The sequence below is a fragment of the Lygodium microphyllum genome, chromosome 20, assembly GCF_053477565.2.
Source record: "Lygodium microphyllum isolate KBCC chromosome 20, Lygodium_microphyllum_v1.1.10, whole genome shotgun sequence".
NCBI lineage: Eukaryota > Viridiplantae > Streptophyta > Polypodiopsida > Schizaeales > Lygodiaceae > Lygodium > Lygodium microphyllum.
In genome coordinates, this window is record NC_141154.1 from 16,288,776 (window position 1) to 16,360,864 (window position 72,089).

Sequence of the window (72,089 nt, forward strand, 5' to 3'; positions counted from 1 at the left end):
ATCGCCATAAGCCACCGAGGCTCTGCACAGACCATGAGTACAATGAGGGCAAGTAGCATGGGGAAGAGTAGGCAATAAGCCCATATCACATAAAGCATCCATCACAGTGTGTCGTACATGGCCTAGGTGACAATGCCATAACAATGCATGTGGTATCAGCGTAACTGCAACCATAGAATCTCCCACATAAGAGACATGCACTACATAATCGCTGCCATTTCTAGCACCTCTAGCCAATACCAAGCAACCACGATGGATTTTCCATGAACTATCCCCAAGAAAGACATAATATATTGCACCATGCAACTGACTGACAGAGATCAAGCTCTTACTAAGCATAGGTATATGCAAGACATCACAGAGCATAAGAGAAGACCCATTTGGCAAAGCAAGTGTATATCCCTTGTACCAATAGCATGACATCCCTACTCAAGGGCCAAAGAAATACATCTATCAACCTCCCTGTAAGAAGAGAACCAAGATCTATGCGGAGTAACATGACAAGATGCCATACTATCTAAAATCCAATCAAAGGTATAGGCCGTATGACTGAGCAAGTAATCTAGAGCAGGGTAACATGATGCCAGGAGTCTAGGCTCAGCTACATCATCATGGGTAACTACATGCACCATATCACTATCAACAGTGGTCTCACCTACTGTATCACTGACTCTGCTCTTATGTCTAGTGCAGCGCAATCTTTTTTGCTCTCTAATCCACTTGAAGCATTCACACTTCACATGCCTTGTCATTCCACAATGAAAGCAAACAAAACCTATAAAACCTGTAGAAGAGGACAACTGCTCTATAGTAGCATGAGTAGGGTTGTCCAATACATCCAAGGAGCTCAAAGAATCAAGGGAACTCTCATCAGAGAGAACAGGCTCATCAAGAGGACTGTCTGCATAACTAGAAGAGCTGGAAGTTGTCATAGCATACTTCAAAAGGGACTCATCCAAACCAGAAGGGGGGCATCAACCACGGATGCAAAAGCTTCTACACGGACAAGCCTAGCAGACAAAAGCATGACATATCCAACCACTATAGCTCGTAGCCATAAAAGCATAAGCATGCCTCGGAGCCATAAATGCATAAGCATCCCCGAAACATAGGAGTATACATAACTTTGTAGTGTCTCATACCATGTACAGACATACATGTCCAGCTAAGAACGTAGGTGGCAAATAAACCTGCAAGAATCAAGATCCAATAAAAGCCCAAATATCTGTGTAAAAGCATCCAGGTAAGAGAATCTATAAAATACATAGCAAGAGACCGTGTGCATACACGGGTGGCCATAAAGATCAACTGCTCCTTGACATACAAGGGCAATAGCAGCCCAAATAGCATAGATGCCATACAACAGAGAAGCAAGACGGCCATAACTGTAAATTCCAAGCACTATCCAAGTCCACTGATCAGTAAGTATCCTACATATAAAATGCAAATGAGCCATCACATCTCAATAGGCAACTGCCAAAACAAGGGAGTAGTTCACTGCTCAATACCTGTAAGTGCATCCAAGTAATAGCCAAGATCCATAATCAGAGCATCAAATCCCATATAGCATCCAAGGTCATAATAGAAAAAGCCAATTCAATGTCCAACTGCTCAAGGGAATACTCAAATGAATGTCGAGATGAGCTCAAACAACTGCCATCCACAGCCAAAGCATAAAGCATTCACCAAGACATCATAACTTGTACTAGGTAGCCTAGGCATAAACCATGTCATAGATGAAATGCCAGCTGCAAAGAAGTGATAGTCAAACCCAAATTGAGCTCTAATCTCATCTCAAAAGCATTCTAAAGCATAAACAAGATATGTGGCATAGTCCAAATATATCATGACATCATACCGAGTAGCCGAGAGCACCCTATGACCAATAGGCATAACCCAATTGTAGCATAAATAGCTTTAGCCCTGAAGTTTCTAGCAGCATATAACCTCTATAAATTGAGAAAATTATTTCTCAATCCAAGCTCAAATCCATAGGCAAACAATAGACATACATTTCCGTATGTATAAGCACCAACCAAGCGGGCATCAAATGCCAAGACCTGTAAGCATAAAATTGAAGTAACAAGTGGCTACCCTGTTTTGGACAGATCTAGGACTGATCAAAACAATCAATGGCTGAGCTAAATCAGCTCCAAATTCATTTCACATAAGAGGAATAACATCCACAAGTGATCTGGTATCAATAGACATCAATAGAAGCATCACATAAGCCATAGGCATAGAAATACATGATGTCTCAGACCTGAAATCTACTGTAGAATATTCTGTCATCAAAATTTGGAAAATTCATCATCACCATCATGTCCGGAGCGTATCAAAACCCCAACTTAGACTCTTACCTTTCTTGAATCGGGTTCCAAATGCTCGAGATATGACAAAAAGAGTGATTTTTGAGTCATTTTTGCAAACATGCACAAATAAAACGTGAGCATGATGCTGTACTTGAGGGGTCAAATCAGGGTGGGTAGAGGATAAGTAAGAGCCCAATGAAGGCCTACAATAGGCCTACACAAGCTTAGGACAAGTCCAAGCAAGAGGTGAAGAGAACAAGCTTCAATGATGGAAGCTATGGCTGCCTCTTTATGAAACCCTACTGTTCATATCAAAGAATGGTTAAGAATTGAGTGAGAACCAAGCTCTCATACCTCATGTAGATGTCGGGGAAGGCCAAGAAGCGCTCGCAAAGGACCTGCTCTGATATCAATTGAAAGGGATGCAGGAAACGCGGGAAAGAAGAGCATACACAATGTAGGTGTTGTCAACAATGTTATGACAGCCTTATTGCACTTTCAAATATATATGAATAAAGAATATGGGCGGTCACTATACATAGCCAGGCCCAAGGGCCTTTTACCCCAACACCAATAGCCTCTTCCAATTAAGAAATTAGACATCCTGAATTTACATAGAAAGAAATTGTTGTAGTCTGGCTTTTCACCAACTATTTGAGTGATAGTATCCTTCTCTCCTATGTTTGCCATTTTCAAGGTCTTCAGCTTTGCAAAACCAATAAATTTCCCAAAATTCTAGCAAGAAATATACTTCAATGACCTGTAGTGCAACCAATTTTTACTGTAAAACTGTAGCAATAACACTATTGCATTCTCAGCCAATAAATGTGCTTTGTTCCCAAGTATGTGTATGAGACATACATTTATCTGACCACTTGTACTTGTCTAATTTAGAGCTCAGATAGCTCCAACAACAACCAGTAAATTTCTACTCAGACAACTTACAATCTTCCTGGCACCCACAAGAGAAAGAGTACTTTGTTCTAAATGACATGTTCAGGTACCTAGATGGGGAGGCACTACCTCCACAACCTATCACTCCTTTGGCCAATGAAAATCCAGACTCCAAGTATCCCAACGATTATTGTTATAAAATGGATATCTATCTACATAGGAACAATCTCCCACAAACAAAACAGTCTGGCCCTATTCTCTTTTCTTGATGAAGAACATACATGTCTATGCTAACCATACCTTCAACCTTTAGAGTCTGCAGATGATGAGTATCTCTCTGTATATCTTATATTTTCTGCAATGCAATGCCATTTCTAGCAAACGGATTTCCTTTTGTCTCTTATTTTGAGAGAACAGGAAATAGATCGAAGCCCTGAATTTGCATCAATTGCATCTTAACAAAAAAATATACCAAGAATCCATGACGGCCTGAGAAGGTAGAACTCTTTGTAGAAGAAGTCCAGGAAGGTATGTCAATGTTTTGTGGGTCACTAAAACTGGTCCTCTGTTATGGTCTTGTCTAATGAAGGCCCTCCACAGGATATTATAGATGACAATGCCATGATCTTTTGTGTATGGCCTTGTGACTACCCCCTCAACATCTACTATAATCAGCACATGAGCTGATGTAGTCCCTTCATTGACCTCAGTAGGTGGATTTTCATCTGCTCTGTACATCAATTTCTCAGTATTCAAGAGTCTCCTTCCTCCTCTAATTGCTAGGAAGAAACCTTTTTTCAAAAGTTCAATTGCGTTCCAACCCTTCGAGTAGATATATACATTGACCCTTCTTTAAAGCTGGTTGCTCGCCAAGAAGTTCTTCTCCCACTTTCAGCTTTCTAACATCTTTTCTTGAGTTGTTCCTTCTTTATCCTCTTCTGGCAATCAGCATTGTGATTGTTGAATTTGTGATTCCAAAGAGACAGAAATGTTTGAAGAGGACATGAAACATAAGCCAATTGCTGACCAGAATGTGGAAGCGAAAGGCATATACCTACTTTTTGAAAAAAACTCACGACAACAGGGTGCCACATTGAAGAGCAGCCTAGTATCTTCTGTTTTAAAGACACCCTTCACCAAAATGGGAAACTTAGTGGTTGCAGTCATTTCACATCCTTCCAACTTAATGACTAGTTAATTTGACGAGCAATATATGAGGCAAGGCCCGAGTCTCTAATGTCTTATCAATAGTTCTTTACCACGTTTTGTTAAGTGTTGAGATGGCAAAGAGCTGGTACTCAAGTATAATCGAGAGCTGGAAGTTAATTTTTTTATTACAAAGGTGAAAACTACTATAAGTATTAGCTACAGCATCAGGCACGACAATTGTCTCCCTCGGTCTTTGCATGGGGGATCTCAAATCTGCCGCCTCTTTAGCAGTGTTGTTTCCCAACTTCAAGTGGCCACCTCTTATCTCCAATTCTTCACAAACTCTACCTTTGATGCTCGCTTGCTTCTATGTAAGGTTCTTCCACCTCTTTTCGCAGAGGTTCGAAATGTAGTAATGCAACCAATGGTGATGCATAAGCATACTGAGAGTAGGTATGTGAGGTATTCAAGGTGATCTTTCAGGAGGAGCCTTCTACTCCCATATAGCTAGCTACACATCCTACAACAGCAATTGATGCTAGAGTGGCCCAAGATATGTGTGTTGTGCAAGATCAGCCTCTTTTGAGATGCTCTACTAGAGCTATAGACGTCAATCTCTGAGCATTTTACATCCTCCATGGATTATGTTACAATGACAAATGGTGTAGCTGACCCTCTTATAATGACACCATGCACAAATATGATAGTCACTGGGTTATGTGGTCAAATTTTGACTCCTTACAAACCAACCATAGATGGGATTTGGTTTCTTTGCTTAGTGGCAAGAAGGCATTGTCATGCAAGTGGGCATACAAGTTGAAATGTATCCCTAAATGACCTAAGCTTGCTTACAAGCCCAAATTGATAGCAAAGGGTTTTAAGTAAGAACATGGTGTTAACTTTGATGAAGTATTTTGTCCTATGGTCAAGATAACGACCCTATCCTTGATACTAGCATTGGTTGTAGGACCTTTATCATATGGATGTAAAGGTGGCTTTTCTACATGGGGACTTGCATGATGAGATTTGTATGCAACAACCTAAGGGATTTGAATAAAAAGGAAAGGAACATCTAGTGTACAAGTTAAGAAAGAGCCTTTATGGCCTTAAGCAGTTTCCTAAGAAATAATACCACAAGTTTGATGCTTCTATGCATTCACAAGGATATAGCCATAGTGCTATGGATCCATGTTTATACACGAGAAAGGCTCATGATGGTAGCCTTATGATTTTGGTACTCTATGTGGATAATATGCTAATTGTTGGAGACCTCATGATGAGCTGGATGAATTGAAAACCTAGTTTAGGAAGAGCTTGAGATAAAGGACATGGGACTTAGGATATGCATCACACAGGATCACTCTAAGGGCCTGCTTTATCTATCAGAGAAGGAATATATCCAAAAAGTGCTTGAGTAATTTCATATGTAAGATGGTAAGCCTATTGGCTATCCTCTTCCTTCTCATGTAAAGGTTAGTCATGCCAATTGTCCACAATCTAATAAGCAAAAGGCCGAGATGGCCAAGATCCCTCGGCATCCACAATACTAGGCAATTCGAGGTATGCCGCCATGATAGTCACTCATCCTAACATCACATTTGCAGTGGGATTTGTAGTATGCTATATGGCTACACTGGCAGATGGCATTGGTATTCCATGAAGGATATCATGAGGTACCTAAAAGACATAGTAGCTCTATGCATATCTTATGGTGGCTAGGATACAGGAGTCGTGGGATATACTAACTTTGATTATGTAGTACATGCAAATAATAGTAAGTTCACCTTTGGCTATGTATTTACCTTTATTGGGAGTACTATTTTCTAAATATCCAAGGGACAAAAATGCATGGCCCTCTCTACTACCAAGGCCGAGAATATTCAACGAGTATATTCCAACCCCATTGAGGCTTGCAAGGAGGCTCTCTAGTGTTAGGCCACCTTGATATGACTAATGTGGTCCCTATATTGCATTTAGATTCACTGAGTGCTATCTAGTTAGCCAAGAATCTGATCTTCTATGCAAAGACAAAACACATTGAGGTGTGTTATAACTTTATCAGAGAGGTCATTGAGAATAAGTTTGTTGATATTGTCAAGATCTCAATTGACCAAAATCTTGTAGATCTACTCACAAAAAGTCTCTCATCAAAGCATTTTGCCTTCCTTAGGAAGTTGATGGGTGTTGGATAAGATGACATTTGTCCTCATCCTTTTGTACTTATGTACATTTGTGCTTTGTCACTTTTTTTCTCATTCTCTCCTCACTAGGGACGTCTTTCCTCATCTTGTCGTACCTATGTACGTTTGTACTTTGTCACTTTTTTCTCATTCTCTCCTCACTAGGGACACATTTGTTGAGATGACAAGCTCAACACATGTGGACATTGATGATGGACTGCCTGGTTAGATGGGTCCACACGTCTACACTTAGCACATCGGTGGTCATTATGACTCTCACATGGCCACTGACTCATTACTTATTATATTCAGGTTGTTACACATATTTACAGCTGGCATAGTTATAGCGCCAGTCGACTAGTGTAGTCGATTATGCATTGTTTGACTTAGTAGGCCACTTTCCTTTATGTTGTATCTTATCTATACTTTGTGTACATTGTAAAGAGTGTGGAAGAAGAAGAAGAAATCAGCAAGAAATCGTTTTGGCCTCCATCTCTCTTCTTGTCTCTTAAGTGAGCTTCTCCTTGTGCATTCTGTGTGTGATCGGCGCAGCATCTTGAGCAAGTCCCCCACCACACGATTCTTGACATGGTATCAGAGCCATGCCACTGAGAGAGGCTGATTTTGAAGGTTGAAGCGAAAGAGAAGAAGCAAGGTTCGAGCAAGCAAGCCACGGGTAAGAAGCTCTCCCATTCTTCCACTCTCTCTCTTGGATAGTGCCTGTGGAGGCACCGGAAGCAGGGTCGAGCAAAAATCTCAGATTACAGTGAGATTCGGTGTGCGCGAAGAGCGCTGTGTATTCTACAACAAAGCCCTTCAAGGCTTACCCGCAGTTATTTTGGGCATCTCAGGCCGTTTCAGGCCCCATTTTAGAGCTGCAAGGTTGCGGACAGCAGTTTCAGGGTACACTGTGACTTCAACTGTATTGACCGAAAGTGGGTGCGCAGGTTACAGATTTCAAATCTATAAGTTCAAAGGTATTTACCAGTGAGTAAACACAAGGTTTATCTACAAACAGGTTGCAGATTGCATGTATTGTTGAGCAAACAGTGAAAAAGGCTGTCTGGTGTATTGCTGTGCACTACAGGTCGAGGGTTATAGAAGATTTTCTTGATGTTGGTATTAATTTTGTGATAATGGCAGAGAAAAGTGAAAGCCCCATCATTGAGAAGCTCGACAAGAACAACTACCCTTCATGGAAGTTCCATGTTACGAACTTCCTTATTGGAAAAGGCCTCTACGAGTTTGTTTCAGGTGAAGAAAAGGAGCCGGAGGTAAGTGATCCTCCAACTGCAGAAGAGACAAAGGCACAGAAGGAATGGAATGCAAAAGATAAAAAGGTCATGTATTGGCTGTCTGCAGTAATTGACAATAATATGCTGGGACATATTAGAAATGCAGAGAATTCATATGCAGCTTGGACCATACTTGAAAGTATGTTTTCTGTAAATACAAAGGCATGAAAGATTCAACTCAAGCAAGAGTTGAATACATTGAAGAAAGGGAAGATGTGTATCAATGAGTATGCACTGAAGGTAAGGAGCATTACAGATGCCTTGGCAGCGATTGATCCAATGCCCGATGATGATGATTTGGTGTCGTCTACCTTGGGTGGACTTAACAATGAAAAGGCTTGGAAGTCTTTTGTAACTTTCGTATATGTTAGAAAGCCATTTCCAAATTTTGATGAGTTGGTCTCCCTTATGATCACTGAAGAGATCAACATGCAGAGTGAGACATCTGAAAGAAGTGGTGAACAGGTCCAAGCTTTCTACTCCAGTTCAGGAAGGGGACATGGCAGGTTCTCTTCAAGAGGCCTTGGTACAGGACGTGGTAGTGACAACCAGCAAAACAGATTGAATCAGCAATTTGGCGATATGCAGGTTTCAAGAGGTCGTGGTAACTTTAGAGGCAGGGGGAGTTTTAGAGGAAGAGGTGGATGGCTTAACAGAGGCTCTAACAATTCTGGTATTGTGTGTCACTACTGTGGCAAAACAGGCCATATTGCAGCTCAATGTTATGCTAAGAAAGATGATATTCGCAGTGGTAAGTTGCAGCAAGGAAACTATGCATCGTCTTCACGACAAAATGAAGACAAAAATGAACGTCTGTTTGTTATGCAGCATATGATGAATGCTGTTACAGGAAAGGGAACACATGATGATGTTTGGTATGTTGATTCAGCCCATCTGGATTTTATGTCTGCAACTGCTTAACTTCTTGCTCCCGCCACAGGGGTTCCTAGACTCGGACCTTGGGTTTCCTCCCTATTGACCAAGAACTGAACCCATGCCACAAGATTGCTAGCATCTACCGTGGTAGAGGATTCTTGAGTGGGTGCAATGAATGGGGTGGCAGGTAGTAGGACGGTTGGGATAGGGTACATCAAACCCTTGCCCTTTACCTCAATTACTAGGAGTAGCAGGTTTTGGGGGGTCTTAGAGCTAATGCTTGGATTTTTTTGTTCAGGGTGGGCTCATGGCCACCAACTCTTCTTGTCTTTAAGGTTGCTCCATTGAGAGAGGCGAATAGTGAGAGCTATGTCTTCTTCCTCCTTCCTAAACTCCACCTCTTCCACCTCAGCTCTTCTCTTTCTCTCTTCCTTAGCTCTTCTGGATTTCTCCTTTATTCTCTTTGCCTCATCTCTTTCTTCTTTCTTTCTTCTTTCTTTCGTGCCTTTGGGCTCCACATAGGTCTACTTTCTCTTTTGCTTCCTCTTTGGCCTTCTTTTTTTGTAGAGTCTCTCTCTTTGCTTTGTGGCCCCTCCTTGGCTAGATTGTGCTTGTTGTCCTCCTTAGTTCTCACTCACAATCCTTTCACTAGACTACTCATATCCTTGGTGCAAAAGGGACCTGCTCAATATTTTACCAACTGCCTCACCTTCTTGTGCTTTTCCTAGTGCTTCTCTTATGATGGCTGTCAAGATTCCTTTGAAGCCAATGGTGGAGGCCTTTGAGGATGACAATTTTGTGGCTTTAGAGGCCGGGGATTCTCCCCTTGCAGGTCCTTTGCCAATGGCTAAGGCTTTTGTCGATGTCTTTATCATCTTTCTCATGAAGCCATTAAGGTTTACCTCATTCAAAAGACCACGTAGCAATGCTATCCAACCTTGGTACGTTGATTCTGTTCACATCAATGCATTGTACGACTGACTGGAGAACAGAGCATGCACCACTTTGGCCTAGATTTACACCTCAGGTTTGGGGATGTTAGCTAGGCTAATGCCATCGTTTGTGTAGACTATCACTTTTTCCATCCCCATCATGTCATACACATCTCGATTTGGCCATTTTTCCACTTTGTTTGGTAAGTCCACTACTTTTACTACTAGCTGAGGGCTCAGCTCCATTTCTACTCGGTGGGCTTCATTCTCTAGATGCACTGAGACAGTGCCCCAATTTCTATTGAAGGTTCAAAGGAACTCAGTGCACTTCTCATAGTCGACGGCGTGGGCCACCTTTTCCATGTACTTTTATAGCTACACTATTAGAAATCAAGCTCACCGTCAGTGTGTCTTTATCTATGACCGACATCTATGACAGCTAGTGTGTGCAGCTGTCTACATGTGACTACATTAAATAAGTCAGGTTAGTAGTCAGTTAGTGACCTGACTAGAGTTAGTCTGTCTAGTCTACACTTACACTAGGTCACTTTATCTTTGTATTGAGTGTGCTTTTTAGTTTAGAGTGTGGAACATGAAGGAATGACCTTGAGAGCCTGAAGGTTCAAGAAAATGGAGTTTCCCTGTCTCTCTCCCTCTCAACTTTGAACATGGTATCAGAGCCTTACTTGGTGGACCTCTTGGAGCAGGAGGGAGTGAAGATGATCTGCAGTTGAAGACTTGTGTCATTTTTTCAAGTAGGCTAAATGCCATTGTAAACTAAAGGTATGCATTGAGTGATTGCCTACTCTATGGGTCAAGCTGCAGGTTGTGGCTTGTTTAGATCCTTGTGAAGGGGGTATTGAGCACTAGTGTGTGCTCCATCAGCATCAAACTCAGCAAATCGAGCTGCTAGAGCAGAGGACAGATCTATGTGAACTGCGCCTGTTTGCTGCTATTAGTTGTTGGGCTGCACTTCATCAAATGCTAGTGCATTTGGTCATCAAATGCTTGGTTAGGTCAGGTATGAAGTGCTTTGAGATGGCAAGAGGAAAATGCTTGACCTTGAGCTCTGACATGAGTTGAGATCAGAGTGGGCAGATCTGAAAAAAAGGACAGCACTGTTGTATACACAGTATACATGGTATATGAAACACATTGAAGAGCTTTGGAAGCTCTCTGACAAGCCCAGAAGCACTCTTGGAGCATAGGTATATGCTGGAGGTCATATGTACCTGTTGTGATCCATTGCAAGGTGATTTTGGTAACTGAAATACTTAGATGTGGAGCATTTCAGACAGGCTGAAAACTATCATTAAATATGGACAGCAAGCATTTGTTCTTTACTGAAGCATAGTGTGACATTTGGTGACATCTATGAGATGTATGCACTGACATGTGTATGTCAGAATGTTCATGAATTGAGAAAAGCATTAAGTGCTACTGAATGCTGAAATTTTTGGAGTTGAAGCAAATGCAATCTTTTCTTGTTGGCTGAGTACAAATTGCAGAAGTAATGTATGACTTTGCTCATTAGAGACAAACAGTCTATGGTCACTACATAGTCATGCATTGACCTTGTCATATTGGAGCAAATGTATGATTTGGTTTGAAGACACTTTGAAGCGGTTTGGAGCTTGTTATGCTGAATTTTGGTTGACTACAACCTGCAACTAAATTTGTTGACACTTGTATGTGCTGGTTATGCACTGTTCTGTGCCTCTATGCTCATGTCTTGATTGCCATATGTAGTAGCAGCTACCTGGGAGATTTTGGAACATGTATGACATGATTACCACTCAGTTTTGGACTTGAAATTGCTGTTGGTTACTCACAGTTTATAGTTTTTAGACTGTATGTATGTACCCTGGCAGTGAGGTTACAAAAGCTTAAGCTGAAGCAAACACATAGCTTATGTATTGACAGTTATATCTATAGTAGAGACCACTTGTTTGTGGGTTGTTTTGGGGTGTCAGTGGGCTAAAATACCCTGTTTTTTTCTGCAATTTAGTGCAGAAAACTATCATAAACTGTTACGAACTGAACTTGGTCATACTTATTGGTCTGCAGGGAGTCAGGCACTTCATAGACAGTCTATTGCATCATTGCTAATACACATGGGACTGGCAATATCACTCAGATAGTTGGAGAGAAGTTGGATAACAAGAACTTTGCATTATGGAAATTCAGAATGAAAAACTTTCTGGTTGGCAGAGGTTATTGGGATCTATGTACAGGAGATAAGGCTGCTCTTGAATTGCCTGAAGCAAATGCAACAAATGAACAGATGAAAGCTCACAGGTTATGGACTGAAAGAGCATGTAAGGTACTGCATTGGTTTTCGCTATGTATATCCGATGCTATGGCTATTCAAATCACTGGCTGTGAGTCTCTGAAGGATGCTTGGGATATACTAATGAGAAATTATGGAACCATGACACATGCACGGAAGATCCAATTGAAACAACAGTTCAATAATATGTCTAGAAATGGCAGAAGCATCCAAGTGTATACCACGGAGATTAAGACCATAGATGATCAACTTGCTACTATTGGCTCAAGTGTATTAGAAGATGATATGATTGTTGTTTCCTTGAATGGCTTAGGCAAAGTATACAAAGCTTTTGACACTTCCATTTCTATCAGAGAAGAGCCCCCTAGCTGGGAAGAGCTAGTTGCTTTGTTGCTGCATGAGGAAGTCAAACTTGGTTTGAATACAGGTTCCAGTGCATCTCAGAGTAGAGACACTGTGTTATACTCTAGCCAGTGTGGAAGAGGATCCAGAGGTCGTGGTTCATTTCGAGGTCGTGGTGACACTCATAATGCTTATGGACAGCAGCAGTAGCAGAGTAATTGGCATGGTGCAAATACACAAGGTCAGCGTCGTGGATTTGGTGGGTTTAAAGGCAGGGGGAGATCACCCCGAGGTAGAGGTGGTGGATCTGGTTCATGGCAGTCATCTAATCAATCCAACAGGGACAAGGACTGCCATTATTGTGGCCGATATGGGCATATTGCAAAGGATTGTTACAAGAAGCAGGGAGATATGAAGGCAAAGGGCAGACAGCATGGGCACTATGCATCTTCCAGTGGTGCTCATGATGAGCCAGTTGACAGACTCTTTGCCATGCAGCATGTATCTAAAAATGCATCGAGACATGATAGAGATGACAGATGATACATTGACTCTGGAGCGTCAAACCACATGACACCGCATGGAGAGTGGTTTGATGAGATGGTTGCAGGTACACATGGTCATGTATGTACTGGGGATGACACCCAACATGACATAAATCATAAAGGGATTGTTCCTCTTATGATTCCTGATGGCAAGAAGAAAGGCCTGCATGATGTATTACATGTACCAACCATAACAAAGAATCTGTTGTCTATGGGTCAAATGGCAGAACAAAATTTGCAAGTGAGGTTCAACAAAGATGGGTGTTTCATTGAGGAGTATGGAAATGGTTGCAAGTTAATTGCCAAGGGCAGAAGGGATGGCAGGATGTTTACATTGGATGAGACCATTCCGGGACTCAAGGCAGCCATGTTTGCTCATGATGAGAGTGCCATTCGAGATGTAGAGATTTGGCACAAGCGGATTGGACATGTCAATGTACAAAAGCTGAAATCTATGCAGCAGAAAGAAGTAGTACTTGGATTACCTAAATTCAAGTATAATGATTTTGGTCATGTATGCCCTACATGTCAGTTTGGGAAGCAGGCACGGTTTCCTTTCATGAGACATGTAAAAAACAGCACTAGGCCTTTACAGTTGGTGCACTCTGATGTCTGGGGTCCTTCACATAATGCTTCTTTTGGCGGTGCACAGTATTATGTCTCATTTATTGATGATTTCAACAGTGTACACTTGGCTTTATATTTTGAAGCATAAGGATGATGTGTTTGATGCATTCAAAGACTTCAAGAAACATGCTGAAAATGAATTGGGATGTTACATATCATGCTTGAGATCAGATGGAGGAGGTGAATATGTCTCAAATTACTTTGACAGGTATCTTGCTAAACATGGGATCAGAAGACAGCTCACATGTAGTTATACACCGCAGCAAAACAGTGTTGCAGAGAGGAAAAATAGGGTTTTGATGGAGTCAGCTAGAGCTATGCTGAATGAAAAATGTCTGCCAAATGGTTATTGGGCTGAAGCAGTGGTGACTGCTGTCTATGTGCTGAATCGAACCCCTACAGCAGGGATTCATGATGTCACTCCGTATGAACGGTTGTATGGTCATAAACCTGATATTTCACACTTGAAGGTATTTGGCAGCATTGCATATGTGCATATACCGGATGAGAAGAGGAAGAAATTGAATCCCAAGGCAGTGAAAAGTGTGTTTATAGGATATGCACAGGAACGGAAAGCTTATAAGTGTTATGTACCTTCTACACATGAGACACTCATAAGCAGAGATCTGGTATTTGATGAGTTAGCATCCTGGTATTGGAATCCTGTTGTAGTGCCTACTGATGGCTCACCCAGTATGAGTCATGCTGAAAATACTCCTGTAGAGAGTACTTCCATGAGTGGTCAGACAGGTGATGTATCATCTACAGTGAGTCCTTGGACAGGATGATTACGGAGTCGCACTACTGCATCCACTGACACAGATATGTCAGTGAGGGGGAGAATAGATAAGGGAAAAGAAAAGGTTTTTGAAGATGTAATAGGTCCACTCATTGCAGGTTATGATTCGTCTAGCAGTGACAGCTTAGACAGTGAATTGGGGATTCCGTTTGTTATGACGCCAGGTGTTAGGCAGAGCCGTTATGTGCTGCCTCGTGAGAGGCAAGCTCACAGTGAGCCACAGCTCAGGAGATCAGAGAGGGTCTGACGACCTGTTGACAGGTATACTTACACTGGATATTCAGCCCGTCATTATGCTTATATGACGAAAGTAACAAGTTTTAGAGAACCAAGTAAGTTTGATGAGGCAGTTGCAGATGAGAATTGGCGTGCTGCTATGGATGAGGAATATTCAGCTTTGGCTGAAAATGGTACATGGGATTTGGTACAGTTGCCTGAGGGCAAAACACCTATTGGATGCAAGTGGGTGTATAAGGTAAAATGTAAATCAAATGGATCATTTGAAAGATATCAGGCCAAGCTAGTTGCAAAAGGGTATGCGCAGTAGTATGGTCTTGATTATGAGGAGACTTTCAGGCCTGTAGCAAAGATGGCTACAGTTAGAACTGTGATTGCTTTCACAGCAGCTAGAGGCTCGAAACTATGGCAAATGGACGTAAAGAATGCATTTCTCAATGGAGAATTATAGGAAGAGGTTTACATGGAACAGCCTGAAGGCTATGTACATCCAGAATTTCCAGCACATGTATGTCGGCTGAAAAAGGCACTATATGGGCTGAAACAGGCAGCCAGAGCATGGAATGCTTGCATAAGCAGTTATTTACAGCAACATGGTTTCTGATTGGGTGATGCTGATCATAGTCTGTTTGTAAAGAAGACAGATAGTGGCTATGTTTTCCTAGTTGTCTATGTTGATGACTTAATCATTACAGGAGATTATAAAAATGGGATTGCTGAAATAAAGACATGTTTACAGGCTGAGTTTAAGGTCAAGGACCTTGGAGAGCTGAAATATTTTTTGGGGATTGAAGTTGTCTCTACACCTCAAGGCATATGGCTGCTACAGAAGCAATATGCTCATGACATGTTACAGAAATATGGTATGGCTGCTTGCAAGCCTATGGATACACCTTTGGAGCAGAATGTCAAGCTGCAGATTGATGTTGGGACAGAGATTGAGAATGTTACTATGTACAGACAGATGGTAAGCAGCTTGATCTATCTCACGATCACTAGACCTGACTTGAGTTATGCTGTGGGGCTGATCAATCAGTTCATGCAGAAGCCTCGCAAACCACACTTGGATGCAGTCAGGAGAATTTTGAGATATGTAAAGAGTACCACAGATCATGGGCTGTTTTATGCATATGGGAAACCCCTTGACTTGATGGGGTACACTAATGCTGACTGGGCTGGTTGCACGTATGATAGGAGGTCAACCAACGGCTATGCATTTGGATTGGGTAGTAGCATGATCAGTTGGCAGAGTAAGAAGCAGCCTACAGTTGCATTGTCTAGTACGGAAGCAGAGTATCGTGGTGCGGCCTTAACGGCCTATGAAGCTAAGTGGTTACAGAAGTTGCTGAATGACTTAGGAGTACACTTGGATGGCAAAGTCAAGCTGTACTGTGACAATTTGAGCAGTGTTATGTTAGCAAGCAATCCTGTTTATCATGCAAGATCAAAACACATTGAGGTTCACTACCATTTCATCAGGGAAATAGTTTTAGCAGACAAGATTGACTTGGAGCATGTGAAGACTGAAGACCAGGTAGCAGACATCTTTACCAAATCACTTGGTCAAGATAAGTTCATTCACTTTAGACAACTACTTGGAGTGATGCATATGATTTGAGTTTTGTTTTTGAGCTTGAGGGGGAGTGTTAGAAATCAAGCTCATCGTCAGTGTGTCTTTATCTATGACAGCTAGTGTGTGCAGCTGTCTACATGTGACTACATTAAATAAGTCGGGTTAGTAGTCAGTTAGTGACCTAACTAGAGTTAGTCTGTCTAGTCTACACTTACACTAGGTCACTTTATCTTTGTATTGAGTGTGCTTTTTAGTTTAGAGTGTGGAACATGAAGGAATGACCTTGAGAGCCTGAAGGCTCAAGAAAATGGAGTTTCCCTGTCTCTCTCTCTCTCAACTTGGAACATGCACTGCTTCACCAGTTGCTGGATGGCTGGTTCCTCCTCGAGTATGTCTTCTAGATTCAGGATATACTTGAATTTGAGTTTATTATAGGCCCTTGTCTCCAATGAGAGGCCGTATTTTTCTTGCTCCTCCTCTGAGAATGGAAGTTTGCTACTTTTGTCTTGTCCTCCATAGTGGGTACCTATCCTAATGCCATAGTTCACCATTAGTGTCCTCATGCTAATTTCTTGCAGAAAGGTAAGCAAGAATTAACTATGCTTTCATGAAAATACTAAAATTCTTAAGTTAAAAAAGAGAATTTCCTTTCAAGCAGTCCATTCATTCCAAAGATTTTTCATTAGTCGCAAGTTGATTTTCATCCACTCTCTTCCGCTCTTGGTCCACTGATGGAGGTTTCATTCGTGTGTTTCATTCACCTTACCTATTCACATGTTTAATTCCACCTTGCCCCAGAATCCTTCCTAGCATTAAGGTTTGATGGGTCAAGGGCATTCAGGCACTGGATTACAGTAGTTTACTTCTGTATCAGCCAATCATAGAAGGTTGGATTATATTTGAGATTAGCATAGTGGTCCGTGTCGAAAGGACGGATGCCTACTTAAGTGATGTAGGTGAGAACATCCATGAGGAAGTCACTGGAGTCGATCCTGCTAACCATGTGTAACTCTTCCTCAATCACAATTTGGTCTAAGTATGGGTGGCTCATGACATGATCTTCTAGTGATCGATTGCGAGTGATGGTCAATACCCTAAAAGAGGTAGGAGCTACATAAGTGGGATTGTACTCAAAGGTCTTAATGGCACGTTGCTGCTCAATGTTAGTTGTAATCTGGCAGCTTTCTTGTTCCCAATGGAGTCTGAGAGTATACCACTTTCTCATGAAAGATGAGTCATTATCAACTAACTTGCGAAGTTCTTCAGCTTGTGGCACTGACTCTGCTCTTGCTACTGTAGGAAGTGATTAGTCTTTATGGTTGAGGGCTTGATCTCGAGATATCTCGGTATCATCAATCAATTCCTCTATGACCATGGGAGTTTTTAGTGCCAACAAATTCATATTCCTCCCAAGTGCATGGCATGGTGGTGTAAACTTCCAATGCTAAGGATAGATTAAGTAGACCTAGGTCTAAGCATTCATAGCTCTTAGCAAGTAGAGTGAAAGTGGCATCTAAGTGCTTGATACAGGTGATCAGGTCGTCTCCTATGTTCTCAGCCAGGTCTTTAGCCAATGTGAGGATCAATTGTCATTCGTAGAATAGCTTAAGACCTACTAGTGGGTAAGGCTTGACCGGACTAAATAATTTGGCATCTAATGGCTATGACTCTGGTTGTTCTCGAGAGTGTGGTTGTGCTCCTTGTGTGATGGACTTGGTTAGAGTTGGGGATATTGTGCTACTAGAAGATACTGTGCTACTAGAAGCTAGTGAGGTCATAGGGGCACTAGTAGGACTAGGCTGATGTAGTGTGTGAGTAGCAGGGTGCGGCTTTGGTCTATAGGCTTTTTTAGTCTTTGCCAACTTCTATGTTTGAGGCTCTGTGGGTCTTGTAGTTTGAGCCATTTGTGCCATTGGTGCCTTGTCTATCACGTGGCTTTGTGTGGGTAAGTTTGAGAGCAGCGTTGGAGTAGGATCCTTGGCCATTCTATTTTTAGGTATCCAAATCCAAGTGTAACCCTTGTAGTAGCATCGAGCTTGCAACAAGATCTTGGGGACCCATCGTTGCTTGACTGTTCATCGATGCCCATAGTTCCTCCTCTACCTCCTAGGTTTTGAATACGAGCTCCTAGCCTTGTGAGGTCGTGATAGGGTGTGCTCCTAGGCAACAGTTTTGGATGTTTTAGTACCCATTTGAACTGTGGTGCATGGGCCTTGTCTTTGATTTTAGCTCTTTGCTAGCTTTGAGGTTTGGCAAGTTGTGACAAGTCACGATCCCCCTCCTTAGCCTTGGTGGTGTGTTTCTCTATCGGTGGCCTCATGATCTTGGATGGAGTTGCATTGCCCTTGTTGAAGGCGATGATTATTTGTATATTGCCAATAGCAAGGTGAATGCATTGGGTGTCATAGTCAGCATTGCAGAGTGTCTGCTTTTTAAACATACATCCTAACAGTGATTCCATACTTGCATCCCTCACATTTGGCAACACACAAAAGATTAGGGGTATGCTTTCACACAATAGAGACTGCAACCTTGCACTTTCCTAGAAGTGCATGTGGTCGATCCTCAAATGGGCTGAGTTTGGTGTTGGTGGGCTTTAACTGTGGTCTGCCAATTTGAACACAATGATCCTGAGTTAAGATGTTAAAATTGGAACCCTCATCGATCAACGTATCAAATGTGTGTGTTTGGTTGGCACCGATAGTCAAGCACAGGTAAGCCGGAGCTACGACTTCCTCATCTTCATCTTCAATTTCCATGATAGTGGCCACTCGTACCTTGACAAGGGATTCTAGCAATGGAGGCTCGTGTAGTGGGTAGTAGTCCTCGTATTCATCATGAGGACTATCCTCATATGATTACTCATCATCTCTTAGGTCTTGATGTGGCATTTTCTTTTTATTAGTGATAAGGCTCAATTGTACGTTAAGGTCAAGTTGTTCACCTTAGTCCTCTGCCATTTTGGTTCATTTAAGATATTGTTGAGAGGTTTGAAGTTAGTGATGTGGTTGCCAGCTAGCTTGCCCCCATCAGGTACTCCTAAGACCTCTTGGAGTTCTTTCCCATTGCTAAGGATGTGGGACATGATAGGTTTGGGCTGGCTGCAAGGGCTTCTGGGCATCATGCAGTGGCACTGTAGGCTCCTTCTTTGGCACTCTCTCTTTCTCTACACCTTACTTGTACTCCTCTTCCTCATTTGAGAATGGTAGATTGATTATAGCAAGTACTTTCATCTAATCTTGCTCATCCTCTAGGCAAGGGATATACTTTGTGATGGTCCACAAGAGTTTCTAACCTACACATCACTCCCCTTCAGCATGGTGGAGATAGCATCCAAGTCGGCTGGTGTGATCTTCCATGTATCCATCTCTACTCTTAGTGCTTCTATTTGATTGCCTAAGAAGATCATACCATTACCCTAGTCTTCTATGACCCCTACATTGCGCATCCATGGCCGGCCTAACAGGATGTCATAGTCCACTCCCTTCATGACTATAAAGTCAATCAAGAATTGGGTACCTGCAATCTTCAATGGTCAATTCTTTAAGGCTCGAAATGGCCACACTTTCATTCCATTGGCTGGGGTGACATTGGACCTAGCATTCTCAACAGGAAGGTTGCCCTAGTCCTAGAGTACTGCATGGCTCAACACACTAACTCCCGCTCCCATATCTACAATTTTCTTTTTCATGGTGTCGCCTAGAGCTAGGACCAATAATACTACATGCCTTTTGGTGCCTTCCCAAAAATCATTGACATGCAAGGACTTGGGCATTGAGTGCAACATTAGACTGGGTATCTGACTACCACATCATGATCGTGTAGATTAGCTACCCTTGCTCCATTAGTCCTTCAACCCACTCCTTCATCTCTTGCCATAGCAACAAATACTGCCTAAGCTGATATCCTAGGCTTAGAGTCACTGAGGTGGTCACTAGTATGGTGAGGAGGTCTTTGATTGCTTACCTCTCTCCTAAATCTACATTTCTTGGCCAATGGTCTCGACTAATTTGTTGGCCATAACATGTAGACTCTCTTTAAGCAGCACTGCTTGTGGTACAGCCGCGTCCCTCAACTTTGGTCATGGAGGTAAGGCTAGTGTGCGTACACTTGAGAGATTATCGATCTCATCTATCAATATGGGCTTAGCATCCTTCAAGTGCTTCTGGGCTTCTTTTTACCCACACCTTGACCTTTTTAATGGGCTCGAGTTGGCTTCTTTGCACTCCCCTTTTCGATCATCTTTGAGAGCTGATGTTTTTGCCTCTGCATCTATCACCTTTTTTCTTATAGGTAAAGTCATGGCACTCTCTGATTTTAGTGTCACCTTTGCATCAGCTTTCTTTTTCCTTCGCCTATGAATTTTCTTTCCAATTGAGGCTGCATATAAGTTGCTAGGTCCAGGTAGTGATATGCTAGCCTGCTTTGTCTACACACGGATCATGACATGCAATGGGATGGGTGTGTTCTCTCCGTTAAATGTCTCAACTCCAAGCAGCCATAATGGTACAAATGGGATGGGTGTGTTCTCTCCATTAAATGTCTCAACTCCAAACAGCCCCAATGGTACAAATGGCTCGTTTTCTACACTAAACGGTGGTCTTTGTCTCGAGCACTTGGCAAACAAGTGAGTGATTCCACACTCTAGGCATCTACCCAAGATGTGATTAGCCTGCTTCCATTTGGGGTAGCGTGAGGAGATGTGTTGGGTATCCACAAGTCCAACACAAGATTGGTTCTTGGGTCTACCCTCCAAAGCCTCTACCTCTACCTCTACCTAATGCCACCACTGGTATAGGTCGGTAATCCATAAGGATTGTGTTGCCCTTTTTGTCATACAACAGGTAAGGGTGCACATAAGGCTCTTCATCATTCACCTACTCCACATAGTGGACTAGAGTTTGCTCAGTGGATAGGGTCCAAGTGGTCTAGGTATGCCTCTGGGGTTTATCTCCATCCTAGAAATGGCCGGATTGGCATCGTGAGATGCCAAGAAAGCCAATGGGGCTCCCCTCCCAGAAAATTTTTGTGGCCTATTCGCTAGGTAAGGCTGTCCATATGGTTGCAAATATGGGAGTCTCCTTGGTAGCCTACAATGCAGGGCATCATGACAGAACCTACCGCAATCGGTGCAAGATCGTCACCTCTAGTCATGACACTCAGCTAGTAGGTGGTTTTCCCCATGGTACACGCATTGGACATGAGGGTGTGTTGGCCATATCATCATTTCTTGTAATTTGGCTAGCTCTATCTTCATCTTTGCTAGCTCTTGACTTCCGTCCCTGTGCCCTTCCCTTTATCTTGAGTACTTAGGCCTAATCTTTCACTTGATGTTGAAACTCTCTTAGAGTTTCTAGCATTTGTCTCCTCTCAGGTTGAGCTCTTGGAGCTTCTATCTTTGAGCTAGGTCATCCACTCTAATTGCCTTGTCAAATACCCCAGCTAGCATGTCTCATTGCAAGATTGAATTGCCTCCTACGAAGGCCTTCTAGAGTTCCTCACTGTGTATCCCATTGATGAAGACTATGGAGACCGCTCTTTCAATGGGTCGCTCACCAATTGGGATCTTCTTAAAGAGACTCCGCATGTGGGTGATGTAGTCTCTTATGTCATCCTTGTCTTTCTACTTAACAAGTTGTCTAGCACTCACTTTGTAAGAAGTTTGCTCAAGGTGAGATCTCCTTCCAAAGCTCTTTCCCTCTCTACATCAGGACCTATGCTATTTTTGCTTGCTAGGGCTAGTACTCACTGAATCTCGTGCACTTCTATGCTCTACTGCAAGCTTCTAGCTTGTTGTTCCTAATTATAGGTCACTATGCCCTGCAAATCTTCATGCACTAGTCTCCTCTTCTCTTTGAGCCTCTTTGAGGTCTGCTATGATGTCCTCGGACATCCTACCGTGGTCGTCAGTCTGGGTTTGTAGATCATAATTATTGGCAACTAGCCACTATGTCGAGAAATCGTCTAGGTCAAGCTCTTTGACATATCTATGGTTAGTGCTTGACTCTACCATGGTTGCAGTTTTGTGCTCCACCAGGTTATTGATGAGATTGATCAAGTCAGGTAGATCCACTCCTCCAATGGTGTTGGCCCTTGCAGCATCTTGACACCTAGTTTGCATCCACGCTTAGTCCTATACTTGGGGTTCTCAATCACCCGACTATGTTTTAGGGTCTTCTCCTACTAGTGGGTTTGTTCTGATCCCTCTACCTTGTTCTCTGCTAACACTTTATCTCCTTCCACATAGGCCAGACGGCACACCAAGTCCTTCACTTTTCTTTCATTATGATTGGCCCAATCTTCTGCTCTCTTTTTCATTTCTTCAAGGCTCTCCCCTTGCCTTCGAGCCAAAACCATCAGTCTTTCCTCTTGATCTTCAATATCTCTCTCCAACCTCTTCTGCTCCTCCTGCCCCAAGGTCTTGCCTCCTTTTTCAAATTTTCTATCTCCTTTTTATAGTTGTGTGCCCTTTCCTCTCGTGCTGCTTCTAGCATCTCTGTGGCATCTTGGATATTCTTTATTTCTTCTTGCATCTCTTCATACAACTTTTCCATCTCGTCGATACATTGATGCATCCTCATGAGGTTCTGTTTCTCCTCAGCCAGCCTTGCTTTCCACTTTCCTTCTTTGCCCTCCTTAGCTTTGAGCTTTACCTTTAGCTCACATATTTCTTTCTGGCACATAGCTACTTAGTGGGTCTTCTCTAATTGAAATGCCACCAAGGACTCCTTTTCGGCTTCTAACTCAACCATTGCTACCTTCTTATCCTCCTTTGGTTTCTCTAACTGTGAGAGAAGATCTTGGATGTACTCATCATAGTTTGCAAGTGGTGTCATTGTTGTGGGAATGGAGATCATGGAGGTTTCCACCCTCTGCCTCTTAGGGTCATGTCTCAACTTAGTGTCTACAGTCGGTCGCTTTGTTCCTACTATAGGGGTGCCTTCACCTCTCCCTTGGACCATTTCTTTATTAACCAAGAATCACACCTAGGACAACATGTTGCTATCATCAACTTTAGGTGTGGAGCACTGCGTGATTGTGGTTGTAGGGGTGGCGATGGGCACTAGGTTAGTAGGGATGGGATCAATTAAGCCCTTGCCCTTGCCTTTTTCACCGGAGGTGGCGTGATCTCTAGAACTTGGGTACTTGAGCCTGGGCCTTCCTCTCGTGGTGGGTTCATAGCACCTAGCCCTTCCTGTCTACACTGTTGTTCTATTGACATGTGCATTGCTAGTGTGATATTGTCTTCTTCCTTCCTTCTCAATTCTTCCTCTTTTTTAGCTGCCTTCCTCCTTCTCTCTGGTTTGGTTCTCTTTAATTCTTCTTTTAACCTCTCTGACTCCTCCTTTTCTTTCTTTTTTCTTTCTTCCTCTACTTTCTTTCTTAGCCTTTTCTAAGTCTACCTTCTCCTTTTTCGTGCTTTCTTCTTCTTGCTTCTCCTGTGTGGTCGTTTTCTTTGCTTTCTTAGCCCTTCCATGGCTAGATTGTGTTTCCTTTTCCTTCTCTTTTTCACTTATTATTCTTTCACTGGATTTCTCTTATTCATGGTGGGGAGGCAACCTTTTTGGTGTCTTGTCGATCCCTTCTTCTTCATCATTCTATGTCTCTTTCACTACCTCTTGGATAAGAGCCATCAGAACTCCCCCATACATAATGAATGAGACTTTTGATGATGGTTTCTTTATTTTAGCTCCACCTTTTGATGCCAAGGATTCTCCACCTGTCGACCTGCTTCTGAGGGCCAGTGCCTTGGTTGATTGGTCAATCGTCTTTCTCACATACCCATTCCAATCAACCTCATCTAGTGAGTGGGCTGCCAAGCTCTCTAACATGGGCACGTTGATTCTGCGCATGAGTGAATTATACCTTTGGCTGGAGAACAGGGAGTGGATGGCCTTTGCTTGGAGCCTTATCTCTAGGTCCAGGATGTCTTGAATGATGACACTATCATTAGTCAGAACCTAGTCTTTCTTCACATTCTACATGGTGTAGACATCTCTTTTCGGTCTCCTTTCCACCTTGGGTTCCAACCCTACTACCTTCTCCACCAAGACCTTACTAAGCTGGACCTATACCTGCTTGGCTCCTTCTCCTCTTCCAAGTGTCACCATGCCACATTCTCTATCAAGATCGTAGGTTCTCAAGAACTCTACGCATTTGGTGTGGTCAGTCTCCTGCCCAAATTTCTCGACGTATTTTGCCAAATTACATTGTTCTACGACTCTTTTGGCAGCCTCCTCCTTGGCCACAACTTTTTCAATGTTGAGGATAGTTCTGAAATTTAACTGGTTGTAGATGTGGTTCTCGAGGGAGATGTGGTACCTTGCCCTTTCTTCTTCCGTGAATGGGAGACGATGGGCCTGATCCTGCTGTGCTACCATTTTGAGTTCCTGCCATGATACCATAGTTCACCATTAGTGTCCTTAATATAATTTCTTGCTGAAAGGTAAGTAGGAATTAATCATGCTTTTATGGAAAGAATAAAATGCTTAAGTACAAAAAGTGAATTTTCCTTCAAGTAGTCCATTCATTCCAAAAAAATTATGTCACTTTTCCTCAATCACAAGTTGATTTTCATCTACTCTTTTTTGCTTTTGGACATTGATTGGGGATTTTTTCCTTGCATGTTTCATTTACCTTACATGTTTAATTCACCTTACCCCCTCCCCTTTAGAATTGAGAAGAATCCTTCCTAGGATTAAGGTTTGAGAGATCAAGGGCATTCGGCGCATGCTCTCGGTGTTTTACTTTCATATGAGAAAAGCATAGAAGTTTGGATTGTATTCTAGATTAGCATAGTAGTCCATATCAAAAGGATGGATGCCTACTTGAGTGATCTAGGTGAGAACATCCATAAGGAAGTCACCAGAATCTATTTGACTGGAAATGCGTAAATCCTCATCAGTCAAAATGAGATCTAAATACGGGTGGGTCATGAGGTGCTCTTCTAGGGGTCGGTGATAAATGGTGGTCAACACCCTATAGGAGGTTGGAGCTACATAAGTGGGGTCATACTCTGAGGTTTTGATGGCATGGCGTTACTCAGTGTTAGTCATGATTTGGCAGCCCTCTAGCTCCCATTGAAGTCAGAGAGCATACCATTTCCTCAAGAAAGAGGAGTCATTTTCAGCAAGCTACTTCAACTTCTCAATTTCTTGGTCGGTGGCAAGGACTATGCTCTTGTCATAACATGTAATGAGGCATTGTTTTCGTGCGTGTTTTTAGGATATATTGGTGGCAATTAATTCCTCGGCTACCTGGGGAGCCTTAACAAAGACGAATTCAGCTTCCTCCCATGGGCAAGGCAGCGTATGTACCTTGGTTGCTAAAGGCTTGTCCAAAAGACCTAGGTCTAGTCTATCATAGCTTTTAGAAAGTGTCGCAAATGTGGCATCCAACCGTCAAAGGAAATCAACCAAGTCATCCCCCTTATTTTCAACAAAGTCCGCGGACAATGTTAGAATTGATCTCCACTCGTAATAAGTTCTAAGGCTACATGTGGTTGGGTTTGAGGGAACAAGATAATTCAGCATAGCTAATGGTTGGGGCTTTGGTTGTTTTGATGGCACAGTTGAGTCATTAGTGCACTCGGCTTGGTTTGTGATGCAGATGTCATGCTATTAGATGCTGGTGAGGTTTTAGGGACACTAGCAGGACTAGGTTAAGGCAATGTGTGAGTAGTAGGCTGCAAGTTTGGTCAATAGACTTGTTTAGTCTCTGTCTGCTTATGTGTTTGAGGTTCCATGGGCTTCATAGCTGAGTCGTTTGTGGCATTGGGACATTTTCTACCCACCACATGGCTTGTTGTGGTCAAGGTTGCGAGCGGCATTTGAGTGGTATCCTTGGCCATTTTGTGAGATAATCTATCACACCAATGATGTACTTGGCATGCAAGTACTGTGTTGCAGGACTAATCAGTCCAATGAAGTTAATCCCCCACTTCTCAAATGATTGTCCCCTGCAATGATTGGATTTAACTCCATTTTGTCCTTGCGAATAGGTACCTTGGTCCATTGGCACTCATCATAGTGCTTGACAAATCATGCTACGTCTCGAAAAAGAGTAGGCCACCACAGTTGAGACTACAACACCTTGCGGCTTGTCGTGTCTCCATCGAAATGTCCTCATGCAATCCCATCGTGAGCCTCTACAAGTATGTTATGCATGCGTATGACTCCTCTCTTGATTCTAAAAGTGTTCTTCTTTTGAGGTTTGGATTTTTCCCATATCTGCTCAATCACATGTCCTTCCGTGTCGTACTCTATTCTATCAACCTCTTCTTCACTCTTATCTCACTGAAGGAACAGCGATCTTTGTACTTGTCATCAAAACCTTCCTCTTTGAACTACTCATCATTAGCTAGGTCTTGACATTGCATTTCCTTTTCATCAGTGACTAAGGCCCAATTGTACATCAAGTTTAGATCGTGAATGTTGGTCCACTACCACTTGGGTTCGTTTAAGAGATCCTTGAGTGGTTTGAGGTTAACAATTGGGTTGCTAGCTAGCTTGTTTGTCAGATGCTCTAATATCTCAAGGAGTTCTCGCTTGTTGTTCGATACATGGAATATGACAGGGTTGGGTTGTATATGTGAGCTCCTAGCCATTGTGTAGACTAGTACTAAGGGCATTTCACTAGGCTTACCAATTTCCTTCGCGGCTTGCTCATACTCCTCATTATCCGAGAATGGAAGATCGATCGTGGCTAGCATGTGCATCCAATCTCACTCATCCTCAAGACAAGGAATATACTTGGTGAGCAACCCGTGCAATTTTCTAACGTGCGCATCACCCTTCAACATGGCTAAGATGGCATCTAAGTTGACTGACCTAGTCTTCCAAGTATCCATATCTACCCTTATTGCTTCCGTTCAATTGCCTAGGAATATCAAATCGTTGCCCCAATCTTCTATGACTCATGTGTTGCGCATCTAGGGCTGGCCTAATAGGATGTCATAGTCCACTCCTTTCATGACTATGAAGTCTAAGAGAACTGGACTCCCACAATCTTCAATGGCCAATTCTTTAGTGCTCTGAATTGGCTTTACTTTCATTCCGTTAGCCAATGTGACATTAAATCTAGCATTCTTAACAGGAAATTTTCCCCAAGCCTGGAGCACTATGTGGCTAAGGACACTAACATCTGCCCCTATGTCTACAATTCCCTTTCTCGTGGTATTGCCTAGATCGGTAAGACTGCATGCATTTCAATGCCTTCCTAGAAAGCATTAACGTGCAAGGACTTGGACACTGAGTGTAGTTTCAAACTCTATATCTATGTCATAGGATCTTTCTCGTGCAAGTCAATAGCAGCTTGCTCTATCGATCCCTCCACCCACTACTTCAATTCTTGCCATAGTGTTAGATGATGTCTAAGCAGGTCTCCTAAGTTTAGAGTCAACGGAGTGGTTAATAGTGTTGTAATAAGATTGCTAGTTGCTTGCTTTTCTCCTAGTCCTGCACTCCTTGGCCAATGGCCTTGAATGGTTTGTTGGCCGGTAGTGTTTAAGCTCTATCTAGGTGGTACTACTTGAGGTGCAGATGCATCTTTCGACTTTGGTCATTTGTGGAGGAAAAACTCATGTGCTCATGCTTAAGAGATCATTGATCTCGTCCTCCAAGATGGGCTTAGCATCCTTTAGGTGTTCTTGGGATTCTTTCACCCACTCATTCAGTTTTTCTATAGCTTCTAATTGGTGCTTCAGTTTGGTACTCCCCTACCTTAGCACTCCCCTTCCCAGCAATCTTTGGAGTAGATGTCTCTATCGCTACTTTTGTGACCTTCTTTCCAACCAGGAAATGTTGGGAAATTGGCAAGGGATGTGTGATTCCACACTCAGTGCATCTAAGATCAACCTTGTCTCAATTGGCTTGTTGCTTTTTAGGGTAGTGTGAGGAGATGTGTCCTGGGTGATTGCAAGTCCACACCTCTTGGGGCTGCCCTCCTAAGCCTCTACCTCTACCTCTACCTTGTTCCATCACTGGTACTATTCAATAATCCATGAGGATTGAATTTCCCTCTTTGTTATATGAGACATGAAGGTTCACGTAGGGCTCATCATCATTCGGTTCCTCCACATAGTAGACTAGAGTGTCACTCGGTGGATGGCTTACAAAAGGTCTAGGTGGCTACGGTATGCCTATGGGATTTATCTCCATCCTAGGAATGACTAGTTTAGCATCATTAGGTGCTAAGAGAGCCAATGGGACTCCCCTCCCAAAGAACTTTGGTGGCCTATTCCCTAGGTAAGGTGAGTGATAAGGTTGCGAGTATGGGAGTCTCCTCAGCAGTCTCTGCAATACATGGCATCGTGGTCAAACCTACCACAATTGGTGCATGTTCGAGACCTAGGATCATGTCACTCAGATAACAAGTGTTTTCCACCATGATACACACATTGGATGTGTGGCCACGTAGGTCTCCTCATCATCTCTTGTAGTCTCGCTAGCTCCATCTTTATCTCTACTAGCTCTTGGTTCTTGTGGCCAATACTCTTTCCCTTATCTAGCTACTTGGAACCGATGGATGTGGGTGCTCTTTTTGAGGTTCTAGATCTGGTCTCGTCACAGCTTGAGCTCCTGGATTTCCTCTCCTTGAGCTGATTATCCACACTTATGACCTCTTCAAAGACCCTAGTTAGCAGGTCTCGCTGCAAGCTTGAGTTGCATGCCAATGCCTTGTAGAGCTCTTCACTACATATTCCATTGATAACAACTGGGACAGTGCTCTTTCCGTAGGTCTTTCATTTATCAGGATTCTCCTAAAGAGACTCCTCACATGGTTCACATAATCCATGATATCTTCCTTATCTCTCTACTTCATGGTCATGAGCCGTACAATCAGATTGTCTGAGTACCCAACCTCCGAGAATCTCTTAATGAAGAGGTTCTTGATATGGTTGAATTTGTTACAATCTATGGCATCTAAGCTAGTGTACCAAGTCCTTCCCTTATCGCCTAAGCATAATTTGAAGGCTTGCAAGCACTATGTGATATTGGTGAGGCCATTAGCCTCATAGACCTGCTCAAATTGTCTACAAAGTTGTAGGGATTGTCATTTGGTTGGTACTTGTCTAACTTCTTACCAACAACATGGATTTTTTATTAGCTCTTAGAGCCCTGGGTGACTCCTAATCCTACGAGCAATGACTTTTTCATAGTATTGCTGCACTCTACTTTGCTGATGTCTTATCTAATAGTCACTTCATGAGAAGCTCGCTCAGCATAAGGTTTCCTTCTAGCACTCTCTGCATCATGTTCTGTTCAATTTCTGTTTGCTAAGGCTAACACTCACTAGATCTCTCGCATTTCTATGTTCTGTCACAAGCTTCTAGCTTGTTGTTCTTGATTATATGCCACCATGCCTTGCAAAGCTTCCTACGCTAGTTTTCTCTCCTCTTTGAGGTCTGCTACAATATCCTCGCATTTCTATGTTCTGTCGCAAGCTTCTAGCTTGTTGTTCTTGATTATATGCCACCATGCCTTGCAAAGCTTCCTGCGCTAGTTTTCTCTCCTCTTTGAGGTCTGCTACGATATCCTCGGATGGCCTACCATGGTAATCCATTCGGGTTTGTAAGTCATACTTGATCACCATCTACTAGATTTCATCCAAGAAATCCCCCAAATTGAGCTCTTTGTTTTGTTTGTGGTTTGAGCGTCTCTACCATGTTTGCAATCTCTTGTTCCACCAAATTATCGATGAGGTTAATCACGTTAGGTAGATTCACTTTCCCAATTATGTCAGTCCTTGATACGTCTAACTCTTGTGTCATGTCTTCCTCTCGATCCTAAAACCTAGGGTTCTTAATTACCCACCGTCTAGGTCTCAAGGTACTCTTCTACTAGTGGGTTCGTTTTGTTTCTTAAGTCTAAGTGAGTTCATTGTTATTTACAAACAATCCTCAATTTAACATCACTGTGTGTGTGTGTGTGTGTGTGTGCGCGCGCGCGCGCGCGCTCATGCTCTTTTTCATCCACCGTGCAAAATTAGGCTTCAATTTTTCTTCAAGTGCACTTCAAGTGTTGAAAAACAATATGGGGTGCAATTGAGAATGTAAAAGTAGCTTCAGCACTTTCGTCTACGTTCTCAGCCTAATAGGGCTTTAAGCTCGGTCACTGGCCACTCTAGCTAGTCTCTAGGTTCTTCGCTATGTCTTTTTGCTCAATCAAGGTTCAACTCAGGGTCTATGGTTTAGTTTGGCACTCTTAGCAAGGTGGATAGCTAGTAGGTTGGATGGAGTTGCTTCTAGGTATGTGATTCGCTATATCTCTCATGTCTTGCACACCAAAAAGGTGTTCTATTCCTCTATATCGCTCTCAAGGGTTCGTATGGCTATGGTCTAGGTCATTCAGGGTCTACAAATGTCAAATCTGACAAACTCTAGATTCATCCCAACTGGTCTGAATTGCAAAGTCTAAGTGTCAGATTCGACATGTCCAAGCGGCCTAGGGGCCGAATGATATCAAGGCCAAATCTAAGGGTCGAGTGTTCGAGGACCAAACATAAGGTCATCCGAATGCCAAATGGTAAGGTGGGCCAAGTGCCCAATCATCCAATTCAGACGGGCCGAATATGGTGGTTCAAGTGGGCAGGGCCTAACGTGAATCGATCAGGCTGAATGGCCAACTGAAGCATTCGAATGTGACTGAGTCAAATGGTGACATGTTCGATCGCTTCCCTTGCAACATTAGCACATCTAAGTGCTCTTTTTTTCCATTTATTCCTTAACAAAAATCAAAAGCCAAATACTGAAATGATTCCTCCTACTTGCCTAATCATCAAAAAACCAAAATACTTACTTGTTGCAAAGATTAAAACCCCAAAATCTCTTGTAACATATCTCAAGCTCCAATTCGGGAATGAAACCCTTACTTCATTGCTCGATTTGAGGCATGCAAGTGCTCAAGCTTGAATTTGTTGGTCCCAACAATGGAAACAAAATGTAGAGGGTGCTCACACTCAACCACCAAGACCCACGGAGTGCTTATTGCTTCAAGTATTTCAAGCGAGCACAAATAGCTATCTCTCACCTAGTCGACGTGCTTTCGATCCTACTGGGGTGTAGTGAGCTTACCTTAATGTCCGAATGAGTAGCCTCCTCCTTTAAGCAAGCCAGTAGCTCCACAATTTGTGTTGTGAGCTCAAGCATCCTCAAGCCTCCACCTCCAAGCTCCATCCTCCATACCCACTCACAAGACAAGACAAGACAAGAAGAAGAGAGGAGATTATGGAGAGCTTCTTCTCCAAGATTCCTCACCCTCACACACTCACTCCCTCACGTTCCCTCTCTCAAGCACACACAAGCAAGCAAGAAGGAGAGAAGAAGGGAAGAAGAATAATCTACTTTAGCCACACACCAAAGAATGATCTTCTCCTTTACTTTTTGAGTTTATATACAAAACCCTTATCCCTTTAGGCACCCATCCCTCTTTTTTACATGATCAACCATTGTGGCAAGGTCCTCTTTTCCCATTCCCTTCTAGTTGCCTTTTCTCTTTACCTATGCCCTTCTACCTTTTACAATTTGCACAAGAGGGAGCTTGACGCTCTTTTGCGAAAGTTTTTAGGGGATCCTTGCATTTAAAAATATACTTTTGCTCTAGACTTACCTTTTGAGGCTGCCCTTGCTCTTTTGGCCGTTTCCCTTCATGTTTCTTCCTTTCTGTCTACATTTGGAGTTTTCTTGGACTTCACTGGACTTCTTTTTCTTCGTATTGAAGAATTAGGGTTAACATCATGCATTCACAAGGATATATATATAGTGATATGGATCCGTGTCTCTACATGAAGAAAGCTCATAATGGCAACCTTGTTATATTGGTATTTTATGTGGATGATATGTTGATTGCTAGGAGAGCTCATGATAAGTTGGATGCCTTGAAAAGTCAGCTCAAGAAGAGGTTTGAGATGAAGGATATGGAATAAGCCTCACATATTCTTGGCATATGCATCATACCCTCAAAAAGGAAAATTTCATACTCCACTATACCCTCCCAAAATCTCACAACCACTCAAGAAAATATGGTCCTCATGATGTTGACCAAGAAAACAACCCATCTCACTACTGGCAGCATCTGTCATGACCCTCGAACTCACCCAACCACCTTTTCCACTCGACCAAAGGTTCCTAACTCCGTGATGAATATCCCAACTCTTGTGCATGCAAGAAACAATACATGCTCAATGAAGGTGCTCTCTTAGGTCTACTTGCAACTAAAATTCACTGCATGTAACTATAGTGGGCCTCATACCATGCAAGTGCTCAACGATGGTGCAAAACGTGCATCAACCCAACCCATAGCATGGAAGTATTTAAAAAAATCAGGAGACAACCCTTGAGTGTAGTGCATCAGACAAGTGCAACATAAAGCGCTTGTGAACCCATAATCCTCGTGATGTGCAAGAGTAAGGACAAGAAAACATACATGTTCCATGATATTTGGCAACCATCAATAAACTTTAGCTCCAACCTGTCCAAAAAAATACCAATCTCAACCAAGGCCATCAAGTTTCCACATTCAAAAATCCAAAAATTTTGACAAAAACAAATCCCAAGCTATATAAATAATGAAAATCCACCTTCAAAACGACAAAACAAGTAACCATACAAACAATTAAGCTGGCAAAAAATCAACCTTTCTACATTTTTTCTAAGGGCTTTTAGTTTTGGCAAAAATGCTTCACATATTTAGCCCTCCCCCTAGTCTCCAAACATTCATGTAGCAGGGGCACCAAAAAAGAGATGTTATGCAAGCGGTGATTGAGGGCAAGCCTTACTCATAACCCAGTAATAAGACATTAAGGAGTGCTAGATAGGAGCCTAAGGCTTTCAAATTGTTTTTTTGCTTTTTCATTAAGGATCAAAAGCTTAATATGTTTTTTTTCAAAACTCAAGAGCTTTAAGGTTTTAACCTTAAAAGCTTTTAATCTTTTAAGTCCTTGTGACCGTCACCTTTCGCGTTCTAGGAAAGATGTCAAATATTTTCTTGTTTCAGATTTGGTGCCACCAACTTCTTCATCAAATAGTATTATACAGCTTTACAAGCTCCTGGAAAAAGTGATAGTAGTTGCTTCACCTTGAGTAGATCTCAGATAGCCTAATATCATCATCTATTCCGAGCTTGCTTAGACATCAACAACCAAAGACAAAACCCGTCGCCACTTGCGATTGTAAAAGAAGTACAGAAATGACAAATGTGTCTCCAAGATACACTCTCTTATAATGACTCCAAGAATAAATTGGAAAGCCAAGGATAATCAACTTTACACTCACATCATCCCTTCTTCAGAGAGAATATCTACTTCTAGCTCAGGAGCATAAGTATACACACTACACTACATTCCTCAACTTCAATCACTTGCTCAACCTACTGATCATGCATTCAACTAGCTGCATTCGATGTAGTTCATTTGATGTCCTTCAAATAATTATTAAATACCCTCGACAACCGTACCTTCCATTTTATCCTTAGGCTTTTTCACCTAGCACTCTGTTCAATTATTTGACATTATGCTGCACTAAAGAATCATAAATGTCCCAGCCAAAAGATAGGGTCAAAGCTTTTGTGAAAGCACTAGTGTCATTGTACTGGATTTTGTAAAACTGGCTTTGAAGAGCAAGAGAAATGCAGTTTGACAGGGCATCAATGTAGAGCCTTCCGAAAGTAAGATATGTGACCAAGTGTTTAGAGGAGAGAATTCATATAGCCTATGACACCAATAGGATGTCCAATAGACATTGCTCACCACTAAGAAGACTTCATTTGCATGTTCATAATTCTAAGTTTTCTTTGGAGGATAGCTCATTCAAAAAACATAGTGGTAACCCATAGATTGTTGCTACAATCTGAGCACAATGTTAATTCTTTACAAATTGTTTTCCACACCAAGCTGATTAATTGCATTTACTAATTGCTAATGTAGCTAGATCTCCACAATGCTCTCTTTCTCTTTCCACTTCTTAGATGACTGCTCTAATTGTGAATTGGCTACCCTTGCATAATTGTCACTTTCTACATTTGATTCATGTAATGTGACCTAATAGAACATGCTTTGTAAGATGTACACTATGCTCAACCAAACATGGTTTGATAGAAGATGTGTCATTGAATCTATGCTGTGCAATCAAACAAGCGATGCTTCCACACAAAAATATGGATGCACTAGAGAAATTGTGACTAGCCTATCTACATGTGCTCATGCATCATGCAACATGCAAACACAATTCCTTGATTAAATTACGATCCTTAACCTCACCTCTCAACACTCATAAAATTTCGTACTCCGCTGTCAAGATTGTGGGAGAGAAGGAAGGAGTCTCGCTTGAAGCTTTCTTGCTTGCACAATGGGGGAAGACACACAAGGGTGGAGGCTGAAAACAGTTTTCCTCTTCTTAGTTGTGTAAGCCAAAAGAACTCAAGTACAAAGAAATAGAAGAACCCTATATATGGGTCTCAAACCAAACTCAACTAACTAAGGTGGCATACTAACTGAGCCACGAACTAGAGTAGATAAGGATAGCTATCATGTAGCTATTATTCATGGGCGGTGTACCAACCGCGTCTGCAACTGACAAGTCGGTGACATAAATATACAACGGTCACCCTGGCGTATCACGAGTGGAGCTCGATATCTCAACACTCCCCCTCGAGCTCAATCCCAATTCCTGCACACCAAGCAGGTCTCTGAACTTGCGCAGCTTCTCTGCGCCCAATGCCTTCGTGAATATGTCAGCTACCTGATCTTCTGTGCTGACATAAACTAGATCAATAAGACCTAGTAAAACCCTCTCTCGCACATAGTGATAATGCACCTCAATGTGCTTTGTTCTAGCATGATAGACTGGGTTATTTGCCAAGTGTATACTACTCATGTTGTCACAATAAATGACAACTGGCCCATCTGTAGACTGATGCATATCATAAAGTAGCTTATGCAACCAAGCTACCTCACATGCAGCCATTGCTGCACCCCTGTACTCAGCCTCTGTGCTCGACAAGGCAACTGTAGGCTGTTTCTTGCTGCTCCAAGTGACTGCAGCACTCCCAAAAGAGAATACATATCCACTGGTAGATCGTCTATCAGAAATACTACCAGCCCAATCAGCATCAGTGTATCCATGCAACTGTATCTGAACCCCAGTCTCATAAAATAGTCCATACTGCAATGTGGACTTCACATACCTAAGTATGCGTCTAGCCGCATCCAAATGTGGTTTCCTTGGAGCCTGCATAAACTGACTTACCAATCCAACAGCATAGCTCAAATCTGGCCTGGTAATAGTCATATAAATCAAACTTCCTACTATGCGTCTATACATAGTAGGGTCTTCTAGAAGCTCACCTGCATCTGTGCTCAGCTTCACATTTTGCTCCAAAGGAACTGAAATAGGCTTACAACCTGTCATCCCATATTTGGACAGCATGTCCAATCCATACTGCCTCTGCAAGAGCTGTATCCCACTTGGTGATCTAATCACCTCAATGCCCAAGAAATAACGCAGCTCTCCCAAATCCTTCATCTCAAACTTCTGCTTCAATAGCATTTTCACATGAAGGATATCTTCATCACTGTCACCTGTCATAATCAAATCATCAACATAAATGACAAGCAGCATAATACCTTTCTCTGTTTTTCTCACATAAAGTGAGAAATCTGCCTTGGAAATCTGAAAGCCAATAGTGACAAGATACTGTCCTATCTTGTCAGACCATGCTCTAGGTACTTGCTTCAAGCCATACAAGGCTTTCTTCAACCTGTAAACAAACTCAGGATGAACAGCATGCACATAACCTGGTGGCTGCTCCATATAGACCTCTTCTTGCAAATCACCATGCAAGAAGGCATTCTTTACATCCATCTGATGTAAAGACCATCCCTTTGATGCAGCCATAGCAATGACTGCTCTTACGGTTTCCATCCTTGCAACCGGACTAAATGTTTCTTCATAGTCAATGCCATATGTTTGGGCATACCCCTTGACTACTAATCTTGCCTTGTATCTGTTCACAGAACCATCAGCATTGTGCTTCACCTTATAAACCCACTTACAGCCAATTGCATTCTTACCTTTAGGCAAAGGTACTAACTCCCATGTAGCATTTGCTTCCAAGGCATCCATTTCTTCATCCATGGCTTTCTCCCATTTTTCTTTTCCCATGGCTTGCTCAAAAGAAGTGGGTTCTGGTTCCTGTATCACTTTGACCATATATGCATAGTGAATGGCTGTAAATCCATCATATTTCAGCCTATCCACAGGATACCTAGCTCTTGTAGACCTGCGCAAAGTAGGTTCACTCCCAGGTGCTCTCAAAACATCCCTGGTCTTCCTTACTCCAGGTGTAACAATAGAAGGAATACCCAACTCATCATCAATGCTCTGTTCTGAGCCACTGGATTCACCATCCACATAAGAGTGACCTGCATTCACATCAAACATGGGCTGATCAACCTTCTCTTTTCCTTTTCGTGATACCTGCATACCACTATCTACATTGCTTTGAGAAGATTCTCCTGATCTCAATCTGCCTGTCCATGGCGAAGAATGTGAACCACTGCTAGAGGACACTCCAGGTCCACTAATATTTTGTGACTGCTGCTGTGAATTCTGTGTAGCATTACCATTTTGTGCATCTTCATCATCAATCACATTTACTGGTTTATACCAGCTACTCATCTCATCAAAAACAACATCTCTGCTCACTGTAAACTTACGAGTAGAAGGGTTATAGCATCTATACCCTTTTTGCTGCAGAGAGTAACCAATAAAGATGCACTTCTCAGCTTTTGGATCCAACTTGGATCTCAGCTCATCTGGCACATGTACATAGGCAATGCAACCAAAAATTTTCAAATGAGAAATATCTGGTTTCCTACCAGTATACCTCTCCTCTGGAGTCATTCCATGTATTGCTGCAGTGGGAGTCCTGTTCATTATGTAGACTGCTGTAGCAACTGCTTCAGCCCAATAAAAATCTGGCAAGTCTTTTTCATTGAGCATGGCACGAGATACCTCTCCAATATGCCTGTTTTTCCTTTCTGCAATTCCATTTTGTTGTGGGGTATAACTGCATGAATATTGCTGCTTTATGCCATGCTCCTGCAAGAACTTTGCAAACTCATTTGAGAGGTACTCTCCCCCTCCATCTGACCTTAGGCATTTTATCTGCAAGCCTGTTTCTTTTTCAACCATAGCTTTAAGAGTTTTGAAATGCCCAAAAACTTCACTTTTCTTTTTCATAAAATACACCCAAACTTTTCTGCTATAGTCATCAATAAAACTGACAAAATAATGACAGCCTCCAAGAGATGCAGCTTTAGTTGTCCACACATCAGAGTGAATTAATTCCAATGGCTTCTCACTCTCTTGAACATGTCTAGGAAATGGTTTCCTTGCCTGTTTTCCAAACTGACAGGCTTCACATACCTTATGCATTTCTGCAACCTTGAATTTGGGCAATCCTGCAATAATATTTTGGGCCTGCATTGATTTAAGTCGCTGTACATTAACATGACCAATGCGTTTATGCCAGATATCAATATCTGCAACTACACCGGTCCCATGTGCAAACATTGCTGCACTCAATTCAGACATGTCTGCATCCAATGTAAACATTTTGCCCTTCTTCTTTCCTTTTGCTATCAAGCGACCTTTATTTTTCATATCCTCAACAAAGCATCCATGAGGATTAAATCTGACCTGCAAGCCCTGTTCAACCATTTGACCAACTGAAACCAGATTCTTGGTGATATTCGGGACATGAAATACATCGGACAGGTATTTCTTTTTCCCACCCTGCATAGACAAGGGAATTTTTCCAATCTGCACAATAGGATGTGCAGTATCATCACCAGTCTCCACAAATCCTGGTTTTTCCATTTTCCTTGCATCCTCCATCCATTCTGCATGACCTGTCATGTGGTTTGATGCACCTGAGTCAACATACCATACATCATTGCTTTCTTCTGCACTTGTCATAGAATTGTTCATGTGCTGCACCATGAACAAATGCTCATTTCTGTCATCACCCTGTCTACTAGAAGATGCATAATTCCCTTGTTGCAGTTTTCCATTCATGATGTCATTCTGCTTTTTATAGCAGTCTTTAGCCATATGACCCATTTTACCACAGTAGTAGCATTCAACATTACTGTTTGCATTTTGGCCTCTTTGCCATCCACCACGACCTCTTTGGCTCCCCCTGCCTCTAGAGTTACCACGTCCTCCTCCATAGGACTGGTTTTCTTGAGTTTGCTGCATATTCTGATTTCTGCCACGGCCTCCAAATCGGCCTCCTCTACCTCTGCCTCTACCTCTTCCAGCATTTGAGTAGAAGACAGCTTCTTTTGAAGATCCTCCTGAAGAAGATGCACCACCATTTCTCTGTTCCTCAGAAATTAGAAGAGCAATCAACTCCTCAAAATCAGGAAATCTTTCACGAACTGAAATGGATGTCCGAAACTGTGCATAATCCTTTCCTAGACCATTCAAGGTCACGGAAACTAAATCATCATTTTCCACTGGCGACCCAATGGAAGCAAGTGCATCTGCAATCTTCTTCACCTTCATGTGGTAGTCGTTGATGCTCATACTTTCTCTTTGCACATTATGCAACTCTTGCTTGAGCTGCATTTTCCTGGCTTGCGTATTTGTGCTATACATTTTTGACAAAGTATCCCATGCCTCCTTTGGCGTACTTGCATCCTGAATATGCACAATCATAGAGTCTGAAATATTGATAGACAGCCAATACATAACTTTCCTGGCTCTCTCATGCCATGTTTTAAATGCCTGCATTTGTTGTTGATTGGGAACATCAGGAAGAACTGGTTCTTCTTCATTTCCTGCAACAAATTCCCAATATCCTTTTCCCATAAGGAAATTCGTCATTCTAAACTTCCATGCCTGGAAGTTGTTCTTGTCAAGCTTTTCAGTGACAATCTGTGAAAGAGAATCAGACGCCATTACAGAATACTGCAAGAAATTCTGTCACTGCAAAAAACACAGCTTCACCCTCACAAGGGCAAATCTGCAAAACTGGCGAAAGTGGTATTTGACCACACAGTCACTTCCTAGTGACGATTTTGCATAAACAGGAACCAAGGATGATTCTGAAACTCCCAATGTCTCTGCGCACAAGCATACGATGCAATTTCTACAGTAACTTTTCACCGACCTGTAGAACAGTGGTCGCACAGCATAAAACTGAGCCTTTTCTTGAGTGCGTGCAGAAAACTTCCGTCTGCAAAACAGGCCCCGAAATGGCCTCAAATCAAAAAAACAAGGTCGCCAAGGGCTAAAGCCCCCTCCCGCAGCATATACTGCCCTCTTGCTTCACCGCGAAGGGCGTCTCAACCTGAGACAATGCACTCCTGCAATTTCCGGCTGTGCTACCTGCAGAGATCTGCTCCCAAAACAGGAAATGAAAGCAACACTGCTCCTCTTACCAGACCACCGCGAGCTTGGCTTGCTTTCTTGAGCTCCTTACCACGAACAAGGCTCTGATACCATGTCAAGATTGTGGGAGAGAAGGAAGGAGTCTCGCTTGAAGCTTTCTTGCTTGCACAATGGGGGAAGACACACAAGGGTGGAGGCTGAAAACAGTTTTCCTCTTCTTAGTTGTGTAAGCCAAAAGAACTCAAGTACAAAGAAATAGAAGAACCCTATATATGGGTCTCAAACCAAACTCAACTAACTAAGGTGGCATACTAACTGAGCCACGAACTAGAGTAGATAAGGATAGCTATCATGTAGCTATTATTCATGGGCGGTGTACCAACCGCGTCTGCAACTGACAAGTCGGTGACATAAATATACAACGGTCACCCTGGCGTATCACGAGTGGAGCTCGATATCTCAACATCCGCTCCACCCTCCCAAAATCTCACAACCACTCAAGAAAATATGGTCCTCACGATATTGACCAAGAAAACAACCCATATCACAATTGGTAGCATCCTTCATGACCCTCAAACTCACCCAACCACCTTTCTCACTCAACCAAAGGTTCCTAACTTGATGATGAATATCCCAACTCTTGTGCATGCAAGAAACATTGTGTGCTCAATGAAGGTGCTCTTACAAGTGTGTGTGCAACTAAAATTTACTACATATAACTGCAGTGAGCCTCATGCCATGCAAATGATCAACAATGGTGCAAAATGTGCATCAATCCAACCCATGGCATAGAATTAACTTAAAAAAATAGGAGACAACCCCTGAGTGTAGTACATTAGACAAGTGCAACATGAAGTGCTCATGAACCCATAATCCATGTGATGTGCAAGAGTAAGGACAAGAAAATATACATGTTCCATGATGTTTTGCAGCCATCAACAAACTCTAGCTCCAACCTATCCCAAAAAATACCAATCTCGATCAAGGCCATCAAGTTTTCACATTTAAAAATCCAAACAAAATGACAAAAACAAATCCTAAGCTAGACAAAAAATAAAAATCCAACTTCAAAATGACAAAACAAGCAACCATGCAAACAATTAAGCTAGCAAAAAATCTACATTTCTATATTTTTTCTAGGGGTTTTCAATTTTTGAAAAAACACTTGACAACATTTGTCATTATCCCACACAACTCTCTCCAATACTCACAAGTAATGCTCACATGTTTTCTTATATGGTTTCCTAAAAAGTGTTTGGCTTTTGAGCCTCCCATTGAGACATCAACCTAGACATTTCTTGTTTTCCTTGAAAGTGTTGGATCTTTTCTTAAGTGAATTTGATCTCCTTGAAAATTCATTTTTGAGAGTAATGCCTCACATTTGTCAATACACTCATCTGATAAAGACAAGGGCTTCATCGAGTATTCATAGTCAAGATGCAACAACTTGAGAATTTTGTCAGTTATTCTAATCTCTGCATGCAAAGTACAAATATCAACATTTCTAAGAGGAATTGAAAGAATGGGATCCCATATGTGTTCTTTGTTTTTAAATTTACTCAAATCTATAGAGTCTCTAGTTGGAGCTCTTCTTGCAAGGCGCAAGTTGCTCCAATCTTTAGACCCAACACTGTCCATGCAATAAATACAAGGATATTTTTCATTTGTCCCATTACATATTCCAAGCATACATTTTATCATTTTTAAGTTATTGCTCATATGGCATTCCCATTAAAAGTACCAACCCCATCAACCATCAACATTTCTCCTTCACTTTGAGACTTAATAATGTTTAGAATACCTATATGAGTGAATAACCATTTCAATGTTTGATGATTCTCAATTGGTACCTCAGTTGCACCAACCCGCCAAATCTCCATCTCACACTAGAAACTTATGCACTGGTGCTTGACATCCACCATTGTCGTAATCCAATATCCTATTCATGATGCAAATGCTAACTCTTTTCATCTTTTGTCCTTTTTGAATATGTGATTCATCTAACTTCAAGGCAAACTTCAAAACACCATGACATCCCTCTATTGTGGGTCTATACATGTGAGCCATTGTAATCTGCACTCTTCTTAAATCAACCCATATATTGTTAAATGCATCGTGTTTTCAAAACTAGATTTTCTTTTTGTCTTTTCATATGGCATAAACCGTTCAATATGAATATATTCCCCAAAAATGTGTGGAACCTTATGATTCATAGCAATCCTTGTGCAACTAATACTACAAGGATCCAAGGCAACCCAAATACACTTAATCTATTACATTTGAGATTTTTAAACCATAATTTAGAGATAGCACGATAATCTTCTCGACTAATATCCGTAGTATAACATATCTCTACAATTTCATCATTTGGTTTTACTATGTTCTTTAAGTCCTTTACCAATTCTTTGAGAGTTGGGCCTCTCAAATTCACATTTTGAGGTAACTTAAGAATCCTCAAAATATCTTTCATACTCATGGTCACTTTTAAAATACTAATTCTCTTCTCACTCTCTCAAATATTAATGCTCAATATATTAAAGACATATTTCTTTGCAAGGTTTAGTCTTCTTTTCTTTACTTTCTCACACAAGCTAGTTATATTGTTTAATGGTTTCTTCCTCCTCTCGTTGAATCCTATTGGAGTTTCCTTCAAGTGTGCTAGCTTGTCTTGTAATTACTTATTAGAATATTCCAAAATGTTAACTTATTTGTTAGCTCAAAAATGGTTGTCTATGAAATTAATAATGCTTTTCTCATTTCGTGCATTTGAGCCATGTATGTGCAAGATGCAAAGCATAACCTTGTACAATAGCCAAGTATCCCATTATAACCTTCCCCAACATATCTTGCGTAGTCATGAATATTAAAAAAATTAGGAGGTTTACTTGTGGAAGGATCCTTGGAATAAATATTTCCATCCACCCACAAATCTATATGTTTCTTTCCTTATGTTCGCAATCTATTAGCCTCCATTTCATCTATTAGTTCTCGACAATGTATACTTCTCCAAGATGTATAAATTGGATCTAGTTGAATGGCAAGTTTGTACTCGCATGTGCTTGCATTTGTATTACTTGAAGAGGTATTGCTAAACATTTTAGCAGATCAACCACAAATGAATCTCACAATGATGAGAAAGTGAGCACAAAGAAGAGAATGGCGAAAGAGTCGCTGATATGTGAAAAGAAGATATAGAAGCATATAAATGTAATTTTAGTGGACATAACTTGAAAATGCAAATCCTCCCAAGTTTCAATAAAAAATGACCAAAAGGGTTAACTTGATATAAATTAAAAGATGAGGGCAATTACTGGCTAACCCCTTCAATGAATTAACTATTCTCTCATTAATCTAAGCAACCAAATTTGGTGGTTTTATTCTTCCAAAATCTCAACTAATTAGTAACTTAATCATTTTCTTACAAGTGCCTTTTTTGAAGTGTTTTTGGCTTGAACGTTTTTGGCCAATTGATGTGTAGAGCAAGATGAATTAGATACATATAGCAAGTATAATTTATTCAATAGACTTGATGGAACCTGAAATGGGCCGGCACTGGCTACGGCACTAGCCGGACCTCATGCTCATGACAGACAAAACACACCCTCATGGCCTCGCGGACCACGAGCGTCTATCTAATGCTAAAGGACAAATGCCCTAAAGCCTAATCTATGCGTTTATAGTTTCATCATTTTGTAGTCCAATGTTTCCCTTCCTATAAACTCCTCAAAGAGAGAACCCATACACATTGGCAATGCCACAATCATATCTGGAGGCAATCTCTCGGTAGAAACACCGCGGCCCCACTGCAACTCTCCTACATCACAGGGATTGGCCCCTTGATGCGCTGCTCAACATATAAAAACATTCAAACACGAACTCTTCTCTTTCATATTTATGGTATTTCCAGGAGATATACCATGTGTCCTTACTTAACAGTCCCTTAGGAAACCACCCCTCTATCCTACGGCAAGGGATAACCTACACTCTCAATTGTGGGTCAAATTCCTAAGAAAACAATTGCTATGCAGTTCAAGAGCTTTTCCATTGATACCATAAACCATGCATAGTGGATAATGTGAACGGTTTAGTGCACAAACAAAAGAAAATCAGCATTGTGCATCGTGCAAAACCAATCTTTTCATGATTTTCATGTTAGCGTTTATGTAATACAATGGGAAAAGACACCGAGCCTTACGCTCATGCTACCTTTCCCTTTATTTTAAAACAAGGTCCTATAGGCATGATGCAATACATAAACCAAATTTTAGTTTATATTTTGATGCTCAACCTCCCCTCTCACCCTACCGTTTAATGTTTTGCATTCGTTGATAGGTGAAAGGGTCATTTTATGTGTATTTCCTTATAAAGAAAGCGATAAACATGAACGAAAACATAGAAACGATGGTAAACCGAGGCCAACCTCATGCTTTACCTTCATTATATGTTGCACAAACACACATGTAATTTTTTGAAATTTTCCTTTTACCGTTTCCTAATTTTCTCCCATTTAAAACCCATTTTTCACCATTTTTTGGTATTTTTTCTCTATGTTCTTAATAAAAAATGACTTGAAATTAAGATTGATTGTGGGTTCTAGCCCTTAGATTCCTTGACAGCAAAATTTTTAGGTTTTGTAGGCATTATGTCTCATATTTCCCATTTATTTTGCAAAAACTCTATTTTTACCCCTTAAACACGTGTTTTTCGTGTTTTATAACATTACTTTCAGCCATATCACTTATGATTTTTTTATTTTCTAATTATAAACTATTGAAACTCATAGAAAACAATATCATAATGAATATTTAGCCCATGGGAACAATGTTTCATCAATCAAATAGCATAAAAACTCATTTTTTCTTCATAAAAATTGAATTACCACTTAGATTTCGTGTTTCGGGATCTCGATTTTGGTGCGGGACTGCGGGTCAGCCCACATTCAATGTCCAGTATCTTCACAATCAGCAATCTTCATGTCTTCATCAATCCAGAAGCAATCCGGTTCCAACTGGACAAGCTTTCCTTCACCATTCTTCATTTTCCTCTTGCACACAAGAACAACCCCTTAAGGGAGAGAGAGGGGGGAGAGAGAAAGACTAGATTTCCATCTCTTCATTTAGTCCACCATTGCTCCGGTGAAGGGCGGCGATATGACCAGTAAGGAAGGAGTAGTCAAGCCCCATGATCGATTGGATAGGTTGTTTTCAGCCATGCAAATCCATCTCCATCAAGAGAGCGCAAAAATCGGCGCCTTCCTACCACGCCTTCTCTCCACGATTTCATGCTTCTCTTTCATACCATGTTGCATACAATTTTAGGGGGCTCCCAAAAGGCACATCCCACTTTGGCCAAACTTTGGTCCACCTTTTCAAATACTGACCATTTGTTAGCTCCTCCCTCGTCCAGCATCCAAATCGAGCTCTGAAAAATCATGGGCATCCGGCTTGACATCCCGCATTGACTGGCAACTCCTAACAACCCACACGGCAGTCTGAAAAATTATCAAAAATCCACAAGTGTTGCTCAGGCGCCTTTTAAAAGTCGTCTTTCACTTGGTGCTTAAAATCGTCCTAGCTAGAGCCGCCGCCTTCGATGTTGAATATTTTCTCCCTAAATTTTGGATTTTTTTGGCAAATTTTAGGCACATTCCGAGCTCAAATTTCCACTCTCATTGGCGACCACAGGATAGGGCGACTCAGTTCGTCGAATCCCACAACAAATCTGCACAAAACAACCAAAGGAAGCATCAAGCTGATACAAAATAGATACATACTAAAAGCACAGCACAAAGCTCACCCTACCCCCTAACAAAACCAAGGCATGACATCCACAAGGAGTAGGCCTAGCATAATTTGATAGAAGGGCCGAAGAAAGTCACTAATCAACTGCTCCAACACGGCCAAACTAAAAAGAACTATCCAAGAGGTCGCCCTAAGTGGTGGTCTAAACTACCTACCCAACGAAGGACAACACAACCAGGAGCTCCTACTAGGTGAGGACTCCTATAGCTTGATAAAGAAGTATTTTCTTTTAGCACATCTCTTCTTTTAGGTTTTTATTTCCCCATACTCGGGCATGTAAAAAGGAGGGAGCTGAGCGTAGTGACCCAAGGAGAACAGGGCATCAGCCTCAGGTCCTGTCTCGGTACCCACGAACCTACCAAGCCCTCGAAAGGTGACACTTAATCATTTTCTGATGCTCACTTTTATTTTTGCTCCAATCGTCCTTACTTTCTTCAGTTCCAGCAAGATGCCACCCCTAGGAAGACAAGGCATCGGCCTAGGTCTAACTCATCCCCAAGAACCTACCAGGCCTTCGCAAGGCAATGATCAACTGCTTATAAATTTCCCTTTCTTTCTTTGTTATTTTTATGGGGGTCTTAACCCCTTTTTACACACCTTTGTATATATTTATTGTCTTTTGGGCTATTCAAGGCTTCTTTTCTCTCTATCATCATTATTTTTCATCTGGCAGGCTTCTCTAACTGCCTCACAACTAACAAGAACTCCTAGAACAGCTGTCTAGCAAGCTAGCAGAACAAGGTCACTAGAACTCCCTTCTAAAACAGGTCTTTCGATGTCTGGCAATGTCTTTACAGGAGGCAACGACTACTCAGACCTCCCTCAGACATACCTAACCTAAACCTGAGACTTCATGCCTTGGACTTCGGTCCCCAACAAGAAAAGAAAATCCCCTACAAGTACACAGACACATGTAGCATAAAAACACGGTACTCATAAAGGAGAGATATCACCTGGACAGGGCCACGAGAAGCTTCTACGCAACAAAAGGCTCCTTCCAAGCTCCTCTTTAAACCTGACTAGCACAGAACTAAAATAAAAACCATTAACCGCACCTGTACTAAATAGACGACTGGCCCTCTTGGCCTAACGAAATCTGGACGTAATATCCAAAGTAGCTAGCCTTCCTAGCTTAAAACTAGATAGGCCATTTTAGTCCACGTAATACTGATGTCCTTGGCATATACATCACACCCTATCAGACTACCCAGGGTGCCAAGGGTAGCATATCATAGGTCGACTAACCCCATGCTACTCATGCAAGTTAGCTAAAAAGCTTGATCTTGTATTTTTTTATCTTAGGTTTTTGTAGAGCTACAAGTCCAAGCCTTTCCACAAATAACTCATCAATAAGGCCGATCCCTTCTTGGCCACTATAAGCTGAATGAACGGCCTCAATGGACTCACATGTCCTACATTTATTGTCATCCGAATAAACTAGTCGTTCAAGCGACTGAGTGGCTCCTTCGGGAGAAAGAATCATAACTTTGTACTCATTCGAACCTCCCCTATTTGGGTTTTCATATAAGTCAGTGTTGCGACCCAAACTAGGTAGAGCTTCAAGCCTAAGCACATCACATGGGTATATCCCAAGGCAGTGTATATTGTCAGATGTATATCCAGTCTTATCCTCTTGGGAGTTCGACAAAATATATCCAGATGGGATCCTTGGCTTTGCATCTGACACTCCTGCCATACTTTTGGAGATTTTGGGTCTCCAAACCCATCTCACATGTCCCTTATATTCTTGCATTCCCTCAATTTGTTGCACTGGTCTAATGAACTCAATGCAAACTTATCCCTATGGCCAAATGGCCTCACATCCTTATGACCTTTGGGAAGCACATGTGGACTTTTAGCATTTTCCATCCTCTTTACAAAAGATGCCTTTACTTGTTTACGTCCATACTGCAAATTTTTTTCCATAAGAACCATGCTTTCACTGAAGGGAACAACATTCACCCGGAAGCATAATTTCGACACCAAAGGTCTCTCAAGAGCCTTACTAGCAAAAAAATTAGAACCATACACAGAATGCTTATCAACACTCATAGGCCCATTGGTTCTATCCATGTTGCCATCACAACTACCTCTCGTGGAAGTGTTGCAAGCCCTAATGGGACTTACATGGCTTGGATCCTTTTCACTGAGGGGCATGTCATTACTACTCATAGGATGGCCATTTTCTACTTTGAGATTTTGGTCACCAAGGTTCCCCTCATAGGCTGCCTTGTATCAACAAGCGAGCTGTCTTCTTGCAGAAATGGTTGGAAGCTAGGATGCACTTGTACTGAGCGGGGAAAACTCCAAAAGTTTTTCCAACATCTCTGAATATGACCCTCATAATCAATGGCATGCATTTTTTCTTCCCTTAACGACTTAGGATTCTGCAATCCCACTTGGATTTGTGTATTAATCTCTAAGCCACTCAGAAAGCGCTCACATAGCACATCATCTGGTAGTGCACTGGCTCTTCTTGGCCAAAGCCTAAGAGTACTATCAAAGGCTCGAGCATTCTCTTTAACAGAAAGATAAGACTCCTGTCTAAACTACATAAGCTGCCCTAAGACTTGAATCATAGGGAGCTTCTTTTCATACTCATCTAGAAATCTATCACAAGACTCCTCAAATGATTTGATCGACCCTCTTGCGAGGCTCCAGTACCATTTCCTTGCCTCTCCCTTCAGGGTACTTGGGAATACAAGCATCCAATGTATTTCGTCGAACCCGCTTGCAATGCAAGTTAGGCCATATTCTCTTAAATGAATCATCGGATCCTCATTTGGCAACCCATAAAACACTGGGAGATCCCTATAAAGAGGAGGACATTTAGTCCTCCCTTTTGGGATCAACACCGGGTCATTAAAATCTTCACATTCATCATGATCTGGGTCCAACCTCTTAGGATCTTTAACCTCTTCCATCCCCACCCTTTTCGATGTAGGGAGGTTAATATCCTCATTGACATCCCTTTCTGCCAACTCACTGAGTGGTCTAGGGAGTCCTATAAGTTTCAACATGTCATTTTGATCCCCTCTTAGAGGATCCTCCATACCTTTCCCTTTAAAAGGAAAGTCCATAAGAGGTTTATATAAGGGCTTTTGGTCCTTATCTAAAGCAGATTTATCATTACTACTTCTTAAAACTTGGGAACCATGCCTTTTAAGCAATGGTTTTCCCTTGACAGTTAGGGCTGCTCAAGCATATTCATTCGTATATCAGCACTTTCCCATGGCATTATGGCTTTAGCATGGTGACCTGTTGATGCCATAACTACCCTCATTTCCAACATACTTGTTTCATGCCCTCTAAGTTTATGGATGGTTAAAAAACGTGATTTCTCTTGGGTAGAGACCACACCAAGGCGAACCTCGGCCCATGCCATCGTATTAGAGGATGGGGTAACCACTAATTGGCTACTCTTTTCATCGCATAAATTATCTTCTACAAAGGACTCATGCTCTACATAACTAACTGAGTCCATTAGTAAGTTTTGTATGGGGAATGCCAAGTTTTTCCATCCTTGAACAAACCCCATTTTATGGATAATTTAGGGTCCCTTGAAATCCTAGATTCGAAAACCGCCACTTGTAGGCAGCTCCCAGCAGACGCACCACTGATGGGACCTGAAATGGGCCAGCACTAGCTATGGCACTAGCCGGACCTCATGCTCATGACAAACAAACACACCCTCACGGACTTTTGGACCAAAAGCATCTATCTAATGCTAAAGGACAAACTGCCCTAAAGCCTAATCTATGCGTTTATAGTTTCATCATTTTGTAGTCCAACGTTTCCCTTCCTATAAACTCCTCAAAGGGAGAATCCATACACATTGGCAATGCACCGATCACATACATCGAGGCAACCTCTCGATAGAAACACCGCAGCCCCACTGCGACTCTCCTACATCACAAGGATTGGCCCCTTGATGCGCTGCTCAACATATAAAAACATTCGAACACAAACTCCTCTCTTTCATATTTCTCATATTTCCAAGAGATATACCATATGTCCTTACTTAACAGTCCCTTCGAAAACCGCCCCTCTATCCTACGGCAAGGGATAACCTTACACTCTCAATCATGGGTCAAATTCCTAAGAAAACAATTGCTATACAGTCCAGGAGCTTTTCCATTGATACCATAAGCCATGCATAGTGCATAATGTGAATGTTTTAGTGCACAAACAAAAGAAAATCAGCATTGTGCATCGTGCAAAACCAATCTTTTCATGATTTCCATGCTAGCGTTTATATAATACAATGGGAAAAGACACCGAGCCTTACGCTCATGCTGCCTTTTCCTTTATTTTAAAATAACATCCTATAGGCATGTTGCAACACATAAACCAGATTTTAGTTTATATTTTGATGCTCAACCTCCCCTCTCACCCTACCGTTTAATGTTTTGCATTCGTTGATAGGTGAAAGGGTCATTTTATGTGTATTTCCTTATAAAGAAAGCGATAAACATGAATGAAAACATAGAAACGAGAGTAAATTGAGGCCAACCTCGTGGTTTACCTTCATTATACGCTACACAAACACACCTATAATTTTTTGAAATTTTTCTTTTACCGTTTCCTAATTTTCTCCCATTTAAAACCCATTTTTCACCATTTTTTGGTATTTTTCCTCTGTGTTCTTCAATAAAGAATGACTAGAAATTAAGATTGATTGTGGGCTGTGGCCTTAGATTCCTTGACAGTAAAATTTCAGGTTTTGTAGGCATTATGTCTCATATTTCCCATTTATTTTGCAAAAACCCCATTTTTACCCCTTAAACGCGTGTTTTTCGGGTTTTATAACATTACTTTCAGTCATATCACTTATGATTTTTTGATTTTCTAATTATAAACTATTGAAAATCATAGAAAACAACATCGTAATGAATATTTAGCCCATGGGAACAATGTTTCATCAATCAAATAGCATAAAAACTCATTTTTTCTTCATAAAATTTGAATTACCGCTTAGATTTCGTGTTTTGGGATCTCGATTTTGGTGCGGGACAGCGCGTCAGCCCACATTCAATGTCCAACATCTTCACAATCAGCAATCTTCATGTCTTCATCAATCCAGAAGCAATCCGGTTCCAACCGGACAAGCTTTTCTTCACCATTCGTCATTTTCCTCTTACACACAAGAATAGCCCCTTAAGGGAGAGAGAGGGAGGAGAGAGAAAGAGTAGATTTCCATCTCTTCATTCAATCCACCATTGCTCAGGTGAAGGGCGGCGATATGACCAGCAAGGAAGGAGTAGTCAAGCCCCATGATCGATTGGGTAGGTTGTTTTCAGCCAGGCAAATCCATCTCCATCAAGAGAGCGCAAAAATCGGCACCTTCCTGCCACGCCTTCTCTCCACGGTTTGATGCTTCTCTTTCATGCCATGTTGCATAAAATTTTAGGGGGCTCCCAAAAGGCACATCCCACTTTGACCAAACTTTGGTCCACCTTTTCAAATCCTGATCATTTGTTGGCTCCTCCCTCGTCCAGCATCCAAATCGAGCTTTGAAAAATCCTAGGCATCTGGCTTGATATCCCGCATTGACTGGCAACTCCTAACAACCTACACGGCAATGTGAAAATTTATCAAAAATCCACAAGTGTCGCTCGGGTGCCTTTTAAAAGTCGTCTTTCACTTGGTGCTTAAAATCGTCCTAGCTGGAGCCGTCGCCTTCGATGTTGAATATTTTTTCCCTAAATTCTAGATTTTTTTGGCAAATTTTAGGCACATCCCGTGCTCAAAAATCTACTCTCAAGACTTCTTCTTTGAAATATTTAAATAGATGCACCGATGTTTATTCTAAGGCATGCACACATCCTCTTTGTAAATATATATTGATACTTGAGATTTTAGAAGATATATTGAAGATATTCTAGAAATATTTTATGGCTCTCAATAGTTGTGAGTTGTGCAACTGATTTCAACCATTTATTCAGTAAATTCAAACTTTTTATAAAAAGAGTAATTGTAAAGGCCTATCTTTGGGCAAAGCAAGATTCATTTTAATATTATAAATACAACACGGAGGAGATTCCCACTTCGTGTATGGGAGGGAATCACACCCAATAATGTGTTGGTCAATTTTTCTTTACTCTTCTTTAGGTCTATTTTGAGTTTCATGAGTCATGCTTTTATTTTTATGGGTAAAAGAGAGTGAAGGGGAGCTTCTTTTGCTTGCTTCATGCAAGTTTTGCATTTGATATGTGTAGTAGGTATGCTATAATATAAGAGATTTGGGATGTGCCAAGCCATGGGGGACTTAGGTGGAGTGAGGCTTTTTGAGGGAATGTGGGGGTGGGGTTTTTTTTTTTTTGGGGGGGGGGGGGGGGGGAGGTGCCATGTCATAGGGGAGTTGGGAGAAGGGAGGCATGAGCCATCTCATAAGGGATTTGGGAGTTCTTCAGGCTTCGAATCCAATTCGGAGAGGACTTAATGCCCATAATGTGGGAAGGAAATACATCCAAAGGAGAAATGTTGGAAAAAGTACCCTCACCTTCATCCAAAGCAAAGGATAGAGCTAAAACATCCAAGTCTTCTACCTCTACTCCAATGGTTACCCATGAGTCAATGCTCCTTCATTTTGTTGAGTTTGAGGATTCCACTTTAGTGGTTGCCTCATCTTTTGAGAGGCCTTGGCTGTCAATAGTGGAGCTTCTAGTCATATGACTCTACGAGCTGATTGTTGCATGATATCTATTCCCTTTTCTGAGGGTTCTCAATCAAAGTTGGTGACAGAGTATCAATGCCTATTAGTGGTGTTAGCACTTTGCCTTTTTTTCTTGGCCATGTGTTGAGCTCCCTTTCAATGCCCTTTATGTTCGAACTTGGGCTTCCCTCTCCTCTTAGTTTATGGATTTACTCTTATTAGGCTTGGTCCCTGAGTTGTCTTCACCGAGTAGGCCATTGTCATGTTGCTACTACACGAACACAGTGTGGAAAAAGCTGAAGACCATCATCATTCGGCTTTCTTACGAATCTAGAGAGTCAATGTCATCTTAGTCATTAGTGCTAATGTCCATCATATGGTTAGTTCCAAAATATAGAATTTTTTGACAAGTTTAGCCTATTTTTAATATTTTGGATATTATTTTTTGTAAATAACTTAAAAAGGTGTAGAAATTTTCTAGAATAGGGTGACATGCAAAAAGCAAGTAGCTTTTCAACTAGTTTTGAGAGATCTCATGCAAAGAGAAGGGGCTTCCGAATTTGTGCAACGTGCGATCACACTTTTCAGGCAGCAAACAACACTTCGAATGGGGAGAAGGAGTGATATGGGAAAATTTTGATCAAGCATCATGGGGTTTTACCCCCCTTTTGAAGCAACAGAACCATCAGATTTGCAATCTAAGTAGTAGAGAAGAAGCTAGTGTTTGGTGCATGTTTTTGGTCTATTAGGGAGCTCCAAGAAATCTAATGCTTGGAGATTGCTTCCAAGTAGCCCTAGAGAAGGATTTTGTTTATCTTCTCAAGTTCTATCATTACATAGTGCTTTGATTCATTGAGCTTTGTCTTTATCTTGTGTACCTCTTGTCTATTCTTTTTTCTTCTCTTCTATCTCCTATTCTCTACTTCCTTCTCTCTGTGATCCTCAGTGTATACGACCTTTCAACGAAAACCCCTTCGGCATTGGTGAACCTGACATGAAAGGTCATTGGAAGGAAAAACAGCATGGGAGAACCTTCAAGCATAATTTCTAATGATATTTTGTAGTAGTTAGTGCAGAATATAAACATGCTTATGCAGGTACAACAACAACTACAAGTGATGCAGACTTCTGCTCAAACAAAAACTGTTGTGATGAATGCTCTACAAGAAATTGAGCATGAGATGAAGTTGTTTAATAGCAAGAATGTATCTGTATATTTGCATACCTATGCTCAAAAGATGGAGTTCTTTGGGGTGGCTCAACTTGCATGGAGCCAATATTTTGTACAAGTCCTTATACATGAATTGAAAGCTTGAGTTACTGAATTGTACATGCAGGATGCTAATTGGATAGCTTTCAAGAAGACACTCCAGAAAAAATTTTACATTGAAGTCACCAATTTGATTACCCGCAAGACTTTCCAAGAGTGGGTTCTAAAACACCAATAAGGGTCTTGTGGCTACTAAAAAGTTATTAAGAGCATTTGAAAGTCAATTTGAGCAGTTAGATCTTACAGAAAAATAAGCTCTTGCAAGTCAGAAAATTAAATTGTTTCTACAAGCAACAGATCCCTGAGCTTCAAGAGAAGCTTAATGATTTGTTAGAGGATCTAACTATAGAGACAATGCTTTAAAAAAATTGGAGGCATGTTAAGTACGCTATTATCGCATTGTTGAAAAAAAATAGAAGGAGAGAAGGATTGCATGTATCTAGCTTGCCCACTGTTATGGGAAACATAGTTGATGTATCCATTAAGCCACCCACTTCTATGGCTAACCCTATGGCTGCATCTGTTGTTTCCACTATTAGGGAGTATGTATTAGATGAATTGGTTAAAGGCATGTGGGATCTTCACTTGAAGGTTGCAAAATTGGATGAAAAAAGACAAGAGAAAAGGAGATGGGCAGTAGCCCCTAAACCAAGGAAAAGATGTATGTGGTGTGATAGCTTGCATCATGAAAGGAAGGATTGTGTTGCTTATTAAGAGGCCTTGGCGACAGCTTATCTTTTGGAAAGATGGAAAGATCCATGCATAAGAAACGGGATTTCCTCTTGCTTTGAATTTGGGAAAGGGAGGTATGCAAAAGTTGTCAAAAGACTTGGTTGTTCGAAATGCTTATGTGGTTGTACATGCTTCTACTTTTGGTCTACAATTGGATAGAATGCTTGGCCATCCGAAGGCTACAATATGGACACAAGATTTACATGCAGTTGAAAAGAGAAAAGTTACTGATAGTAAAATGTCTCATGCAAGGCAAGACATTCGTGACATAATTGGTGGGAATCATTGGTAGATGCGTATTTAGTATATGCATATTTAGCAAAGGTGCAAAATACAGATATACTTTTGGAAGATAAACAAAGGAGAGATGAAGATAATGCAAGGACATCTAAGAGAGTGAGAAGAAGAAGTGTGGATTAGCCTAAAGCTACAAATTAGTCACCTCCCAAGCATGTAATGGAAGAGATTGGATAGGAGTAGAAACATGATAGCAAACAAGAGGGCAAAAAGAAGGGCAAGTAGCTAGGATATAAGTTGTAGTCTGATATTGAGACAGGCACGGATCTTAAGAAGATTCTTAAAGAATTGAGCTTAAACACTTGGGTGGAATTCACCTTGGGAGAGGTGCTTGGCATTGCTAAGCAAGACATGATGAAATCATTAACATAATTAAGAGGAAGTGTCAGTTTCTTGGTGATACCACTAGTGCATTGCTGCAATTTGAAGAGGCGACCGGTTTGTTGGGCATTTGGGTTGAATATGAGCATGATGTAAGTATTGGTTTATCTATGCAAGATACTACTAATCAGTGGATAGCATGTGGAAAAGAGAAGAAAGTGGCTAAAAATGCATTGTCTTGTAGCAATATGCATGGTCAAGTAAGGCAGATGCAACAACATGGGGAAGAGAATCTAGGATTTATTCCTCGAATTCATTACATAAGAAATCAATGGGCAAGGGCTACCATTGGAAGCATAGTAGTGAAAACAGGGGAGCGTGAAACTCCTTGTGTTGCTTTGCTTGCCCAGGAGTCCGAGATTAATGCCATTGAGTGTGGATTGTATGAGAATGGTGCATGGCCTCTGGACATTGATCGTGGTTGGCATATGAGGGCTGTAAATAATTCTTCAGAGGATCTATATATTGCATGTCTTGATGTAAAAGTAATGATTGGTGATGTACAAGAAGAGAAGCACTTCTTTGTGCAAGATAGTTTCTAATATGTAGTGATTTTGGGACAGTCCTATACTACAGGAGTGCATATAGAAACAAAAGTACTTGATGATAGTTCTACTTATGCAAGAGTTAGAAGCAAGGATGGGACAAAAGTGGTCCAATTTCTTACCATTTGTGCTAATCATCCTAGGAATCAAGATACGCTTTGAGAGTTTCCTTTGCCTCCAAACAAAAGGGTATTCAAAGACTCGGATTTTCATTAAGCACTATTGTAATGTGGGGCTATAGTAGTGCTCTTTAGAGGATGTACTCGCATCTTGATGGAATGAAGGATGTATTTACTACTAGTTATTCTCAAACATCAAATAATTCATGTTGGTTTAACCCTATGGAAGCTATGTGCAAGGCTGAACACATATCTATGAAACAGGTTACTAAAGGAAATGAGAGCATTGGGGTTGTTAGCTATAAGTGAAGGCATTTCAGACCTCTTTTTTGGGCTAAATATTACTAACACTATGGTTGAAATTTCAACAATGGTACATGTAGAAAACGAGGCTAAAAAGAAAGTGTTGTCAATATGTTCTTTGGACATGTATGATGTTATAGTATTGTTTGCTCAGCAAGAAGGATTACATTGAGTTGAAGCAATTGTGGAGACAAAGTATAAGACAATTTACAAAAAGGTGAAACCTATTGCTTTGCCGCTTCCACCAGACAGTGAGGGTTTGTATGATAAAGTATCACGGTAGGCAAGCTTACAGGATCCTAAAGATATAGGTCATCAGTTTACAGCTAAAACATTACAAAATTGAAAGTTGGTGCAAAAGGGTTTCTTTTGCCTCCTAAAAGAGACTGTTTATGCATATGTTAGCTAGGCATGGGAAAGTATTTGCATTTTAGCGATCTAAAATAGGTTGTGTGGATTTGAATGTTTTCTCTCTTATGATAATATTTATTGTGCCACATGTACCATGGAACTTGAGGCCTATTCCAAGGCCTAAATCTTACTTACCAAAGCTAATGGATTTGCTAAATGAAAAGATTCACATGAAGATCTTAGAGCCCTCTTCAAACTTGTACTCAAATTGTTGGTTTATAGTGCCCAAAAAGAATGGGGCTTTGAGAATTATTCAAGATATGCAACCGATCAACAAAGTGACAATAAGAAATGTGGGTGTAGATCCTATGGTTGATGGATTTGCAGAGGCTTTTGTAGGTAGAGTGGTCTATTCTTTGGGTGATCTTTACTAGGGATATGATCAGTTTCAGCTTGCAGTTGAGAGCAAGGATATCACAACCATGAAGAATCCATTGGTGTCAGTATGGATGTATACTCTCCCGCAAAGTGCAACAAACTCGGTGGCACACATGACAAATGCTATGAATAGGGTACTTAGGGATTTTATACCACAATTGACAATGTCCTTCTCTTGGATGATGTTCCAATCAAAGGGTGTGGAGTGGATGAAAAGAATGAAGAGATGGATGCTCATGGGTGCAAACAATTGCAAACCATATTGTGGATTGTGAAACAATTTTGACGCATCTAGAAGAGGTGCATTTAACTCTTTCTGGAAAAATTTCAATCTTTGGAGTTGAATAGATTTTGATTGTTGAGCATGTGTGGGCCTTATGGACGAAGGTCATCACTAGTGAAAATAGATGGGATTGATAGAATGCAAGATGTATGGACAAATGTATCTGAGGTACATAGATTCTTGGGTGCATGTGTGCTCTATTTGATATGGATCCCTCACTTTGCACATGGAGTTGATGCTCTATATTAGCTCTTAAGGTCAAAGGTTTCACTAGGAAAGAAAGCATCATAAAGCAATGAAGAAATTGAAGTGGCTCTTGAAATTTGCTCCTACATTGAGAAAGACTAATTATTCACATGGAAATCCTATCATTATTATTGTTGATATATATACAAGCCCAATCGGGATTGGATGGGCAATTGGGCAAGATAATGAGGAAGGACAAAGATATGCGATTCGGTTTGGTGCTAAAGTATTGACTAAATGACAGAGAAGGTATCCATAGGTCAAAAGAGAATTATGGGGAATTGTGACATCCCTTCAATGTGATAAGGAGTATTGTATGGGTGCTCATGTAGTCATTGTTGAGACAGATTGTTTGCCAATATTGGGTATGATTACTAGTTGTGCTACCCTGAACATTGGTATGCTCCAATGGATTGCATACATCAAATCTTTGAGCCCTGAATTTCAGCATATTGCAGGAAGAGATAAACCAAGCATGTTATCTCGAGCACGCTATGAGAATGAAGATGAGACGATGGATGAGGAGGAATAAGATGACTTTCTTGCAGCTAAAAATGATGTTCTGATTGGTGAAATTGAATTGGCAACCGTTGTAACTACAAGTATAGCTCTCTTGAATGCAAGGACAACATTAAATGCAGTAAATACAGTATCTAGTTTATCAATTACAAGTGTTGTAAGAGTGAATTTAGCAATGCAACAAGTTGCTACAACACTAATAGAAGCTTGGACAGCAAAGAGAAAACATTGTATATGTTATGTATCTTGTGTAGAAGTGTTTTTGGAAGACAAATATATAGGAGAGTGGCTAAGAATTGGTCAATACATTAGCACATTAACAAAAAGAGATGAACAATTAGATGAGGAGTTTAAGAAGATCAAGATGAAAGCCTATGGGTTTTTCTTAAAGATGGATACTTGTGGAAACATGCTAAGAAGAAATAGGGTATGCCACTATGAGTTCTGGGTAATACAGCTTCACAAAGGGTACTTTTGTAAAGATCAAAGAAAGATATTGGTGACAGGGCATGTATAAGGATGTTGCTCCCTTTGTGGAAACATGTATGACATGTCAAATGTATTCAATTGTGAGACATTGGGATGAATTGCATCCCACATATCCCTTGTCTCTTGATTTTAAGTGGGTGGTGAATTTAGTCACGATGCCTACAAGTCTTTGCCAAATGAGATATCTCATACTTGCCCATGAAGACTTGACTAATCAAGTAGAAGGGAGATCTCTATGTAGTGAGACAACAAATGCAATGTGTGCTTTTCTCTTAGAAGAGATATTTTGTTGGTATGGCTATGTAGGAAAAATTACAACATATAGGGGTAAATTGGATACAGATGAAGCCCATGATTTCTTTGCACGACTGGGGATAAAGCTTGCTTTAACTTCAGCTTATAACCTTGAAGGAAATGGCAAAAGTGAAAGAGGTCATCCACCTATTGTGAAGACATTGGCAAAAGCATGTGAAGAGAAGGTAAAAGAGTGTCTAGGATTTCTCCCTTATGCTTTGTGGGCTGACAAAATAACTCATAGTGTTGTTACAGGATATATACTTATTGAATTGATGTATGGTCAAAAACCTATCATGCCAATAGAAGAGATGACTATCACATGGAGTGTGCTACCTTGGGAAGAGGATTTGAATCGAGAGGAGTTGTTGTCCTTACGTATTAGACAGCTAGAAAGAAAGTTAGAAGACATAGAGGCAACAGTTGCAAAGTTAAGGGCAATAAGGTCTAATGTTCCCATTACTTAGTTTATTTTAATGTGTGTATGCATTCCAAAGAAAATTAATTTACTAGCTCTAATTATGAAACTAACTCTCATTATAAAGATAATTATTATTATTAATGAGGTATTATATGCCAGTTCATGGAAAAAAGACTTGGAGACGCTCCCAAGAATAGCTTATTAAAACTATGTTTGTAGTATAGAACAATAAAAAGAACTAGCTTGGTGGATAGTCACTTGGCAATTAAGTATACTTGGGTGACGACACTACCGGGATGGGTGATTTTCTGAGAAGATTTTCCTGCAAGCTAGTGGGAGCTTCTCGCGCATAGCCAACGGTGCCAAGGAAGCCTTCATAGCTCGTTGCCAAGTATGCCAAGGTCTATGCATTGGTCACCACCTTAGTCATAAGCCTTGGAGTGATGGACGCGCCTGATGACGCGCCATGCGGTGCTCGCCCATAGATTCGTAAATTTTTATCTTCGCACTACAAAAATGGAGCTCCCTCTTTGACATCATCCATTATGTCATCAAAAGTGCTAAAAGAAAGCGTTCTCTCTTCGTCATCGATGATGTCATCAAAAAATGCTAAAAAAGAAAGTATCATTTCTTTTATCCCCTAGCAAAACTATAAATTGAGGACAATGTGCTAATTAAGAAGGAGGAGACTCTATTCAACAAGACGAAGAGACATCATTCCATTCAACCCAAGGATATCAATCCGATTAGAAGTCATACCTCTACTCTCGTCCATATTCCGTCTATCAGAGAGAGATAAGTATTGCTCTTCATGAGGCAAGAAAGCCCATCCGTTAGGCCTACATCATTGAATTCCACAATAACCATCATCATCATCAAGAGCCTTACGCCCTTGCTAACCAATATTACTACCGTGTTTTTCTTCTTCTACGAATCATATTTCCATCACGGCACCAAAGAAAAATAATTCAAAAGTGAAAATTGTAAATGACCCTACTGACGTGGAAGCAACAATTGGAGTTGCGAGCATGGGAGTCACTAATGGAATCATGGGCGCTAATAACAACTCTTTACAAATTTCTATACCACATGTTTTTTCTAAAAATTTACATCCGAATTCAGTAGAAATAAGTTAAGTCTCTTAAGAAATACTACGATCTTAGAGTATTTACTTTATAAATTATTAGAACATCTTATAGACTAGAAACCATTAGGAAAACTACGAAATTCTAGAATTCAAGAGAAATCATGCGGAATTTTTCAAGACAGATTTATTAAGAACAAACCCCGAAGAAATTAGTCAAGGATATAGTTTAATCTAGAAGCTTTAATAGAATATTTTAAGATCGAAAATATCTCTAAGTTGAAGAAGCATACTTAAGGCCAAGAAACTTGGTTACAAGAATGTCATTAGTGGAAGAAAAATCAAGCACATGATTTTGTAAGATTTTTTAAAAATACTCACTTCGATCCAAAAAACTTTTCAACATGAAAGTTGTAGCTTGTGAGCTAAATTTTTGGCTGGTATTTTTTTAGAATTTTTTGGAGCTACAAGTTAGGATATATGGCCAAAATGGTGGATGCCAACTTTTTCCAACTACGGTGGAGACCACCTCCCAATTTTATACACACCCACACTTTCTTCCCCACACTTAACACTTCCATAAAACATCATTCATTAGACTCCCAATCCTTTCACCTCTCTTCTCCTCTCTCTCAAGCTAATAAACCATTAGAATTTCTCTCCCAAATCACCCTCAAATCATCCTTAATTGTAGTAGTAATGTATGAATTCCCACCATTCTCTCTCCATTGTTGCTAGATATGATCTTATTTTATAAAGATTCTCTATATTTTTTTTATAGGAGAGCTCTTGGACTTAAGCTATGGGGGGAGAATGGAGACAACTCACCTATGATGGAACTTGATTAAGTACAAAATTGATCAATAAAACATATAGATGGAGCTTCCACATTGGTGGAACCGCCTTAATGCAGCTTTGGTGGTGTTAATTCCTATTCTATCTTAACCTCCTCCCTAAACACCCTCAAGGCCTATATAAAGAGGCCTTTGCCTTTGTAATTTGCAAGAGAGAGCCAAGAGGCCTTCTTCAGCCCTATTGAGCCTTCCCCATTCTCTCTCATGAGCTTATGCAGTTCATTCCCTTACTATAGCTTATGCATGCTCTACAATGTAATAAGCCTATGCCATTGGTGTCCATATTGTGTATATTGGTTATGTCTTGAGGGTTCTCCATCTCTTGTGCCCTCTTAAGTTTTATTGATTCATCTATTTTTTGTAGCTCTCTCTCTCTCTCTCTCTCTCTCTCTCTCTCTCTCTCTCTCTCTCTCTCTCTCTCTCTCTCTCTCTCTCTCTCTCTCTCTCTCTCTCTCTTTTCCTCTCTTCTCCCTCACAAGCTTCTCTCCCTCTTGCATAGCATCCTAATCTGCTCTTCCATGACTAGGTGGTGCCCTTACCTCGTTCACTTTGTGGGGCAGAAGGGAGTTTGGCATAGTATAGAGGCTGCCATACCGAATTTCCTTCGTCAGTCCCCAAGAACAAAAGAACTCTACTTTTGCACATAAAACAAGAGAGAAGACTTGCACGACATGAAGCAAAATACTAATTGGGTACAATCTCCCCCCACCGTGCCTTGTGTGAGCACTCCACAAAGTATGTATTTGATATATTATTCTTCTCCAAGCTCAAAAAATAGCTCAATTTACAATCAGCACGCTTTGGCTTTTGTGTTTGCTTTTGTCCCACTAAATAATTAAAGCTATTGGATGCCCAAAGAGTCGGGTGATACCTAAATACGATGTCCAATAACAATTATTTAAATCGTGTGCTCGTGCGCATACAAAATAATAAAAAAATATCAAGCGCTTCAATTAATAAGCGCGTCAAAATAAATATTGGCACCACACCTTAGATGCACACCCATGAAAAATGATACTTTAATCTAAATAACTTGAATACACGCTATCGCCCAATGATTTTCAATGCCACCGTTACTTGCTCTATACATTAACTGAAGCATTCACAATTATTAGAAAATAATAAAATTAAATAGATAAAAGTGAATATCTAGCAGTCTTTAGCTACAAAATAAATAAATTGGTTAGAACTCAATCCTAATCTTAACTTATTACGAGTGCACACTCTAAACTCATAAACATCTATTAATTTAAATATATAATTTACAGAATCATCCGCTATGGAATCACCCACTTGCACATTAAATTAACAAGACGTCCGAAAAAAACAGGCATCCCCATCAACTTTTCACATAAGGAATCCACCTTGTGTATGAGCCTCGGCAATAAATAAAATTTTACGAAATCCACCGCAAAACCTCACGAAATCCACCGTGGAATATGCATCCTGGCATCATATCCCCAGGGTAGGATAGCAATTGTCCTCAATTGCTATTAACTCAATGTGGAGCCAGCGGTGAGGGGTAAGCACTTAGGTCTCAAGCATACATCCATTGGGCCTCTTCAATAGGATGATTTTTAAACTTAACCCGATATCTAGAATATCTATGGCCAATTCTAGTGGTCATAAAGTCAATATCTAGAATAGTTTCAAGCTCAAGGATTTCAGTTTCTTCTTATAGCAAAGGATGGTTTTCATAAAACATGATGTACAGGTAATTGGCCTCTAAAAGGTCGTAATAAACTAATATGAAAAGTATTGTGGATTTTTCACTGTTATGGTAATTCTAGTTTAAATGCATTGTCATTGATTTTGTGAATAATCTTGAAAGGTCCATAAAATCTAGGAGCTAACTTTATAATAGGATGTTTGTTAACACTTTGTAATCTTCGCTTTTCAACTTTGAAACTCATAGCTTTTCTTTTCTTGTTGGCTTGTTTTATATATGATTGTTGGCTTTCGCAATCATATCTTTAACTTCATCAAAAATAGTAGCATGCATGTTAGTAATATCATCAGCAACTTAAACTTTGTTTGACAATGATATAATAAGTGTAGGTAATTTATATCCATAAATAATTTCAAATGGTGCTTTCTGTATAGCTGTATGTGGTGTATTATTGTATGCAAACTGAAGTAAATATAAATGTATATCCCATGTTTGTGGTTTTGAAATTGTGTATGCTCATAAAAGATCTAAAATTGTACTGTTAGTAGCTTCTGTTTGCCCATTTGTTTTAAGATGAAATGTAGATGAAAAATCAATCTTTGTTCCTAAATTAGCAAACAAAGTAATCCAAAATTTATTGCAGAATCTAGAATCATGATCAAAAATAATAACTTTTGGCAAACCATGATTAGTGAAACAGTTTTCAAGAACAAATGAGCAGCTTGAGATGCAGTTAACGTTTTCTTGCATGGAATAAAATATGCTTGTTTGCTAAACCTATCAACAATAGTCCAAATCATATCATGATTAGCTTTAGTGTTAGGCAAACCAGTGATAAAATCCATTGAGATCTGTTTCCATGGTCGTTCTGGATTTGGTAAAGGGATTAATAAACCATATTGTTTACCATGGTGTCTTTTAACTCTTTGGTAAATTAAGCATTCAGATACAAAGTTAGATACATCAGATTCCATGTGTGGCCAATAAAAATCTTCAATCAATATACGCAAAGTAGAAATAATTCCTCTGTGGCTTTGCTATGGGGAACATGAATTTAATACAAAACAAATGATCAAAATGGAATAGTTACACATAATCTTTTTTCACAAAACATAAATCCATCAGTGTAAGATAATGAATCAATGGGAATCCAGTTATTTGCAACTAATTTATTCTAATCAATTTGAAAACTAGGGTCGTGGTCATAAGTATCTTTCATACGGAGAAGAGAGTCAAAAGATATCTCAGAGATATTATGAATAGTCGGTCTTCTACTTAAAGTATCGGCAATAACATTTTCTTTTTCAGGTTGATATTGTATGAGTGGATGAAAACTTTGAATAAAAGCAATCCATTTAATGTGTCGGTCAGATATTTGTGGTTGATTAAGGAGACGTTTAATGCTTTATTAGTCAGTTTTGATCATGAATTCAGATCCCATTAAATAATGTTTCCATTGACATAAAGCTTGTACTACAGCTAGCAATTCCTTATCATAGGTAGAATACTTAAGTTCAGATGGTTTAAGTTTGCAGCTAGAGTAGACTATGGGATGAGAATCTTGCATAAGGACTGCTCCTATTCCAAATCCACTAGCATCAGTGACTACTAGGAAAAATGGTCCATTGAAGTCATGTAATTGCAATATAGGAGCATGAGTTAAAGCATGTTTCAGTAAATCAAAGGACTTTTGTTGATTGTCGGACCAATGATACACAATGCATTTCTTTAATAGTTTTGTGAAAGGTAATGCAAGCAATGAAAAATTTCTCACAAATCTTTTGTAAAAGCTAACAATACCTAAGAAAGAACGTAATTCGTGCACATTTTTAGGTATGGGCCAATTCATTGCTTCTATCTTTTTAGGGTCAACTCTAATATCTTCAGATGAAACAATATGTCCGAGGTATTCAATTTGTGTTTGGAAAATTTTACTCTTTTTTGGATTAGCATATAGTTGATTCTCTTTCAATAATTTGAAAACCAAAGATAAATGTTCATAATGCTCGTTCTCATTCTTACTGAAAACAAATATGTCATCAAAGAAAACAATGACACAATGCTGATGCTTCAAAAATATGTGATTCATTATACGATTGAATGTGGTTAGTGCATTAGTTAAACCAAAAGGCATAACAAGGAATTCATAGTGTCCAAATTGTGCTCTAAATGCAGTTTTGAATATATCAGATGTGTCCAATCTTACTTGATGGTATCCAGATTTAAGATCTATCTTGCTAAATATTGCAGATCCTTATAGCTTATCCATAAGATCATCTATCCTAGAAATCGGATATCTATTCTTAACAATGATCTTATTTAGGACATGATAATCAATGCACATGCAATAAGTATTGTTTTTCTTCTTCACTAGTAAGACAAGTGCACCAAATGGAGAACTACTAGGTCTATTGAGTCCTCGTATTAATAATTCTTCAACTTGGGCTTGAATTTCTTTCTATTCAATTTGGTTATGTTTATATGGCGCTTTACATGGTGGCTGTGATCCAAAAATTAGTTCTATTTTGTGATCTTCAGGACGTATAGGTGGTAAGCCAGGTGGTAAGTCAACAGCAAAACAATCTTGAAATTGTGAAAGAAATTGTGAGTGCTTGTTGAGATATTTACAATCACACCTAATGCAGCCTCTTTGTATGAGGCAGTTTGGGCTTAGGACATGCAGGCTACAGTAATCCCATATGCACAGAGAGGGAAGATTGCTACCCATCCAACAACTATAAAGCATTGTACTTGACTACCACTTTTTAACATAGAATGAATACAATGTCATGATGCTTTGTACTTTCAGTTAAGCGTCTTGTCATTGTCAGTACTACACAAGAATGTCTTTATGAGTCCAAGTCTCAATCTTGGAACCTAATTCACTTGTGTAATAATAGTTGTCTTCTTTGTCAATGTCATCATGAGTTCTCTCTTCATCTTCCATCCTCCATAGCTTCCACAATTTGCCATGCTCTAGATCCCACATTTTTAACAGTACTTAGGATGCATTTGATTTTCTTTAGCTTCGATTTCATTCACCCATATTAAATAGGATTTGCTACCTTTTCATAATGCACATTTAGCCTGTGTATGACTAAGAAATGGAAAATTATCGAAAGTGGGCATACCATGCAATGTGATTTGTTTTCCATTAGAATGAATCTTCATTGAATGCGTGAAATAATCTATATCGGGATTGTACTGATGATGCCAAGGCATTCCTAAGATAATGTCACTAGATTGCAAAGGCACAACTAAGAAATTTTTACATTCATCATAATCATCAATTTTAATTTCTAAGTCATGCACTTCTTGTGTTCCATTATATCTAATGCCTAAGAATGCAGCCTTAATGCGATAATGTGTAGAAACAGTATGTAAATTCAATTATTTGACCAATTTTGCAAAAATAAAATCGTGTGTGCTCCCATCATCATGTGAAACAATCTTTTCTTTACCATGTACAAGACATTTCATCGTTAATAAAGAATGAGAATTTAGCATACTTGGTAAAGTATCTGAAGTAGTACCGATATCGTCATCATCTTCCGTGAAATTTGACATTTCTTCATGTTCTTCATCTTCTATCACTCCCAAATAATTGATATGAACAGTTGGCTTTTTGGATTGACAATTCGCCGCTAGATGTCCAGGTTAATGACATTTGTAACAGACTATGGGTTTGGCTTTAGATACATTATTGGTAATAGCATGAAGTTTAGGAATGTTGGGATTCAGTTGGAGAGATGGCTTAGGGTTTGGATTTGTGTTTGATGGTAAAGCAAATGGTCATGTCCAGGATTTATGAAATAAAGATGGAAGAAAACGGTTTTGATTGAATCTTCGAAAATTTGAATTGAATTGTTTTGAACCAAAGTTACTATTAGTTTGAAATTGTTGTGGTCGCTTCTCTCGTCCTCGAATTTTGTCTTCAGAGTCATGGGCCAAGAAACTTGCATCTTCGAGAGTCATTGGCTTGAACATGTTGACCTCCGCATAAAAATGTCTAAGTAAGTCAAACATAAACTTGTGTTTATGGGTTGCTTCAGGTACATCTTCGAGCATTTGAAGTTGCAATAAAGCATTTCAAAAATGCTCAGTATATTGTGAAATAGACTCACGATTTCTCTATTCCAGAAAATCCCATTGTTTGATTGTTTTTTCGTGGAATTGGGGTGGAAGAAAATTCTGCAAAAATTTCTTTTAGAAAGTCTCCCAAGTAGTAGGACAATCAATGCTCTTGCGAACAACAGTCCACCATAGGGATGCTCTGTCCACTAGATGATTAGTAACACACTTAATTTTGTCTTTCTCAGCATACTGTTCTTTATGGAAATAATCATCAAATTGATTGATAAAAACAAGTATAGTCTTTCCATCGCGTGACCCATTGAAAGTATGAAATTTAAAATATCTTTTACTTATCTTTGTTTCTTTCCGAATAGATTGTGCTTCAAGTGTTGCATTGATCGTACGTCGTATTAGATCTTCAGATTGCGGTCCATCTTGGTCGGTGGTAGATCGTTGCAAATTGGTCAATTGAGCTTGCAAGGTTTGACGTGCTCTTCGCTCCTCTTGAAGCTGCATCATAATCAAATCCAATTTTTGCTCCATCATTGGTTCGGGTAGGTCACCTTCAGCCATAAAAACTCCCATGGTTTGATCTAACATCCTGCAAAATTCCAAAAGACCTCACACACTCGAAATCTTGTTAACTAGATGAGCGTAGCTCAAAGTCGAGTTTACAAGTCTTATTTCTCTTTTTTTTTAAATGGCTTTTTGTAGTATTTCTCCTTTGCAAATGCAGAATTTGATGTGACAGTCGTCTTCCAAGAAGATAATTCGTGCGTGCAGACTACGTGTTGCAAACTGTTTGTTGGAATCTAGCTCTGTCCATCCACAGGTGTGAGCAGGGGCTTCGATGGAAGTAAAAACGCATCCAGAACTAACTGTATACGAATAGTCGCTATGGGAGAGGTTGAATCTTGACCTTTGTCACTTAATAGACTTGAAACTTAATAAGCTTTAAGCTTTAAGCTTTAACTAGTCGTTTTTTTTTTAATTAGGACATCGATATGTTCTGAACGACGTTGCCGTCCTTCAGTGCATCCTTCCACCACGATTCGTGAGATTATGGAGAGCTACGCTTTTTCTTTATAAAGCTTTTGTTAAGCTTATAAACTAAACTTAATGATAATATCTTATATGCTTCTCTAAGTATGAAACGACTTGCAAAGGAGCTTGGGAAGTGATCCTCCGCCGTCTGGAAGTGGTTCTTCGCGATCTGACGCCACAGCAGGGGAGCCTTCACTGCTAGGAATGCGCTGGTATTGACAGATTATCGCAAGACTGACTGTAGAACTCGATCGTTCCAGAAGCTCTGCATTCACACGAGATGGTAAGCGATTGAAAGCTCTTGATGTCAGCTTCGCTTTGATACTACTAGTGCATAGATTGGATATTGTATGCGTGCGTAGTAAGCGCCGGAAGGTCGCCAAGATCAAAATAACTCTACTTTTGCACAAAAAACAAGAGATAAGGCTTACATGACATGAAGCAAAAGACTAATTGGGTATAATCTCCCTCCATGCCTTGTGTGACTGCTCCACAAAGCATGTATTTGATATATTATTCTTCTCCGAGCTCAAAAAATAGCCCAATTTACAATTAGCACACTTTAGCTTTTGTGTTTGCTTTTGTTTCACTAAATAATTAAAGCTATTGGGCGCTCAAAGGGTCGAGCGATATCCAAATACAATGTCCAATAACAAATATTTAAATCATGCGCCTATGCGCATACAAAATAATAAATAAATATCAGACGCTTCAATAAATAAGCGCATCAAAATAAATATTGATGTCATGCCTAAGATGTGCGCCCATCAAAAATGATAATTTATTCTAAATAACTTGAATACATGCTATCGCCCAGTGCTTTCCAACGCCACCGCTACCTGCTCTACAAATCAACTGAATACCTAGCAATCTTTAGCTACAAAATAAATAAATTGGTTAGAACTCAATCCTAACCTTAACTTATTATGAGTACGCACTCTAAACTTGTAAACATCTATTAATTTAAATATGTATTTTATGGAATCACCCGCTATGGAATCACCCACTTGCACATTAAATAAACAAGACGCCCGAAAAGGACAGGCGTCCCCATCAACTTTTCGCACAAGGAATCCACCTTGTGTATAAGCCCCGACAATAAATAAAATTTTACGAAATCCACTGCAAAACCTCACAGAATCGTGGAATATACCTCCTGGCATCAATCCTAATTGAATTAAGTATTGGAACGTATATAAATTGATGAGCCATGTATCTCTCCCAAGGATAGGTGTTGAATCCCCATACCAAGAGGGGATGTTTTTATCGATGCAAAAGCATAGACTAACTCTGATGGTGAGAGGTCTCCTAGCAAGGATCGTATTAAGTAGGAGGTGGTTAAGGTGCCAGGGGGACTGTGGCTAGTAAATACTTTACGCACCTAAGAACTACTTGGTCCCCTATATGGCCCAAGTTCTACTTGGGACACCTAAAAACGATAGTTATAGGTGGATTTGATCTTGATGACATGCAAATATACCGGATGAGTGTTGGGAGGGGTAAAGGCATCTCCACCTAGCCACCCGTGTATTACTACACTGACAGTACCCACCACTACACACTGTAGGTGGCAGACGCCCGTCACAGTCACTTATTCTTTATTCTTTTAGTAACGGTTTGAATAAAGGAAGACCGACCACACATTGTGGTTGTTGGAGTTCCCACTTTTGAGTCTCTCTCTCTCTCTTGCTCTTGCTCACCATCCGTCATAGCTCTCACCGCCAAGCTTCTTCCTCTTGGGCTCTACTTCCCTTTCAGCTAGTATTAGAGCAAAGGCATTGGAGCTTGCCCGACATTCTCTTCAGCCCGGATTCGAAGAGCTTCAACTCGAGCTTCAATGGTAACCATGGCACCTTCATTTGCACGTATGTTTTGATCTCATGTCTCCTTCTCGATCTTCCGGCCTTCATTCGACACCTTGCGGGGCTGCATCGGAGCCCCCTAATCATTGCCAAGTGCTCAGTAGCACTGCTGAAGACCCCCCATCCCCCACGAGTAGCCAACACAAAATGCGGCACATGTTTAGGGGACTGGGCTGATCCCCTCCTGGAATTTCCAGCTCCTCCCCAACTTCTCGGCATTGTTTGCAACCTTTCTGATCATCTTTGGACTCCCCGTCATTAGATCTTAGCTCCCCGCAATCGATACGAGTGCTTCCACCTTCAGCCATTGCTATATACACAGTCCATGGACAATCAAAAAAAGGGCAACACTTGACATTTAATGTTTAATGCTTCTTGGCATTGTCCATTTGATGCCTATTGATGCCCGAATATTATGGGATGCTATGTCTATGCTTTGGGATTGATTTGGAGCAAATTTGGGCACCGATTGAGCTTCATTTGACATTGAATATGATGTTATAATACAGTGAGTTGAAGCTCATTTACTTGGTGTATACATTAGTTCTTGGATACGAGGTGCTTATTACTAGAGATTTAAACGATCATACCGATGTATTTGGAGATTGTCAAAATGCTTCTTTTGGTTCTGAAATGCTTTAGAGCTTGGATTAGGCTCTGTCTTGGTCGTCATTCACTGGCATTGGGATTGAGTTGGCATGCTTTGCACAGGTTTATGCCTATTGTCACTACTTGACATTTAGGCTTCTTGCATTTATGCTTTGGTTAAATATGGATGCCACTTGGTTTGCCCATGCTTGACAATCACTTGGAGCTTCGTCTTTGGATGTATTTAAGCATTTTGGACCTACTGGGCATTACATTTGGTTGTCAGTTACATGTTATTTGACTGCTTTTAGGCTTATGCTTTACAGGTTTTAGATAGCTTGGGATTTATGCTCTGGATCACCCTACTCGGATTTGGAATGTCTAATACTATGTACTCAATGTATTTGAGCGTTGCTTGCTCTATTTCCATCTGACTTTACTTCCAATGGGATCCTCTTGGCATATTCGGATGTACACAGAGTTTTACTTACACTTGAGCTTGAGCTTGTGTGACAGTTATATGCATTTGCTCTCTTGAGAGGTTTATGCCTGCAGTTAGTCTATAGTGGACTGATTTGATATGCCTATTGGGGCAGACACCTACCTCTGTCACAGACTTGCCAGTTTTGTATGCATCTTAGATGGTTATGCATTGAGCTTCTTGCTCTATCAGTTATGCTTGTGCTTGGCCTCTTCTTTTACCTTGAGACCCATTACATACATGACTTCTAAACCTATGAGATGTATTTTGGCTGATAGGTTATTGGTTTGATAGTTCTTGGTATCTTCTTGCCCCTTGACACTCACTGTTGGATGTATCTTGCTACCTAGCAGTTGCAGTGACATATGTATCAGTGATTGCTTCACTTTGGAACAGTTACATACTGCTATAATTTATTCCAACAAGCTGAAATATGCAGATTTCGAGCACTTGTATGAGGGTAACACTTACTATTTGATGTTATCTTGGTCATATTTGGTGGACAGGTGGTTCTCTTGGTGATATCCACTCTTTCAGCCAATTCCAGCAGTGGTTTTAGTGCATTTTCTACTAATTACAACAACCTGCAATTTTGCATTTTTTGCTTTGACTTGGGACAGTATGGCTGGTCATCTGAAAGACACAGCTCTCTTTAACATTGCCAAGTTGGATGGAACCAACTATGGGTATTGGAAGTCCTAGATATGGCAAGTTTTGGTGCAGAAGTTACAGATTAAACCCTTGCGTTTCAAGGGTGTGAAACCCGAGGATATGGATGATGATGTTTGAATGGAAGTTGATGAGCTATGCAAGTCTACCATTATCTTGTCACTCTTAGAGAAGGTCCATCATAATGTTGTTGAAGATGAGAATCAGAGTGCATGGGACTTATGGGAGAAGATTCAGGAGCTTTATACGTAGCAAAGTCCTGTGTCACAGATGTATTGGCTGAACCAGTTAATAGACCTTTGCATGAAGGAGGGGACATCACTATCATCTCATTTCAATCAATTTCATGCTATATGAAGAATCTGTTGTCACAGGATATTGAGTTCAAAGACAACTTGCACCCATTATTTCTGCTTGATACCTTGCCTGAATCATGGGATGTCTTCCGTACTGCCATATGCATGAACAAGCTTCATGGGCTGAAAATCAAAGATGTTGAGAGTGCTTTATTGACTGAGGAAATCAACAGGAGAAACAATTATACTTCCCACTCTTCACATGCATTGACCATTAGAGATGGCAGACATGACAGGCATGATAATGATCATAAGGGCAAGGACTCTCAGAAGTCCAAGTCAAAGTCACGTGGCCGCAGTAAGTCCCGTGGACGAAAGTATAATCTCACTTGTCATTATTGTGGGAAAGCATGACATATTAGGTCGCAGTGCCATAACATGCGCGATGATAAGCGCAAGGAAAAGGGAAAAGAGAAAGTGCAGGAAAAGTCTTGTGAGCACAATATTGTACCTGCAAAGTTCAATGTGAAGATAGAAGAGGTTAATGTCATGCACGCCACTGACTCAAATGAGGATTATATACTTGCAGCTTCTTCATGCAATGCCTTACAGGCTTCTGAGACACATTCTATGTATGCACAGTGCTGGCTTTTGGATTCGAGTGCGTCATTTCATGTGACACCTTGTAGAGATTGGTTTCATACCTATCGTACCATCTCTGGTTCTGTGGGTCTTGGTGATAACAGGTCTCTTGACATTATGGGCATTAGAGATGTTAGGCTGCAGTTTCCTTCTGGCAGCACTTTTGTTTTGCATGATGTACGTCATGTACCTACATTGACTCGCAGGCTTATGTCAACCAGACAGCTTGATGATGT